Genomic DNA, 72,089 nt, shown 5'->3' on the forward strand with positions numbered 1-72,089 from the left:
GGGAACCTTTACTCTTTTTGTATTTATTGGGCCGAAAGGACTGCATCTGAGAGTGATGTGTCTTTTTCGCCGGCGCAGGAGCATAAGGCAAGAATGTCGATTTACCTGCGGTAGCCGCAGAAACTAAAGCATCCAGCCCATCTCCAAACAAGGCCTCACCTTTATACGGGAGAGCCTCCATAGTCTTTTTGGAATCTGCATCAGCATTCCATTGGCGAATCCACAACGCCCTCCTTGCTGAAATAGCCATGGTAGCGGCTTTTGATCCCAAGAGCCCAATATCTTTCATGGCTTCTAGCATATACGCAGCACTTTTCAATAGCACTACTCACCCACGCACAGGCAATGGTAGGTCTGAGTAGTGTCCCATTGGCCACATAAATAGATTTTTAATGTAGTCTCTAACTTGCAGTCTGCCGGTTCCTATAGGGAAGCCGTCCCAGGCACAGGAAGAATCACCTTTTTTGTTAATCGTGACAGGGCACTGTCTAAAATGGGGGGTGACTCCCACCTTTTCCTGTCCTCTGCCGGGAAAGGATACGCTACCTGCATTCTTTTGGGAATCTGAAATTTCTTTTCAGGGTTTACCCAGACTCCCTCAAAGAGAGTGTTCAGCTCATGAGATGGAGGAAAAGTTACGTTAATTTTCTTTTCTTTATAAAAGTAAGCCTTCTCCTGAGGTAAAGGAGGGGGCTCCGTAACTTCTAAGACCTCCTTTATAGCAACAATCATGTACTGAATGTTTTCCGCTAATTTTGGATCTATTCCCCTGGAATCTCTAGTGTTGACACAGGAATCAGAGTCTGTATCGGTATCAGTTTGTACTACTTGTGCAAATGACCTTTTATGTGACCCAGAGGGGTCCCCTGTGGATGAAAAAGAAGAACTATTAAAAAGCACACCTTCCACGGATTTTCTCCAGGTTTCTGCATGAGACTCAGACTTATCCAATCTCTTACTGATATGATTCACACTATCACGTAATTCTTTCACCCATTCAGGCTCGTCGTGTGCCGGCAGTGCCACCACATTACAACTCTGTGTCCCTAAAATGGCTCCCTCAGGGGAAGAGCACCCTGCCTCAGCCATGTCACCACACGTGCACAAACACACCACAGACACTCCGGGGCTTATAGGGGACAAACCAACAGTAAAATCTGTCAGAAGGACACAGAAAGGATTTGCCAGTTCACAACTCAGCGCCAATATAAAATCCATGTGTAATATAAAATGTCCACAGAGACCTGTAGCACTTTTATAATGTAAAATTATACAATAGAGCACCAAATACACTGTGCCCTCCCTTATTTACACCCTGATACTTGGTTCAGAAGTGGAGGAGGAAAAGCGTTTCTTCCCCTGCAGCCTGTGTAGATAAAATGGCGCTGAGCAGTGTGCTGGCTGACTGAGGAGGAAGCCCTGCCCCCTGTAATGGCGCGTTTCCCCTCAGAATTTCTCACTAAAATAATTATACTGGCGGGGGTGTAGGATTGTGCCATGGCATAATACTCTACTTTTGCCAGTGTAAGAGTAGGTTTTCATGCTGCCCAGGGCGCCCCCCCCCCCCCCCCCCCCCCACGCCCTGCACCCTGCTGTGCGCTGTGTATGGATAGCATGTCCGCGCAGCGTTCCTGCTCACTGCGCGGTACTTTGAACCGTCACGGTGACCAGAGGTCCCTCTTGCAGATCTCCGGTAATAATACTCACGTGTCTTCTGACTTCTGCTCTGTTAGGGGGATGACGGCGTGCTGTGGGAGCGAGCGCATAGCCGCAGCTATTGTTCAGTACCCTTCAGGAGCTAATGGTGTCCTGTCAGTAAGTAGCAGAGCCATGAAACTATTTAGGAAGTTGGTTCCTACTTCTTCCCCCTAAGTCCCACGAAGCAGGGAGACTGTAAAATAAAAAACCTAACATAAAGTCTTTTCAGTGAAACTCAGTAGAGCTCCACTGGAGTGCGACCAGTCTGCCTGGGCACATTTTCTAAACTGAGGTCTGGAGGAGGGGCATAGAGGGAGGAGCCAGTTCACACTCTAGAAAAGTCTTAAAGTGCCCATGGCTCCGTCTATACCCCATGATACTGAAGTGGACCCCAGCATCCTCTAGGACGTATGAGAAAAGGGGAATGCTGTCGGGGACGCTGTCTGCCGTAATGTGTAAAAAAGGGGACGCTGTCTGCCGTAATGTATAAAAAAGGGGATGCTGTCTGCCTTAATGTGTAAAAAGGGGACGCGTGTAAAAAGGGGATGCTGTCTGCCGTAATGTATAAAAAAGGGGACGCTGTCTGCCGTAATGTGTAAAAAAGGGGACTCTGTCTGCCGTAATGTGTAAAAAGGGGAATCTGCTCTAATGTGTAAAAAGGGTACGCTGTCTGCCGTAATGTGTAAAAACAGGATGCTGTCTGCTATAATGTGTAAAAAAGGGGAATCTGCCATAATGTGTAAAAAGGGTACGCTGTCTGCCGTAATGTGCAAAAAGGGGATGCTGTCGGCCGTAATGTGAAAAAAGGGGACGCTGTCTGCCGTAATGTGTAAAAGATGGATGCTGTCTGCTGTAATGTATAAAAAGGGGAATCTGTCCGCCGTAAGGTGTAAAAGGGGCTCTACCTGGTGTAGTGGTGCTACTGTGCGGCGTAATTTGAATAATGGAGACTACTGTGCACCGTTATATGAATCGGTATTATTTTGTGGCCACACCCCTTCCCCACAAAGCCATGCCCCTATAGTTTTTGCTCATGCCTGCGGCACACACTGCCCTTGAGTCGCAAAGAGGGGGAGGGGCTCCAATGCACTTTCTTGCACACTGCGCTAAAATGTCTAGTTACAGCGCTGTTGCTAGGTATCCATTCTCTGGCACTGAGCAGGTCACCCTCACCAGATCCTCTCCAGGGGTGAGGGGGTGGACTTGGATGGGATGAGGGGGGGAAGGGGACCAAAGCATTTTGTTGCACCTGGTTCCGTCACTGACACTACATATAACAGTTTATTACCAAAGAGTAAAGAAAGTGTCACGGGCACTTTTCAAAATCTCTGGGATTCCTTATTAAGGCTACCATAGTAGTTACAACCCCCTCATCCACAAAATAAGTAGTATAGTACCCCGATGTATCAGTGTGCCCTTTATTTATTAATAACTAGCTGTTCTCCCGTTCTTCACACGGGAGTTTCTGATTTTCACAGTTGTATATAAATGAGTGTTAAAAATTTGGTAAATCTATTTAGAAAAAAACCTCTTTATATCGGGCGCTAATAGTATTTTCTGTTAAAAAAACATTTTGAATATAGTAAAACTCAGCTGCAAAAAGTTAATGACCTGGGGTTCACAGGTCAAATAAATTACACTGGACCACCCAAGTGCAATTAACCACAAAACACCAATTTGAAAAAACTCTTGCGCTATAGTTATATAATTACAAGATATGGCTGACAAGAATGACAAACTCCTGATAAATTCAAAATATATTTACTATTGTATAAATTATCATATAATAAAACAAGACCGGTCTTTAAAACATCAAAAAATAATAACAAATATGTATACTTTCTAATACATGGAGGTGGACTTAAGCATACTCTGTGCACAGACGTGTAAAAAAACAAGCTCTATAGCTATATGGCTTAATGAGGTCAAAGAATGTTTTGAATCAAGTGTGGCTGCTGGTAAGACCCATATATTAATTGTACCCAATGAATAGTCACTTTGTATCAAAGATCTTTATAATGTGAAGATCCAACATGTAACAATAGAATGGATATGAGCTTTTTGTAACCGGAAACTTTACGTGAGATGTGAGCAAGTGGTATCAGCACAAATGCATTCCGACGACCACCGCAGTGGCTTGGAGCTGCGGGAAATAAAGGCACCTGCAATGGCGCCCGCTGTGATTTAACCTGCTCAGTCGCGATGCTCCACGAGTATCCACCTCTACGTGCCGTTTGCAGGCACCGGTCAGCGGCTCCTCTTTGTATGAAAACAAATTCCAGGCAGAAGAATGCTGCAGCCAGTTCGTGATACGGGTCTAACTTCAGCTGGGGTCCAACAGAATCAACTTCTGACGCGTTTCGCTCCTCCCACAGGGGCTTCACATCTCACGTAAAGTTTCCGGTTACAAAAAGCTCATATCCATTCTATTGTTACATGTTGGATCTTCACATCATAAAGATCTTTGATACAAAGTGACTATCCATTGGGAACAATTAATATATGGGTCTTGCCAGCAGCCACACTTGATTCAAAACATTCTTTGACCTCATTAAGCCATATAGCTATAGAGCTTGTTTTTTTACACGTCTGTGCACAGAGTATGCTTAAGTCCACCTCCATGTATTAGAAAGTATACATATTTGTTATTATTTTTTGATGTTTTAAAGACCGGTCTTGTTTTATTATATGATAATTTATACAATAGTAAATATATTTTGAATTTATCAGGAGTTTGTCATTCTTGTCAGCCATATCTTGTAATTATATAACTATAGCGCAAGAGTTTTTTCAAATTGGAAATCTATTTAGAGCTGTAAATGTGAGAGTCTTAAAGTAACTAAATATTAATCCATGGTTCTTGGCGTTACCCGAGGAGCACCCGTAGCAGATACGCTAAAAAGTGACAGGATCATTTTTGCAGTTTATTAAATTCTACCCACTGGAGGTGCAATCCAAATTTTGATCTGATTGTACGTTTGGGCGTTATCGTTCCTGCAACGCAAGCCACGCATCAGTAATGATGGCATTATGTCTACCCCCTTTTCATCCCCATAGGGGAGGTTTATTCAAATTCTAATTACAAAGTTTTCCTATTTCCCAACTGAAGAATACCTATGTTAAATTTCAGCTTCCTAACATATCGGGAAGTAAGACAATTAAAGAGGGACATGTACTAAGTCAGAGATTCCCAAATGTTTTTGAGTCACAGCGCCCTAGAGTAGCAGACTTTTTTTCATGGCACCCCCTAGGCCAAGTAAAATGTGCTTATATGTCATCATTAGGTTCAATTATGTTGTGAGGGACAGGATTCACTTCTGGTTGTCCACATGTTTTATGAATGGCAGCCATGCCTATTACATTGACCATAAATATTTGAATTAGTTCTTGACCACCAATCCAAGGCACCCATGCAAGTCTCCCTAGGCACACAGGCACGCAGTTTGAGAACCACTGTACTAAGTAGTGATAAAAGTGGAGAAGTGAGCCAGTGCAGCAGTTGCCCATGTCAACCAATTAGCTGCTCTGTATACTTTTATAGTATGCAAATTATAAATGTTACATCAATGCTCATTGGTTGCCATAGCCAACTTTCTCCACTGGCTCACTTTTCCACTTTTATCACTGCTTAGAACATCTCCCCCTTAGTGATGAGTGAGTGAGTGAGTGAGTGAGTGAGTGAGTGAGTGAGTGAGTGAGGGTTTTCACATTAATATATATATAGATAAGCAGGTCAATGTATAACTAATTGCTGTCTCAGACAAATGCAGTGCGCACTGGTTCAACAATTCCTGTTTTATTGTAAAAATAACGGACACTACTTTTATAACATATCCATTCCATAGGAGGTTTATTATCCTCACACCCCCATACTGTAACATATGCTGTAACAAATCAGTTACTCTATGTGGAGTATAAATCAGTGTGCGGCTTTTAGATGATTTATCAACCTCGACAACCACAAATTAAATTAGATCTCAACTTCTTGTAACAGGCAAGCAAAAATTGCTGCAGCATATAGTATACAGTCTCCATCACTTTCATTCAATGTGTGTGCAGCATATACAGTGCACCCGGAAAGTATTAACAGTGCTTCACTTTTTCCACATTTTGTAATGTTACAGCCTTATTCCAAAATGGAATAAATTCATTTTTCCCCTCAAAATTCTACACACAATTCACAAAAGGGCTGCAAACATTCTAATCCTTTTATTTTTATTTTTATCTTTACAGGTATTGCACCACTCCCATATTGTTACCTTTGGTTACAATATAGTCATTTTCTCACACGGTTACACCCATCCTTGATTTACATACATTCAAGCGCTTTGTTACACCTGAACACAATACCCCATAATGACAACGTGAAAAATGTTTTTTGGAGATCTTTGCAAATTTATTGAAAATAAAAACTAAGAAATCACATGTATATAAGTATTCACAGGCTTTGCAATGCAGCTAAAAATTGAGTTCAGGTGTTCTACTGAACATCCTTGAGATGTTCCTACACCTTAATTGGAGTCCACTTGTGGTAAATTCAGTTGATTGGACAAGATTTGGAAAGGCACACATCTGTCTATATAAAGTCCCACACTTGACAGTGCATGTCTGAGCACAAACTAAGCATGAAGTCAAAGGAATTGTCTATAGACATCTGAGACAGGATTGTCTCGAGGCACAAATCTGGGGAAGTGTACAGAAAAATATCTGCTGCTTTGAAGGTCCCAATGAGCACAGTGGCCTCCATCATCCGTAAATGGAAGAAGTTTGGAACCAACAGGACTCTTCCGAGAGCTGGTCGGCTGTAAACTGAGCAATCGAGAGAGAAGGGCCCTAGTCACGGAGGTGACCAAGAACCCCATGGTCGCTCTGCCAGAGCTACAGCATTCCTCTGTGGAGAGGAGAACCTTCCAGAAGGACAACCATCTCTGCAGCAATCCACCAATCAGGCCTGTATGGTAGAGTTGCCAGATATAAGCCACTCCTTAGTAAAAAGCACATGACAGCCCACATACATGCACGCAAGGGGGGTTTCTGAGTACCTGGAAACCCCCCCTACACACCCACCGATCCATCAGCGCAGTTTACCGATTTTTTATTTTAACACCGGAGTTCGGGGGCGCAGGTATAAAGAGGCAGCACTGCCTCCTTACATAGACAGGCTCCTCTTTGGCTCCTCTTTGGCATTCCTGGGCTGGCTGGGTGAAGCAGCGATCTATTAATAGATCATCTGCAGGTGTATGACGGGGAGGGGGAGGAGGTGGCTTTAATAAAGTATGCTGGCCGGTGACCCGTTAGCTGGAGAGGTTGAGGCCAGTGTTTTTACTAACTTATGGTGGCTAATGAAATACAGGTTGAGTATCCCTTATCCAAAATGCTTGGGACCAGAGGTATTTTTGATATGGGATTTTTCCGTATTTTGGAATAATTGCATACCATAATGATATATCATGGTGATGGGACCTAAGTCTAAGCACAGAATGTATTTATGTTTCATATACACCTTATACAGACAGCCTGAATGTAATTTTAGCCAATATTTTTTATAACTTTGTGCATTAAACAAAGTGTGTCTACATTCACACAATTCATTTATGTTTCCTATACACCTTATACACACAGCCTGAAGGTAATTTAATACAATATTTTTAATAACTGTGTGTATTAAACAAAGTTTGTGTACATTGAGCCATCAAAAAACAAAAGTTTCACTATCTCACTCTCGCTCAAAAAAGTCCGTATTTCGGAATATTCCGTATTTCGGATATTTGGATATGGGATACTCAACCTGTATATATATATATGTATTATGGCTTATGTATACTGGCTGCTTTTTATGTAAAAGAGGTGTTTGTATAATATATGTGTGTATCAGCTGTGTGTATATATATTGTGTGTATGTGTGTTAATGTATGTATGCTGCATGTGTGTGTATATCATGTGTATGTATGCTCTGTATGTATGTATCTGCTGTAAGTATGCTATGTGTGTCTATGTATGCTATGCATGTGTGTGTATGCTAAGTGTGTGTATGCTGTGTGTATGTATGCATGTGTGTTTGTAAATATGCTGTTTGTGTGTGTTTGTAAATATGCTGCATTTACAGGATGCGATCAAGAGACCACCGGTCCAAATACTGATGCCGGAATCCCAGAATCTGAAAATCCCGCTGGTCGGCATGCCGACCAACAGGGACTAATCCCACTCGTGGGTGTCCACAACACCCATACAGTGGGAATAGAACCTGTGGTGAGCGCAGTGAGCCCGCAAGAGGCTTCATTGCACTCACAATCACCCCCGCCGGCCAACTAACAGCCGGGATCCAGGAGACAGTGTTTTTTATATATATATATATATATATATATATATGTATGTATATACTCTCTCTCACACACACACGCACACATATATTCATATATCTGTGTATCTGTGTGCATGGAAACCCCCCCATGAAAATCCTGCGTTCGCTCCCGGCCCACCTGGAGTTTGCCAAAATCTACCTGAAGGACACTCAGACCATGAGAAACAAAATTTTACTGGTCTGATGAGACAAAGATTGAACTCTATGGCGTGAATGCCAGGCGTCATGTTTGGAGGATACCAGGCACCGCTCATCACCAGGACAATACCATTCCTACAGTGGAGCATGGTGGTGGCAGCATCATGCTGTGGGGATGTTTTTCAGCGGCAGGAACTGGGAGACTAGTCAGGATAGAGAGAAAGATGCATGTGGCAATGTACAGAGACATCCTGGACGAAATCCTGCTCCAGAGCCCTCTTGACTTCAGACTGGGGCGACGGTTCATCTTTCAGCAGGGCAATGATCCTAAGCAGACAGCCAAGATATCAAAGGAGTGTCTTCAGGACAACTCTGTGAATGTCCTTGAATGGCCCAGCCAGAGCGCAGACTTGAATCTGATTGAACATCTCTGGAGAGATCTGAAAATGGCTGTGCACCAATGCTTCCAATCCTACCTGATGGAGCTTGAGAGGTACTGCAAAGAGGAATGGGCGACACTGCCCAAAGATAAGTGTGCCAAGCTTGTGGCATCATATTCAAAAAGACTTGATGCTGTAATTTCTGCCAAAAGTGGATCAACAAAGTATTGAGCAAAGGCTGTGAATACTTATGTACATGTGATTTCTTCAGTTTTTATTTTTAATAAATCTTCAGTTGCAGTAATCTGCAAATTGAAAAATGGATAACGATCAGTTTAGAGCAGAGCAACCAAATATTAGTGGAGCAGCTACTCCCACAAATCATTATGATGACACTACTCCAGCAATGTCATGTACTAAAGGTGATGCTCAAGGGCATAGCAGATCTAAGTCAGGACATCTAAAATCCAAAACCCAGTAAACAGTGGTAAAGAAAAAAAACACCTCTAATGAAAAGGAGAGTGTTAGGGAACTCCAGCACTTTTGTTGCGAGACCACTAAAGCACTTAAGAGGGTCTTCTGCCAGTAGCTACCACCCCCCACACTGTTCCCTTAGTGCTCAATATGCACACCGGTACTTAGGGGGCCCCTGGACTTAAAACATCCAGCAGTAGGGGCTCACACAATAGACTGGAGACCGCTAGGTAATTTGCCTGGAGTGTAGCAGCTGGCAAGGCAAGGGTTAGTTGCAGACAGACCGGATACAGAATGACTTGGCAAGGCTGGGGTTAATAACAGACTTTAGCTAAGTTATGTAGACTATGCTGGTGAAACTGAAGACAGAAGGACTTGCTGGATTCACCGAAGGACAAATGATAACTGAAATAATAAGGTGTAAATTGATGGAAACTTAGCCAGGCTAAGATTAACTGCTGGAATGATCAGGTGCAGGTAGTGTACTAATTGGAAGCAGAGTGCAGAGAGACTTGCTAGATGGGCTGTGTCCAGGCTGCAGATTGCAATAACAAACAGAGGCTAATATGCAGCATGAGTATTGGATATGCTGCAGGCTTGTGAATTACAAGCATGGTTGGAGTGAATATACTTTACTGCAGAAAACATCCAACAACACACAAGCTGAATGTGCATGGAACTTGGACTGGAAGGATATATTCACAAAGCCTTCAGCGGAGCCTAGACATGAATCAGGATTCAACACTTAAGTAACTCGAGTGTCACAGCAAGCACACGGAATAGGTATCAACACAGGATAGCAGGATCCAACAGGACATGGGTGAAGGATTGACAGGGACAGCACACTGATGGGTGCAGTACTTGGACATACAGACCAAGGCACAGGAACAGAGTACTGTACAGCATACAGTGACTGTGTGACAGGCTTCATTAGGTAACAGGAACTAGGCAAAATTACCTGCAACAGGAACTGGTCATAATCCCTTATGAAAGTCAGAGAGACCAATCACAGGAGTAATCAGGCTGGAGTCAGGTAACAAGGCATTCCAAACAGGTGTATTGCTGCACGTCCAATGTCCAAGTTTCTAAGCAACAGCTGGAATGCAAACAGGATAGAACCACAGCAGCACATTACAGAAAGTTTAGTGCAGAAAAACATAGAATTGGTAACATGCCATTCCCCACATGTAGTGGCAAAGAAAGACTCAGGACTTGTCCTTTATTTATGAGTGGTGGTTCTGAAACTGTCAATAAGGAATCTTCTTCTACCTCTCATGGCAATGCAAGAACTTTTCATTAAGAGTCTAGAAGAGGTATAAAAAAAATAAAAATAACTAAGGCAGTAGAACAAGCTGTTCATTCAGAAACATAAATGTCACAAATACCTAAGGAGAGTTCCTGAGTGCTATATTTGAGCCTGACCTATCTGATACCGTAGTCGCAGAAAAGCAACCTTTCACCATTTTTGCAACCTCTGCAAATGTGAGGATGAGCAGCAGAAGTAGAGCTGATGAAATAGAAATTGAGGATGCCACAGAAGAAGTGCAAGAGGAGGAGGGAGATATTTTTTGTAGCCGATGCCGGCACTAATGAGAATGTTGAGGATAAAGATGTTATTTTTGTATGTCAGTGGAAGCAGCTCTTGGCCATGATAAGTCTGTCATGTCCAACCAATCCACTTCTTATGTGTTGAATATTTTTTTACCCAAACCCTGACAATTGTTTGGCATCTGTAGCATTGGTAAAAACAGTAAGTAGAGGTAGGGACATTTACCATCTAGGAACCTCCTCCCTTTTACGTCATTTGCAGTGAGCTCATGAAATGTTTTTGATAACATCAGAAAATGGTGCTAAAAAAATAACAAGTAGTCCAGCATCAACTACCTCCCTTCTCCCAACTAGATCCCAGTACCTGCAATCTCCACCGCCAGCATCTCTTTCCTCAATATCCTCAGTAATGATCAAAGGTAGTCCTGCATTCAAGTTGTTAGGGCTAGGTAACTCCTCCCCTATCTAGGATTCCTCAGGGAATCCTTTGGCGCTAGGCCTGCTGCTGCTGCTGCTGAAGATCTTCATCCCAGTAGAGGACTAGGAACTGAAGTCCTGTGTACCCAGTACCAAATTCCATCTTGGTTCCATTTTACTTGAAAAGCCATTCCTCAGCTACAGTAAACCAGGATGTTAAAAAAAAAAAATGATCGGGTTACAAACTGCCTGTGTACTCACTGTCCACTTAACCAGAGATCTGTGAGCAAGTGGTAGTGGACAAACTAAAGATTACATGACTGTGACACCCCAGTGGGTGGGGGAATCACCTTCAGTAGCAACAGTTTCTAACAAACAACCCCAGCTAATTCAGAGGCAGGCTACTCTCACCGGTTTTAATAAGAGGCATACCGCTGACAACCTCTTAGCTTAACCCACTTAAACTCTCCTCAAGATTTGTGATTTTTGATAATGCCGCAAATATTGTGAAAGCCTTACAGCTGGGTCAGTGGCGTAACTAGAAATTTTTCTCCCCCAAGCCAAAAAATTTTTGGCGCCCCCCCCCCCCCCCCCCCCCGCCGCATAACTGGGAGCAAGAAAGGGACAAATATGCGCGCGCCGTAGGCGCGCGCTGCAAAAAAAGGGGCGTGGTTTTGTTGGAATGGGCGTGGTTTCTCGTAAAGGGGCGTGGTATTGCAGGAAAAGACTACCTTATACCCCAGTTTTGCAACCTGCACGCCCAGACGTTAGCCACCACAGGAAAGAAAAATAATCCTGATTCATGCCCCTTACATTATTTGTCATTTTTCCTCCTTATAGTAATGCCCAGTATACATTATGCCACATACTGCAATGGCCCTTAGACATTATGCCGCACACAACAATGCACATGACACAATATGCACACACTGTAATGCCCCCGACACATTATGCCACACACCGTAATGCCCCCGACACATTATGACAGGAATCGCAATGCCCGTTATACATTATGCTACACACTGCAATGCCCCTGATACATTATAGCACATACAATGCCTGTGACACATTATGACACACACCGCAATGACCTTGAGACATTATACCACAATGCCCGTGATATAGTATACCATACATCGTAATGCCTGTGACACATACCGCAATGCCCTGCCCGTTATACCCTATGCCACACACCGCAATGCCCGTTATGTATTATGCCACACTGCAATGACCCTGAGACATTATACCACATACCACAATGCCCGTGATATAGTATACCACACACCGTAATGCCTGACACATTATGACACACACCGCAATGTCCGTGATACATTATGCCACACACTGCAATGACCCTGAGACATTATACCACATATCACAATGCCCGCGATATAGTATACCATACACCGTAATGCCTGTGACACATTATGACACACACCACAATGTCCGTGATACATTATGCCACACACCGTAATGCCCATTACACATTAAGTCCTACAGTAAGGCTTCTAATTACTTTTCAATTACCTTCTCGTTGTCAGGGGTTTCATGCACTGGGTGTCATGCTCGTTGCCAGGTGTTTCATGCACTGGGTGTCATGCTCGTTGTCAGGTGTTTCATGCACTGGGTGTCATGCTCGTTGCTAGGAGGTAGTCCTTGTTGCTAGGGCTGTGCTCCCAGTGCCACATATGTCCCCAGTGCCAGATATTTCCCCACGGTGCCAGGTACTCACATGCCCCCGGTGCCAAATATAGCCCCCCCCCCCCCATGTGCCAGGTACACATATACCCCCCCAGTGCCAGATATGCCCCCAGTGCCAGATATTCCCCCCCAGTGCCACATATGCCCCCAGTGCCAGATATTCCCCCCATGCCAGATATGCCGCCAGTGCCATATATTCCCCCCCAGTGCCACATATGCCCCCAGTGCCAGATATTCCCCCAGTGCCAGATATGCCGCCAGTGCCATATATTCCCCCCGAGTGCCATATATGCCCCCAGTGCCATATATCCCCAGTGACAGATATTCCCCCCCAGTGCCAAATATTCTCCCCCAGTGCCATATAAGCCCCAGGGCCAGATATTCCCTCCCAGTGCCAGATATCCCCCCCCCCCCCAGTGCCATATATCCACCCCGTGCCAGATATCCCCCCCCCCAGTGCCATATATGCCCCAGTGCCAGATATCCCCCCCCAGTGCCAGACATCCCCCCCCCCCAGTGCGATATGCCCTAGTGCCAGATATCCCCCCCCCCCCCCCCAGTGCCATATATGCCCCAGTGCCAGATATCCCCCCCCCCCCCCCCTTCCCCAGTGCCAGATATGCCCTAGTGCCAGATATCCCCCGCCCCCCCCCACAGTGTCATATATGCCCCAGTGCCGGATATCCCCCCTAGTGCCTGACATCCCCCCCCCAATGGCCATATATTCCCCGGTGCCAGACACCCTCTCCTCTCTCCCCCCCCCGTGACAGATATGCCGCAGTGCAGCCGCCGCTTGTTGGAGAACTTGGAGGGACACGGCGGGCGCAGCGTGTGCCTCTCCTGTGTCCCTCCTGAGTCCTGCATCATCTCCGGCGGCCGCGGGTCTGATAGGGGGAAGTGCCGTCCGTGAGCTCTAATTGGCTCACGGACGGCACTTCCCCCTATTAGACCCGCGGGCCGCCGGAGATGATGCAGGGCTCAGGAGGGACACAGGATAGGCACACGCTGCGCCCGCCGTGTCCCTCCAATAAAGCAGACTGACATGCGGACGTTCGTCCGCATGTCAGTCTGCTGTAATCAGTGGCGCCCCCGCAGCCCCTCGCCCCCAAGCCACCGCGAGGACTGCGGGGGCAGTAGTTACGCCACTGAGCTGGGTGATTTCCAACATATCTCATGTTTTGCACACTCAATTTGATGACACAGAGTTTTAAAAAAAATTACAAGGGTGTGCAGGATATGCTGTCTGTGGCCAAAAAATGTCAAGATAGATTCAGCATTCAGCCACAGCATGCAGGAGATTGCAACACTAGCAAGAACATTTCAATTTGCCCTGCCACCAACTGAGGTAAGAGGTGGTAACCAGGTGGAATTTCACCCGTTATACGCTTCAGTGGATGGAGAAACTGCAAAAAGCTATCCATAACTACTCTATACAACAAGCCATAACATTGGGAGAGGAGGGGGAGAGTACATTAGCACAGCGCAGTGGAGAATACTTTCTGTTTTGTGCAAGATGCTCAAACCCTTCGAAGTAGCCACCTGTGAAATGAGTTCAGACACTGTTAGCTTGAGTCAGGTAATTTCTCTAATTAGACTTTTGTAAAATCAGCTGGATAAATTGAAGCATTAGATGAAAAAGTGAATCCACTAAGTATGTTGGACTTGTAGATCAAGTCCTTTCTTCGTTTCACCAGGATTCAAGGATTCAATACTTTGAAATCGGATCACTACATGTTGGCTTGGTGACCGTGCTTGATCATAGGTTTAATTCATATGTTGTGTCTTTCTATCCAATTTACCCAGATCTCAAGAGATGCAAAAAGCTCCTGGTGAGCAGGCTAGCAGCTCAAGTGGTATACAACATGATGACATCTCCTCCTTAAGTTTCCCTGGAAGCTGCAATTAAAAAACTCAGCTTTCCCAGCGGTGATGCAGAGGAATCAACACAACATTTTGATATCTGGTCAGGTCTAAAAGAATTGCTAAAATTTAGTGAGACCTCTACCATAAATCTAATACGGTCAACATCCAAAGGATAGTGAAGGAAAAGTTTCATGACACCATACAAATAGGCATGTCACAGAGTCCCTTTGAGTACTGGAAAGTGCAAAAAGCAATTTGGAGGCCATTGTATAAACTGGCTTTGCATTACTTAAGCTTCCCACTATCCAGGTTGTTATCAGAAAGAGTTTTCAGCACAGCTAAGAAGATGATCAGCAATCGGCGTAAGATGCTACTTCCTCAAAATGTGGAAAAGATGATGTTCATCAAAATAAACTATAAACTCCATGAGAAGGACCTTTACTGGCAATTACGTCAAAGCACAGAGACTTCGGGATGAATTAATATTGTGTGAGGATAATGTACACACTGATGAGGATGATGTACACACTGATGAGGGTGAGGAGGGTAGTGACGATAATATCTTGCCAATGCAGAGCTGTTAGCTTGTTTTTTTTTTGGGGGGGGGGCAAACAAACCAAGCACTTTAGCCGTGTATGTCTTTTTTAATATCCAACATAAGGGTGGGTGGGAGGGCCCAATGATGGGCCCAAGGACAATTCCATTTTGCACCACTATTTATTTCTGTCACTGCTGTTTGGCAATGTTTCTTAGATATAAGGAAACTGCTGTGTGTTTGTGCAGCTTCTCTGTTGCTTAGTAACCAGCCAGCTAGCTGCAGCCTTTGGCCTTAAGCAGATCAAAGCAATATTGTGTGCTGGGAGGTGGTCATAATTGACTGGAAATGAGTAGAAATAAATATTATTGAGATTAATAATACTTTAGGACAGGCATGTCAAACTAAAAAAAATCCCAACTGGGCCAAATAATCAAGGTCTAGGTCTGGTGTGGGCCACAAAAAAAGGAGTCTTATATGCAATTGTCAAAGGTTTTTTAGAAAAACCAACAATAAAGTATAATCAAAGAGACATCAAGCATCATGAAGAAAACATTTACTTTAATGCAGTGGTGCAAGTAGGAAAAATGTCTTAGCGGTACTGTGTGCGCGCACCTTCGGCACATGTGTCAAAAAAAGAGGTGCGGGATACACAAATGGGGGCCAGATACAAATATGCCCTAAGCAGTGCAGTGCCAGACACACACATGCCACCAATGGTGCCAGATACACATATGCCACAAGTAGTGCAGTGCCAGATACACATATGTCCCCAATAGTGCCAGATACACATACAGTATGCCCCTAAAAGTGCCAGATACACATATGCCCCCACAGTGCAAGATATACATATGCCCCCACAGTGCCAGATATACATATGCCCCCACAGTGCCGGATAACATATGCCTCCACACTGCCAGATACACATATGCCCCCACAGTGGCAGATACTCATATGACCACACTGTGCCAGATATACATATGCACCCAGTGTCAAATACACATATTCCCCCACAAGTGCCAGATAAAATATGACCCCAATGTGCTCACTGCCGCTGCTGTTTAGCATCTGCTGCCTGGCTGTGTGTGAGGGCAGGAGTGTGCAACGCGCGCTTCTCCATCGCCTCAGTACAGTCTCCGGCAGGGGTGTGGGTATCTTAAATCAGGTGCCAGTTCACGAGCCAATCAGAGCTCGCGAACCAGCAGTCCCTCATTAGCTGCCGGTCCTTGAGCCCTGATTGGCTCACGAACCAGTGCCTGATTTAAGATACCCACACCACCAGAGACCTGACTGAGGAGCAGGAGAGGAGCTCGCTGCACTCTCCTGCCCTCTTTACAAGCAAGATGGCTGCGCCGCAAAAGGATCCCTGCCCGCACCCCTGCTCTAGGACAAAAAAAAAATAGGATTTTAATTACCTACCAGTAAATCCTTTTCTTGTAGTCCATAGGGGATACTTGGAATCCATTTAGTACCATGGGGTATAGACGGGTCCACTAGGAGCCTTGGGCACTTTAAGAATTTGATAGTGTGCTCTGGCTCCTCCCTCTAAGCCCCTCCTACCAGACACAGTCTAGGAAACTGTGCCCGAGGAGACAGACATACTTTGAGAGAAGGATATAGAAAAAGGAAAGTGATGAAATTACGGACCAGCACACACAAAACAAGAGGAAAGCCATGCTAACCAAACTTGAAACCAGGAACAGCAACAGCTGAACCAAACAACATTACTGAACCACATAACAGTGCAGGAAGAATTAAGCACCGGGTGGGCACCCAGTATCTCCTACGGACTACGAGAAAAGGATTTACCTGTAGGTAATTAAAATCCTATTTCTCTTACATCCTAGGGGATACTGGGAATCCATTTAGTACCATGGGAAAGTTCCAAAGCTCCCAAACCAGGGGGGAGAGTGCTGAGGTTCCTGCAGAACTGATTGACCAAACTGAAGGACCTCAGAGGACAAAGTATCAAACGTGTAAACCTTTGCAAATGTCACACGGCAGGTACTCACCGCCGCAGGTCCCGGGATTCGTCCCCTAGCAGTGGTGCTCGGTGGCCGCATGAGGGTGCGGTCAGCGGCAGGAGTGAAGGCTTCCTGGAGACTGGAGGGAGGACCTAGTGGCCGCAGCCTCCCTGTGTGTCTGCAGTACAGTGGGCGGCCATGTTGGAGACCAAGTACAGTACCAATGAGCGTATGGGTGAGTGTCAACCAATCCTGGTTTTCTGCTGCCTATAAATAGGCTGGGATTTTTGCATTCTGTGCCAGTGCTTTGTTTTGGTTACTCTGTACCCTAGCTCTGTGCTCCCACAGATTACTCTGTGCGTCTCTAGGTAATTTGGTCCCATCTTGCTCTCCGAGTTGTCAGCCGGCTCTTGTTGCACTACGTCTGCCAGCTTCCCCGTGCACGGTCATGGTCGACTACTCTCCCGTCGGTATCTTTGAGTTCTCCAGATTTCCCATGGTGGTTCGTCAGCCTCAGTCTGTGTCTTTCGGTCACATCTCCGCATCATACAGTGGATGATCCTTGCAGCTCCTCAGTTATGTCCTTACTTCAGCTAGATAAGTCGTCTTCACAGTTTTCCTTCCACATCTTCGCATCATCCTGCAACCAGTCTTCACAGTTCTTCATCCACGTCTACACATCATACAGCAACTTAACTTCACAGTGTCACGATCCGGGTATCTGGACGCCATTACTTACCCTTCAGATGCCTCCTAAGGCGGGCTCAGCGTTCCAGGACCGGATTCCGCTGTTCCTGAGTTTCCACATACAGAGTGGTCTTTTCATCAGCCGCGGCCTCCGCTGTGCCCGCGTGGTTAAATGTGCATCTATCAGCCTGGCGTCTCCTGTCTCCGGTGGCCGGCGCCGCCATTACTGTTTCCCAGACCACATGGATTACAAACCAAACTTCCCTCCAAGTGTCTGCATGGGCGCAGCCATCTTGGATTCTGTCATCTGATCATTTCCACCAATCTGCTGTCTGTGTTGTTGATTTGCATAATTGCCTAGCCGACCCCTTCCTTGCTGCAGGTATAAGTAAGCTGTACCTGAGCAAGGAAGACGTCAGTGCTTTGGTTGTCAAACCTAGTTCCTGTTTGTCTCTCTTCTATGATTGTCTTCCAGGTTCCAGCTCCTGTCTCAAGACTTCCACCATAGAGACCCGCACCAGCATTCCACCTGCGGTGTAGCCTGACTCTCCAATCCATTGTGGATTCATCTGTTTCCAGCTACAACACTACCTGCTTCCAGCCTCAGCTTCCAGCAGAGTACAGCTTCCCTTAAAGGGCCGGTGTCCTTTCTACACTTTACCACTCTCCACCGGAATTATTATTTCTCCGCTCTCAAGTTCTACATTTCAGTTCACATTTCATCGCTCCCAAAGTTCATTTATTATTTAACTGGTTCCAGCCAGTATCCACTCCGTGCTAACAACAGTCTGGTTCCAGCCAGTATCCACAGCAGCTGTTTTACCTTCAGCAACCCAGCTCTTCCTGGAACACCAGCTGGTATAATCCTGGGTTATCTCCATTGCTACAGCCGGGCCTGGTAAGGACTTTCCATCTAGAAGATCATAAGAACTATCTCACACTACCAGTGCCCTGTGGCTCCTGCCATGCTGTAGTACTCAGGAACTGTATTTATTCTTTGCTGACTTTTACGTTTTCTTTTATTGCTGCTGTGATGCGGAGTTGTCATAATAAACATCATTGACTTTTATCTAAGTTGTCGTGGTCACGCCTTCGGGCAGTTATTATTCATGTTACTTACATGTCCAGGGGTCTGATACAACCTCCCAGGTTCCGGTACATCTCAGCCCCTACAACTGAGGCTGCCTCCCGTCAGCTCAGGCCCTCAGTTGTGACAGTAAGCACTGACCTAATGAATCCAGCCGGAGACCAGGATCAAGCGGCCAGGCCGATGCAAGAACTGGCAGCCCGACTAGAACATCAGGAGGCTGCACAGGGCCACATCATCCGCTGTCTCCAGGATCTCTCTACTCGGCTGGATGGGATTCAGACAACTCTCCGTGGATCAGGCGCGTCTGGTGCGTCAACCACAGTGACTCCAGCTATAACCCCACCCACCTTACCCATTTCTGCTCCACGTCTTCATCTTCCAACGCCAGCAAAATTTGACGGATCTCCAAGATTCTGCAGGGGATTTCTCAACCAGTGTGAGATTCAGTTTGAGCTACAACCTGGCAATTTTCCCAGTGACCGTACAAAAATTGCCTACATTATTTCTCTTCTCAGTGGCTCAGCCCTTGATTGGGCATCACCGTTATGGGAGAGGTCCGACACCCTGCTATCTTCTTACACTGCATTTGTGTCAACATTCAGGCGCATCTTCGACGAGCCAGGCCGGGTAACTTCAGCTTCGTCTGAGATTCTCCGTTTACGCCAGGAATCACGTACTGTAGGACAATATCTTATACAGTTCCAGATCCTGGCATCCGAACTGGCATGGAACGACGAGGCCCTGTATGCTGCATTCTGGCATGGTTTATCCGAGCGTATTAAAGATGAGTTAGCTACCAGAGACTTACCCTCCAAGTTAGATGAGCTAATCTCACTTTGTACGAAAGTTGACTTGCGTTTCAGAGAGAGAGCAACTGAGCGTGGAAGATCATCTGCTCCAAAATCTTCTACTCCTCCTCCTCGCCAACTGTCACCAACTACAGATGAACCCATGCAAATTGGCCGTTCCCGTTTAACTCCTGCTGAGCGCCGAAGACGTCTCTCCGAGTTTCTCTGTCTGTATTGTGCAGCTCCGTCTCACACCATTAATGCCTGTCCCAAACGTCCGGGAAACTCCAAATCCTAGCTCGCCAAGGAGAGGGCCGGCTAGGAGTAATGATCTCCTCTCCATCTCCTCAAGATTGTAACCTCCCAGTCTCGCTTCAAGTTGCTCAACGTTATCAGAACGTCATTGCCCTCCTGGATTCCGGAGCAGCTGGGAACTTTATTACTGAAGCCTATGTTAAACGGTGGTCCCTACCCACCGAGAGACTTCCTTCGTCCTTTTCCTTAACTGCTGTGGATGGCAGTAAAATTTTTGATACAGTTATTTCTCTAAGGACTCTACCAGTTCGTCTGAGAGTGGGAGTTCTTCATTCCGAACTTATTTCATTTTTAGTGATTCCAAGAGCCACACATCCTGTGGTCCTGGGCCTTCCATGGCTCCGTCTTCACAATCCTACAATTGATTGGACGACTACGCAAATCCTGGCATGGGGTTCCTCCTGTACTAAGACATGTTTGTTTAAAGTGTTGCCTGTCTGTTCTTCCTCCCCCAGGTCGTCTGATGTTCCACCTCCTCCATATCAAGATTTCACGGATGTGTTCAGTAAAGCTTCTGCTGATATCCTTCCTCCTCATAGAGAATGGGACTGCCCGATTGATCTCGTTCCAGGGAAGGTTCCACCTCGAGGCCGAACTTATCCGTTGTCTCTCCCCGAGACACATTCTATGGAGGAATACATTAAAGAGAACCTAGCAAAGGGGTTCATTCGACCTTCTTCTTCTCCAGCCGGCGCAGGCTTCTTTTTTGTAAAGAAGAAAGATGGTGGTCTGCGGCCGTGCATCGACTACAGAGGTTTGAACGACATTACCATCAAGAACCGCTATCCTTTACCCCTGATTACTGAGCTCTTTGACAGAGTTAGCGGAGCTACCATCTTTACAAAGCTGGACCTGAGAGGTGCATACAATCTCATCCGGATCCGTGAGGGTGACGAGTGGAAGACCGCATTTAACACCCGTGACGGACATTATGAGTACCTCGTCATGCCCTTCGGATTGAGCAATGCTCCAGCTGTCTTCCAGCATTTCGTCAATGAGATCTTCAGAGACATTCTATACCGTCATGTCGTGGTCTATCTAGATGATATCCTCATTTTTGCCAACGATTTAGAGGAACATCGTTTCTGGGTAAAGGAGGTTCTGTCCCGTCTCCGTGTCAATCATCTCTACTGCAAATTAGAGAAATGCGTCTTTGAAGTCAAGTCCATTCCGTTTCTAGGGTACATTGTGTCCGGTTCCGGACTAGAGATGGATCCTGAGAAACTACAAGCAATCCAGAATTGGCCGGTACCCTTAACCCTCAAAGGGGTCCAGAGGTTCTTAGGGTTCGCCAATTATTACCGAAAGTTTATACGAGACTTTTCCACCATTGTGGCGCCTATTACTGCTTTCACCAAGAAGGGTGCTAACCCGTCCAAGTGGTCTGAAGAAGCCATGCAAGCTTTTCATCTTTTAAAACAGAGGTTCATCTCTGCACCTGTCCTGAAACAGCCTGACATCGACTCTCCTTTCATCTTAGAGGTGGATGCCTCCTCCGTTGGAGTAGGAGCGGTGTTATCTCAGAGGGCTAAAGATGGTCATTTACATCCTTGCAGTTTCTTCTCACGGAAGTTCTCCCCAGCGGAGCGCAACTATGCCATTGGCGACCAGGAGTTGCTAGCCATCAAGCTCGCTCTAGAGGAGTGGAGATATCTGTTGGAGGGAGCTTCTCATTCAATCACCATCCTTACAGACCACAAGAACCTTCTATATCTAAAAGGCGCACAATGTCTCAACCCTCGTCAGGCCAGATGGGCACTTTTCTTTTCCAGGTTCGACTTTAAACTCCAGTTCTGTCCGGGCTCTCAGAATCGCAAGGCCGATGCCCTTTCCTGCTCATGGGAGCAAGAAAATGAGTCAGAGTCTTCAGACAAGCATCCTATTATAAATCCGTTGGCATTCTCCACGGTAGGGATGGACTCTACGCCCCCATCAGGGAAAAGTTTTGTGAAGCCGACACTAAGGAAGAAGCTCATGCATTGGGCCCATGCTTCCCGTTTTGCCGGACATACAGGTATCCAAAAAACCCTGGAGTTTATCTCTAGGTCCTATTGGTGGCCAACTCTGAAAAAGGACGTTTTGGAGTTTATTGCATCTTGCCCAAAGTGTGCTCAACATAAAGTATCCCGCCAGTCGCCTGCGGGGCAACTGGTTCCACTATCTGTTCCCCGTCGACCATGGACCCATTTGTCGATGGATTTTATTACAGATTTGCCCATGTGCAACAAGTTCAATACCATCTGGGTGGTAGTTGACCGGTTCACCAAGATGGCACACTTCATTCCTCTCACCGGTCTTCCGTCAGCTTCCAAGTTGGCTCAAGTATTCATACAAGAGATCTTCCGACTCCACGGTCTTCCAGAAGAAATTATCTCAGATCGAGGAGTTCAATTCACAGCCAAATTCTGGCGAAGTTTATGTCAAGTCCTCCAAGTCAAGTTAAAGTTTTCCACGGCTTACCATCCTCAGACCAATGGTCAAACTGAGAGGGTGAATCAGGACTTGGAGGCCTTCCTCCGCATCTATGTGTCCTCCTCTCAAGATGACTGGGTTCAATTACTTCCCTGGGCCGAGTTCTGTCATAACAACCAGTATCATTCTTCATCTTCTTCAACACCATTCTTCACCAACTTTGGATTCCACCCTAAAGTCCCTGAGTTCCAACCGCTTCCAGCAACTTCTGTTCCCGCAGTGGATATCACCTTGCATCAGTTTGCCAATATCTGGAAGAGCGTACGATCAGCTCTGCTCAAGGCATCGTTCAGGTACAAGAAGTTTGCGGATAAGAAGCGTCGAGCAGTTCCTGCTCTCAAGGTGGGTGATCGGGTATGGTTATCCACGAAGAATTTGAGGTTAAGAGTTCCCAGTATGAAGTTTGCACCTCGCTACATCGGTCCTTTCAAAATTGATCAAGTCATCAATCCTGTTGCTTACAGACTCCAGTTACCTCCCTTCTTAAAAATACCCAGGACATTCCATGTTTCCCTGTTGAAACCGCTAATCTTGAATCGGTTTCATTCCTCACTTCCACCAACTCCGAAAGTCCAAACTCAACGAGGCGTTGAGTATGAAGTGGCCAAGATCCTGGACTCACGTCACCGTTACGGTCAACTTCAGTATCTCATTGACTGGAAGGGCTATGGTCCTGAAGAACGCTCTTGGACCAATGCCTCTGACGTCCATGCTCCTGCCTTGGTCCGAAATTTCCACGCAAAGTTTCCTTTAAAGCCTAAGAAGTGTCCTGGGGCCACTCCTAAAGGGGGGGGTGCTGTCACGATCCGGGTATCTGGACGCCATTACTTACCCTTCAGATGCCTCCTAAGGCGGGCTCAGCGTTCCAGGACCGGATTCCGCTGTTCCTGAGTTTCCACATACAGAGTGGTCTTTTCATCAGCCGCGGCCTCCGCTGTGCCCGCGTGGTTAAATGTGCATCTATCAGCCTGGCGTCTCCTGTCTCCGGTGGCCGGCGCCGCCATTACTGTTTCCCAGACCACATGGATTACAAACCAAACTTCCCTCCAAGTGTCTGCATGGGCGCAGCCATCTTGGATTCTGTCATCTGATCATTTCCACCAATCTGCTGTCTGTGTTGTTGATTTGCATAATTGCCTAGCCGACCCCTTCCTTGCTGCAGGTATAAGTAAGCTGTACCTGAGCAAGGAAGACGTCAGTGCTTTGGTTGTCAAACCTAGTTCCTGTTTGTCTCTCTTCTATGATTGTCTTCCAGGTTCCAGCTCCTGTCTCAAGACTTCCACCATAGAGACCCGCACCAGCATTCCACCTGCGGTGTAGCCTGACTCTCCAATCCATTGTGGATTCATCTGTTTCCAGCTACAACACTACCTGCTTCCAGCCTCAGCTTCCAGCAGAGTACAGCTTCCCTTAAAGGGCCGGTGTCCTTTCTACACTTTACCACTCTCCACCGGAATTATTATTTCTCCGCTCTCAAGTTCTACATTTCAGTTCACATTTCATCGCTCCCAAAGTTCATTTATTATTTAACTGGTTCCAGCCAGTATCCACTCCGTGCTAACAACAGTCTGGTTCCAGCCAGTATCCACAGCAGCTGTTTTACCTTCAGCAACCCAGCTCTTCCTGGAACACCAGCTGGTATAATCCTGGGTTATCTCCATTGCTACAGCCGGGCCTGGTAAGGACTTTCCATCTAGAAGATCATAAGAACTATCTCACACTACCAGTGCCCTGTGGCTCCTGCCATGCTGTAGTACTCAGGAACTGTATTTATTCTTTGCTGACTTTTACGTTTTCTTTTATTGCTGCTGTGATGCGGAGTTGTCATAATAAACATCATTGACTTTTATCTAAGTTGTCGTGGTCACGCCTTCGGGCAGTTATTATTCATGTTACTTACATGTCCAGGGGTCTGATACAACCTCCCAGGTTCCGGTACATCTCAGCCCCTACAACTGAGGCTGCCTCCCGTCAGCTCAGGCCCTCAGTTGTGACACACAGTTCTTCAGTCCCGACTTCGTATCATTCACTGGACATTATTACAGTTTTCACTCACGTTATCATCCCATCCAGAAACCTACTCTCCGCAGTTCATCTCACGCCCCACATCACCCTGCAAACCTCATCATAGTTTCACAGTCACAGCCCTTCTTCAAACCATCTCTCAAGCACCAGCCTCTTCCTTCAGGAGTTCAGAGACTTCATTCTCTACAGTTTATCAGTCCTGAGCCAATTTGACTTCCTACCGCTTTTCTCTGTTTGTGCCGTTAATAAATATATGAAAAGGAATTATCTTCGTCCTCTTTGTTTCCTGCACTCCGGAGCATCTGCTCCTTCGGTTGGTCTGAGTCCAACGGATTCACAAAAACAGCCTGCCCTTGTGATGTTAGTGTATTAGAATGCTTAATATTTGTAGACACTCCCTTACTAATCTGTGTAAGCCTGAATCTTCAGTGATGGTCCCTAGGACCAGGGGGATGGTGGGAAGTGGGTTGTCCAGTGTGCAGGGTGTCTGGAGTTGGTGATGGAATAAACAGCACAGCAGTGAACTCACATGTCTCTGTGTCCTGATGACTAAATTTAGAAACATATGAACAAAACATGGTGTCAGAATAAGTTTAACTTGGACTGCTAGTGCTCTCAGAGTGTGAAAGAATCCTGCTGCAGTCTGTAAGGCTGTGATAGTGTCTGCAAAGCCTGCCGTGTGCTCCTCTCTTCAAACAGTGAGTAACCATGAATAAACTGGCTCCTCCAACTGGCATGCTGATGTCTGGTAACCTGTCTGAAGACTGGAAAAGATTTAAGCAAAGGTTTAATATATGTCTTGCTGCATGTGGAGCTGATACAGAGGCTGACAAAATGAAGGCATCCATTTTCCTCCATGTGATAGGAGAGGATGTGCTGGACATTTGTAATAGTTTTCAGTTTGATGAGGGGCAGAATATGATGCTATCTTCTATAATGCAAAAGTTTGAAGATTACTTTGTGCCAAGGAAAAATGTGACATATGAAAGATATAAGTTTTTCACATGTGATCAGAAGTCTGTAGATGGATTTGATCAGTAAGTTACAGAGCTGCAATCACTCAGTAAAACCTGTGAGTTTGGTGATTTAAAGGATTCACTGATTAGAGATCATATTGTCTGTGGAATACCTGATAATGGACTCAGAGAGAGATTGCTGAGAGAGCAAGACCTAATACTAGAAAAGGCAGTGACTATGTGCAGATCTGCAAAAATAACTAGATTTCAAGCCAAAATGTTACACAAGGAAGTTGATGCTGCTGTCCATGTAGCCAAGCAAACCTCCATTCTCAAAAATGAAGCAGTCTAAGCCACAGTCTAATAAGGAAATGTGTAGTAGATGTGGAAATGCTCACAATCCTAAAATGTGCCCTGCTTGTGGTAAAACCTGCATGAAATGTGGTAGACAATCACTTTGACAAATGCTGTAAAATGAAAAGGGAAATAACCACAGTGCATGCTGTTAAACAAACAGAGGAATTCTTTGTGGATTGCATTGAACTTTGCAGTGCAGATAAGAAAGAATGGATTGTCCCTTTAACTGTGAATGAGATTGTCATTCCCTTTAAGCTTGATACTGGCGCGCAGGTGACTTTAACATCGTTTCAAGACTATAAGACTTTTAGAGTAAAACCTAAAATTCATCCAGCCAAAGTGAAATTTACAGGGTACATTGGGGAGGAAATTAATGTGAAATGTACATGCTTAGTGACACTGAAATATAAGGGACAACAGTTTAAAACATCTCTACTGATTGTGGATAAAAATGTGCAACCGATTCTAGGATTAAGTTCCTGTGAGAAACTGAGCTTGCTAAAGAAAGTTTTTATGGTGACACACAAAAAGAAGATGATTGCAAATTGATGTTTACAGAATACAGAGACTTGTTTGAAGGTCTAGGTTGTTTGCCTGGAGAGCATAAAGTAAATATAGACACGCAAGTTTCTTCAGTGATACACACCTGTAGAAAAGTGCCATTTGCGCTGAGAGAAAAATTGAAACAAGAGTTAAATCACATGGAAGCCTTGGGTGTGATACAGAAAGTTGATGAGCCTACTGAATGGGTAAGCTCCTTAGTAATTGTTGAAAAGAAAAATGGACAACTCAGAATATGTCTAGACCCCAGAGATTTAAAGAAAGCTATTAAACGAGAACATTTCAAACTACCAACCAGAGATGAAATCATGTCGCAATTTGCGGGAGCAAAATGGTTCAGTAAATTGGACGCATCATCAGGATTCTGGCAAATGAAGCTAAATGAGGCCAGCTCAAAGCTTTGTACATTTAATACACCAGAAAATCGATACAGATTTCTTCGACTACCATATGGAATATTGTCTGCTCCAGAAGTATATCACAAAAGATACACATGATTTTTGAACATATTCCAGGTGTTGAAACAATGATGGATGTACCGCAGTGACCTTACGGTTTTCGATAGTATTATTTACAAAGGCAATAGGTTTGTCATACCTGCACGACTAAGAAAAACTATGCTGTGCAAGATACATGAAGGCCACTTAGGAGAAGAAAAATGTAAGTGGAGAGAGCGTGAAGTTATGTATTGGCCAAGAATAAACCAAGCTATAGCACAGACTACAGCTACATGTGAATTATGTCTTATGTATAGACTGAAACAACAAGTCGAGCCACTGAGTCCTCACGCAGTGCCAGAGAGACCGTACAAGAAAGTTGGCGCAGATTTGTTTGATTGTAATGGGAAAACGTACATTGTCATGACAGATTATTACTCTAACTACCCTAAGGTTAAGACACTACATACAACTACTAGTAAAGCCGTAAACAATTGCATGAAGTCAATCTTTGCAAGGCATGGTGTTCCTATGGAAGTGTTCACTGACAATGGTCCTCAGTTTTCCAGTGCTGAATTTAGACAATTTGCTGATGAGTGGGAATTTGTCCATACTACGTCAAATCCCCACTATCCACGCTCAAATGGGTTGGCGGAAAGTTCAGTAAAAACTGTAAAGAGTCTCATGAAAAAAGCTCAAGAAAGTAAAGAAGATTTCTACAAAAGTCTATTAATCTACCGCAGTACACCTTTACAGAATGGACTTTCTCCTGCACAAATGCTGATGGGAAGGAGGATTAGAGCAAATCTCGCGATACATGATGAACTGCTTAATACACATAACTCAGCATTGGTCAGACTGAGTAAGGAACGTCAACAGGCGAAACAGAAACTGTTCCATGACAGGCAAGCAAAAAGCTTATCTGATCTAAAATCGGGTGACCAAGGCCATCTCAGAGATCACGAGAAAGGTATTTGGGTGCAGAAAGGTTTTGTGCAAGCACAAGTAGCACCAAGATCTTATACTATACGTACAGAGCGTGGAATAGAAGTAAGAGGAAATCGAGTGGATTTAAGATCTCAACCTAACCATAATGAAGACAACATGACTGAAGAATACCCTTCATCTGACATGTATGATGATCCTGATAATGGTGAACCAACCACGATTCTAGAAACGTCCAAAATGGTTGATGAAAAACAGACTGTGTATGAAAGACCCAAAAGGGAAATACGCAGACCTGAGAGACTCATTGAAACGTGTTAGATGATGTTCTTAATATGGCGTTGTTAATTATTGCATTGAAGCGTATAGGGCTTATCTTTAAAGAAAAGATGATGTGATGTTAGTGTTTTAGAATGCTTAATATTTGTAGACACTCCCTTACTAATTTGTGTAAGCCTGAATCTTCAGTGATGGTCCCTAGGACCAGGGGGATGCTGGGAAGTGGGTGGTCCAGTGTGCAGGGTGTCTGTCTGGAGTTGGTGATGGAATAAACAGCACAGCAGTGAACTCACATGTCTCTATGTCCTGATGACTGGATTTACAAACATGAACAAAACAGCCCTGACAGCAAACATGTTAGAACCTGACCAAGTAGCTGCTTGGCAGTGCTGTAAAGCCGAGACACCCCAGGCAGCCGCCCAAGAAGAACCCACCGACCTAGTAGAGTGGGCCTGTACAGATTTTGGAACCAGCAAGCCTGCCGTGGAATAAGCATGCTGGATCGTGAGCCGGATCCAGCGTGCAATTAACTGCTTTAAAGCAGGACACCCAATTTTATTGGGATCGTAAAGAACAAACAGCGAGTCTGATTTCCTGTGACAAGCTGTCCTCTTTAGATACACCTCCAAAGCCCTCACAACATCCAAAGACTTTGAAGTAGCAGAGGTGTCCGTAACAACCGGAGCCACAATAGGATGGTTGATGTGAAATGCGGACACCACCTTAGGAAGAAATAGCTAACGAGTCATCACTTCAGATCTGTCCTCATGGAAAATTTGGTAGGGGCTCTTGTAAGACAATGTCCCCAGCTCAGACACACGTCTTGCTGATGCCAAGGTCAGCAGTGTAACGGTCTTCCACGTAAGGTACTTTACGTCCACCTCCTATAACGGTTCAAACCAGTCCGATTGGAGTAAGCGCAGAACAAAATTGAGATCCCAAGGTGCCGTGGGAGGCACAAAGGGAGGTTGGATGTGAAGAACAACCTTCAAGAACATCTGGATCTCAAGAAGAGAAGCCAATTGTTTCTGAAAGTAAATAGAGAAGGCCATAATCAGGACTTTAATAGAGGCTAGACGTTGGCCCACATCCACTCCCAACTGCAGAAAAAGCAGGAAACATCCCAGATGAAATTCCACAGTAGAATATTGTCTACTTTCACACCATGTAAGGTTTAGACGTTACCCCCTTCCTGGCTTGGATCATAGTCGGGATGACCTTGTCAGGAATCCTTCTCCTGGCTAGAATCAGTCGTTCAACTTCCATGTCATTAAATGTAGCCGCGGTAAGTCTTGATAGATGAACGGGCCCTGTTGCAGAAGAACCTCGCGAAGAGGTAGAAGCCACAGCTCTTAGATAAGTATCTCGAGAAGTTCCGTGTGCCAGGCCCTTCACGGACAGTCCGGAGCAATGAGTATTGCTTGAACCTTTTCCCTTTTTATTCTCACTATTGAGGGAAAAGGGAAATGGGAAAACTACTGCACTAGTATTGTGACATAAATTCAAATAATATTGATAAGTGTAAACCCCATATTATTTTCTATTTCATGAACTTGAATCAATTATGGGGGTGCTGCCACATAATTTATTGTTGCCAATATGTAAAGACTTGTTCACAAAAGAAGAGAAAGAATTGGTTTAAAGTGGCGCACAAAACCAATAAATGGATACATAAAATATAACTTTTAATATGGTAATATTAAAAAGCATATAACTGTGAAATATTAAAACCAATAACAATAAACCAGACAAAGTGGGACATATATTGTTAAAAACACACACTGTACTTTAATGTGTGGTGCACAGCTCTTATATTTAATTGTTGGGCACTATGACCTCTGATAATATTATGTGTACTGTCAATGTGTATATATTTACCAATAAAGACTTTCATTAAGTACTTGTCTTGCAGTGCAATTGCATATTGTATCAATAAAAGTCAAACTGAGCTCTCTAAATATAGTCTGGAGTTTAACAATTCCAGAATAATTCCAAGTCTATATTGAGCATTTCTATCTCATCTTTCCTGTGAGATCCTAAGGAATAATAATAATAATTACACTGCTGGCTAGAGTTCCCCTCTCAAATACCCCCACTTATTATATTGAAGAAAGGTAGGAAAATAATCCAGTGGTTCCAAAGGCCTGCTGATGGCAGTATAAACTGCTCTATTGTATTTCAGAAGATAGAATACTCCCACTAACTTATCATATGAGTGTAAACATATACATTCATTGGGATTGTAATAATTCTATTACTGGCAAACGCTCTAAGTCTTTGCTGTCAGCGCTGTCAGCAAAAAAACATACTATTCTGTTATAAATAAGGTGGTGAGTATCATGTTATACGTCACTGCTTTTGGCACACTCCACCTATTTATACTGCAGAACTCCAATATCTCATGATGTGCTACACATTAATTGCATGTAACCCATATAATTACTGTAGGGGATCAATGGAGGGGATCTACTGCACTATTAATGCAGTTTATAACTGATTGGACTGGAATGCTTACTCAGCGTAAACTTTATAATGTAGATTAAGTTATCTACAACAGACTTGATATAATAATCTATATTATTGTTCTTTATTCTTACTCAGATTGTTTGATAATTACTGAAATATTACCAATATATATACTCCGTGTAGAGCCTGAGGGTTAATGTATTGGCTTAAATGTCCATTCAGTTTTAGTATCCTGCCACACTCCTCAAGTTGTTACACATCTGCTTACACTGTATCCTGAATGGATACAAACAGCTGAATGCTGGATATTACTAGTGATATTCTCCTATTCACTGAGAGGAAACAGTTGCTTTATACATTGTAGCAATAGTCTAATTACTTGCTTACACACTGGGCGATAAAACTGAAAGATATGAACAATCTCGTTCATTAATGAACAAGACACCGTTCATATCTTTCAGTATGGAGGCAGCAATGATGAATGATGCACGGCCCCATGCTTGTTCATCGCTGCTGCCCCATCGCTTGTGCATGCAGGCCAATATGGACAATCTCGTCCAGATTTCCCTGCACTGCTATGGAGCCGGGTGACGGGGGAGTGAAGAAACTTCACTCCCCCCCGTCACTGCCCCCACGCCGCCGGGACGCTCATCGGCCGTATCCACCATCGGGCAGCTCGGCGGCGGGTCACAAGTGTGTAGGGCCCTTAAAAGTGTATGAAAATACACCAGGCACTGTGTCTCTATATAGTATTGGACTCTTGCCATCTTATTAGGTTTTTTTTTAGTTGTCTGTGTAATTAGATCATTAACTGAGCCTCGGATACTTGTAATATGAACCCTATCAGTATCGCTCAACATCTAGAATACACTTCACTATGAATCACATTTAGACAGTAGAGATGAGCGCCGGAAATTTTTCGGGTTTTGTGTTTTGGTTTTGGGTTCGGTTCCGCGGCCGTGTTTTGGGTTCGACCGCGTTTTGGCAAAACCTCACCGAATTTTTTTTGTCGGATTCGGGTGTGTTTTGGATTCGGGTGTTTTTTTCAAAAAACCCTAAAAAACAGCTTAAATCATAGAATTTGGGGGTAATTTTGATCCCAAAGTATTATTAACCTCAAAAAACATAATTTACACTCATTTTCAGCCTATTCTGAACACATCACACCTCACAATATTATTTTTAGTCCTAAAATTTGCACCGAGGTCGCTGTGTGAGTAAGATAAGCGACCCTAGTGGCCGACACAAACACCGGGCCCATCTAGGAGTGGCACTGCAGTGTCACGCAGGATGGCCCTTCCAAAAAACCCTCCCCAAACAGCACATGACGCAAAGAAAAAAAGAGGCGCAATGAGGTAGCTGACTGTGTGAGAAAGATAAGCGACCCTAGTGGCCGACACAAACACCGGGCCCATCTAGGAGTGGCACTGCAGTGTCACGCAGGATGTCCCTTCCAAAAAACCCTCCCCAAACAGCACATGACGCAAAGAAAAAAAGAGGCGCAATGAGGTAGCTGACTGTGTGAGAAAGATAAGCGACCCTAGTGGCCGACACAAACACCGGGCCCATCTAGGAGTGGCACTGCAGTGTCACGCAGGATGTCCCTTCCAAAAAACCCTCCCCAAACAGCACATGACGCAAAGAAAAAAAGAGGCGCAATGAGGTAGCTGTGTGAGTAAGATTAGCGACCCTAGTGGCCGACACAAACACCGGGCCCATCTAGGAGTGGCACTGCAGTGTCACGCAGGATGTCCCTTCCAAAAAACCCTCCCCAAACAGCACATGACGCAAAGAAAAAAAGAGGCGCAATGAGGTAGCTGACTGTGTGAGAAAGATAAGCGACCCTAGTGGCCGACACAAACACCGGGCCCATCTAGGAGTGGCACTGCAGTGTCACGCAGGATGTCCCTTCCAAAAAACCCTCCCCAAACAGCACATGACGCAAAGAAAAAAAGAGGCGCAATGAGGTAGCTGTGTGAGAAAGATAAGCGACCCTAGTGGCCGACACAAACACCGGGCCCATCTAGGAGTGGCACTGCAGTGTCACGCAGGATGTCCCTTCCAAAAAACCCTCCCCAAACAGCACATGACGCAAAGAAAAATAAAAGAAAAAAGAGGTGCAAGATGGAATTGTCCTTGGGCCCTTCCCACCCACCCTTATGTTGTATAAACAAAACAGGACATGCACACTTTAACCAACCCATCATTTCAGTGACAGGGTCTGCCACACGACTGTGACTGAAATGACGGGTTGGTTTGGACCCCCACCAAAAAAGAAGCAATTAATCTCTCCTTGCACAAACTGGCTCTACAGAGGCAAGATGTCCACCTCATCATCATCCTCCGATATATCACCGTGTACATCCCCCTCCTCACAGATTATCAATTCGTCCCCACTGGAATCCACCATGTCAGCTCCCTGTGTACTTTGTGGAGGCAATTGCTGCTGGTCAATGTCTCCGCGGAGGAATTGATTATAATTCATTTTAATGAACATCATCTTCTCCACATTTTCTGGATGTAACCTCGTACGCCGATTGCTGACAAGGTGAGCGGCGGCACTAAACACTCTTTCGGAGTACACACTTGTGGGAGGGCAACTTAGGTAGAATAAAGCCAGTTTGTGCAAGGGCCTCCAAATTGCCTCTTTTTCCTGCCAGTATAAGTACGGACTGTGTGACGTGCCTACTTGGATGCGGTCACTCATATAATCCTCCACCATTCTATCAATGGTGATAGAATCATATGCAGTGACAGTAGACGACATGTCCGTAATGGTTGTCAGGTCCTTCAGTCCGGACCAGATGTCAGCATCAGCAGTCGCTCCAGACTGCCCTGCATCACCGCCAGCGGGTGGGCTCGGAATTCTGAGCCTTTTCCTCGCACCCCCAGTTGCGGGAGAATGTGAAGGAGGAGATGTTGACAGGTCGCGTTCCGCTTGACTTGACAATTTTCTCACCAGCAGGTCTTTGAAACCCAGCAGACTTGTGTGCGCCGGAAAGAGAGATCCAAGGTAGGTTTTAAATCTAGGATCGAGCACGGTGGCCAAAATGTAGTGCTCTGATTTCAACAGATTGACCACCCGTGAATCCTTGTTAAGCGAATTAAGGGCTCCATCCACAAGTCCCACATGCCTAGCGGAATCGCTCTGTCTTAGCTCCTCCTTCAATGTCTCCAGCTTCTTCTGCAAAAGCCTGATGAGGGGAATGACCTGACTCAGGCTGGCAGTGTCTGAACTGACTTCACGTGTGGCAAGTTCAAAAGGTTGCAGAACCTTGCACAACGTTGAAATCATTCTCCACTGCGCTTGAGACAGGTGCATTCCACCTCCTATATCGTGGTCAGTTGTATAGGCTTGAATGGCCTTTTGCTGCTCCTCCAACCTCTGAAGCATATAGAGGGTTGAATTCCACCTCGTTACCACCTCCTGCTTCAGATGATGGCAGGGCAGGTTCAGGCGTTTTTGGTGGTGCTCCAGTCTTCTGTACGTGCTGCCTGTACGCCGAAAGTGTCCCGCAATTTTTCTGGCCACCGACAGCATCTCTTGCACGCCCCTGTCGTTTTTTAAAAAATTCTGCACCACCAAATTCAAGGTATGTGCAAAACATGGGACGTGCTGGAATTTGCCCAGATGTAATGCACGCACAATATTGCTGGCGTTGTCCGATGCCACAAATCCACAGGAGAGTCCAATTGGGGTAAGCCATTCCGCGATGATCTTCCTCAGTTGCCGTAAGAGGTTTTCAGCTGTGTGCGTATTCTGGAAACCGGTGATACAAAGCGTAGCCTGCCTAGGAACGAGTTGGCGTTTGCGAGATGCTGCTACTGGTGCCGCCGCTGCTGTTCTTGCGGCGGGAGTCCATACATCTACCCAGTGGGCTGTCACAGTCATATAGTCCTGACCCTGCCCTGCTCCACTTGTCCACATGTCCGTGGTTAAGTGGACATTGGGTACAGCTGCATTTTTTAGGACACTGGTGACTCTTTTTCTGAGGTCTGTGTACATTTTCGGTATCGCAACCCTAGAGAAATGGAACCTAGATGGTATTTGGTACCGGGGACACAGTACCTCCAACAAGTCTTTAGTTGGCTCTGCAGTAATGATGGATACCGGAACCACGTTTCTCACCACCCAGGATGTCAAGGCCTCAGTTATCCGCTTTGCAGTAGGATGACTGCTGTGATATTTAATCTTCCTCGCAAATGACTGTTGGACAGTCAATTGCTTGGTGGAAGTAGTAAAAGTGGTCTTACGACTTCCTCTCTGGGATGACCATCGACTCCCAGCAGCAACAACAGCAGCGCCAGCAGCAGTAGGCGTTACACGCAAGGATGCATCGGAGGAATCCCAGGCAGGAGAGGAATCGTCAGAATTGCCAGTGACATAGCCTGCAGGACTATTGGCATTCCTGGGGAAGGAGGAAATTGACACTGAGGGAGTTGGTGGGGTGGTTTGCGTGAGCTTGGTTACAAGAGGAAGGGATTTACTGGTCAGTGGAGTGCTTCCGCTGTCACCCAAAGTTTTTGAACTTGTCACTGACTTATTATGAATGCGCTGCAGGTGACGTATAAGGGAGGATGTTCCGAGGTGGTTAACGTCCTTACCCCTACTTATTACAGCTTGACAAAGGGAACACACGGCTTGACACCTGTTGTCCGCATTTCTGGTGAAATACCTCCACACCGAAGAGCTGATTTTTTTGGTATTTTCACCTGGCATGTCAACGGCCATATTCGTCCCACGGACAACAGGTGTCTCCCCGGGTGCCTGACTTAAACAAACCACCTCACCATCAGAATCCTCCTTGTCAATTTCCTCCCCAGCGCCAGCAACACCCATATCCTCCTCATCCTGGTGGACTTCAACACTGACATCTTCAATCTCACTATCAGGAACTGGACTGCGGGTGCTCCTTCCAGCACTTGCAGGGGGCGTGCAAATGGTGGAAGGCGCATGCTCTTCACATCCAGTGTTGGGAAGGTCAGGCATCGCAACCGACACAATTGGACTCTCCTTGTGGATTTGGGATTTCGAAGAACGCACAGTTCTTTGCTGTGCTTTTGCCAGCTTGAGTCGTTTCATTTTTCTAGCGAGAGGCTGAGTGCTTCCATCCTCATGTGAAGCTGAACCACTAGCCATGAACATAGGCCAGGGCCTCAGCCGTTCCTTGCCACTCCGTGTGGTAAATGGCATATTGGCAAGTTTACGCTTCTCCTCCGACAATTTTAGTTTAGGTTTTGGAGTCCTTTTTTTTCTGATATTTGATGTTTTGGATTTGACATGCTCTGTACTATGACATTGGGCATCGGCCTTGGCAGACGACGTTGCTGGCATTTCATCGTCTCGGCCATGACTAGTGGCAGCAGCTTCAGCACGAGGTGGAAGTGGATCTTGATCTTTCCCTAATTTTGGAACCTCAACTTTTTTGTTCTCCATATTTTATAGGCAGAACTAAAAGGCACCTCAGGTAAACAATGGAGATGGATGGATTGGATACTAGTATACAATTATGGACGGACTGCCACGGTTAGGTGGTATAAAAAAACCACGGTTAGGTGGTATATATTATAATAATAATACAATTATGGATGGACGGACTGCCTGCCGACTGCCGACACAGAGGTAGCCACAGCCGTGAACTACCGCACTGTACACTGGTTGATAAAGAGATAGTAGTATACTCGTAACAACTAGTATGACACTATGACGACGGTATAAAGAAAGAAAAAAAAATACCACAGTTAGGTGGTATATATTATAATAATAATACAATTATGGATGGACGGACTGCCTGCCGACTGCCGACACAGAGGTAGCCACAGCCGTGAACTACCGCACTGTACACTGGTTGATAAAGAGATAGTAGTATACTCGTAACAACTAGTATGACACTATGACGACGGTATAAAGAAAGAAAAAAAAATACCACGGTTAGGTGGTATATATTATAATAATAATACAATTATGGATGGACGGACTGCCTGCCGACTGCCGACACAGAGGTAGCCACAGCCGTGAACTACCGCACTGTACACTGGTTGATAAAGAGATAGTAGTATACTCGTAACAACTAGTATGACACTATGACGACGGTATAAAGAATGAAAAAAAAACCACGGTTAGGTGGTATATATTATAATAATAATACAATTATGGATGGACGGACTGCCTGCCGACTGCCGACACAGAGGTAGCCACAGCCGTGAACTACCGCACTGTACACTGGTTGATAAAGAGATAGTAGTATACTCGTAACAACTAGTATGACACTATGACGACGGTATAAAGAAAGAAAAAAAAATACCACGGTTAGGTGGTATATATTATAATAATAATACAATTATGGATGGACGGACTGCCTGCCGACTGCCGACACAGAGGTAGCCACAGCCGTGAACTACCGCACTGTACACTGGTTGATAAAGAGATAGTAGTATACTCGTAACAACTAGTATGACACTATGACGACGGTATAAAGAATGAAAAAAAAACCACGGTTAGGTGGTATATATTATAATAATAATACAATTATGGATGGACGGACTGCCTGCCGACTGCCGACACAGAGGTAGCCACAGCCGTGAACTACCGCACTGTACACTGGTTGATAACGAGATAGTAGTATACTCGTAACAACTAGTATGACACTATGACGACGGTATAAAGAATGAAAAAAAAACCACGGTTAGGTGGTATATATTATAATAATAATACAATTATGGATGGACGGACTGCCTGCCGACTGCCGACACAGAGGTAGCCACAGCCGTGAACTACCGCACTGTACACTGGTTGATAAAGAGATAGTAGTATACTCGTAACAACTAGTATGACACTATGACGACGGTATAAAGAAAGAAAAAAAAATACCACAGTTAGGTGGTATATATTATAATAATAATACAATTATGGATGGACGGACTGCCTGCCGACTGCCGACACAGAGGTAGCCACAGCCGTGAACTACCGCACTGTACACTGGTTGATAAAGAGATAGTAGTATACTCGTAACAACTAGTATGACACTATGACGACGGTATAAAGAATGAAAAAAAAACCACGGTTAGGTGGTATATATTATAATAATAATACAATTATGGATGGACGGACTGCCTGCCGACTGCCGACACAGAGGTAGCCACAGCCGTGAACTACCGCACTGTACACTGGTTGATAAAGAGATAGTAGTATACTCGTAACAACTAGTATGACACTATGACGACGGTATAAAGAAAGAAAAAAAAATACCACAGTTAGGTGGTATATATTATAATAATAATACAATTATGGATGGACGGACTGCCTGCCGACTGCCGACACAGAGGTAGCCACAGCCGTGAACTACCGCACTGTACACTGGTTGATAAAGAGATAGTAGTATACTCGTAACAACTAGTATGACACTATGACGACGGTATAAAGAATGAAAAAAAAACCACGGTTAGGTGGTATATATTATAATAATAATACAATTATGGATGGACGGACTGCCTGCCGACTGCCGACACAGAGGTAGCCACAGCCGTGAACTACCGCACTGTACACTGGTTGATAAAGAGATAGCAGTATACTCGTAACAACTAGTATGACACTATGACGACGGTATAAAGAAAGAAAAAAAAATACCACAGTTAGGTGGTATATATTATAATAATAATACAATTATGGATGGACGGACTGCCTGCCGACTGCCGACACAGAGGTAGCCACAGCCGTGAACTACCGCACTGTACACTGGTTGATAAAGAGATAGTAGTATACTCGTAACAACTAGTATGACACTATGACGACGGTATAAAGAATGAAAAAAAAACCACGGTTAGGTGGTATATATTATAATAATAATACAATTATGGATGGACGGACTGCCTGCCGACTGCCGACACAGAGGTAGCCACAGCCGTGAACTACCGCACTGTACACTGGTTGATAAAGAGATAGTAGTATACTCGTAACAACTAGTATGACACTATGACGACGGTATAAAGAATGAAAAAAAAACCACGGTTAGGTGGTATATATTATAATAATAATACAATTATGGATGGACGGACTGCCTGCCGACTGCCGACACAGAGGTAGCCACAGCCGTGAACTACCGCACTGTACACTGGTTGATAAAGAGATAGTAGTATACTCGTAACAACTAGTATGACACTATGACGGTATAAAGAATGAAAAAAAAACCACGGTTAGGTGGTATATATTATAATAATAATACAATTATGGATGGACGGACTGCCTGCCGACTGCCGACACAGAGGTAGCCACAGCCGTGAACTACCGCACTGTACACTGGTTGATAAAGAGATAGTAGTATACTCGTAACAACTAGTATGACACTATGACGACGGTATAAAGAAAGAAAAAAAAATACCACGGTTAGGTGGTATATATTGTAATACAATTATGGATGGACGGACTGCCTGCCGAGTTCCGACTGCCGACACAGAGGTAGCCACAGCCGTGAACTACCGCACTGTACTGTGTCTGCTGCTAATATAGACTGGTTGATAAAGAGATAGTATACAATACATACAACAATATACTACTATACTGGTGGTCAGGCACTGGTCACCACTAGTCACACTGGCAGTGGCACTCCTGCAGCAAAAGTGTGCACTGTTTAATTTTAAATTAATATAATATTATGTACTCCTGGGGGCTCCTGCTATAACAACCTGCAGTGCTCCCCAGTCTCCCCCACAATTATTATAAGCTTTGCCTTTTATACATTGATGTGCAGCACACTGGGCTGAGCTGAGTGCACACAGACTGAGTCACACTGTGTGACTGGCTGCTGCTGTGTATCGTTTTTTTTCAGGCAGAGAACGGATATAGCAGAGAACGGATATATTATATTAAAATAAATAAAAGTTAACTAACAACAACTGCACTGGTCACTGTGGTAAACTCTGTCTGACTCTGCACAATCTCTCTCTCTCTTCTAATCTAATTTCTAATGGAGAGGACGCCAGCCACGTCCTCTCCCTATCAATCTCAATGCACGTGTGAAAATGGCGGCGACGCGCGGCTCCTTATATAGAATCCGAGTCTCGCGAGAATCCGACAGCGTCATGATGACGTTCGGGCGCGCTCGGGTTAACCGAGCAAGGCGGGAGGATCCGAGTCTGCTCGGACCCGTGAAAAAAACATGAAGTTCGTGCGGGTTCGGTTTCAGAGAAACCGAACCCGCTCATCTCTATTAGACAGTCACACACATGTTTTAGCATGCACAAATTATTAGTTACATAAATACAATGTGAACCGCCAAAGCGTGTTTCACAGATACTTTTTTCAGGGCTTACCAGAATATCTCCAGTAACCGAAATGTAACAATACTGCCACGCCAATCGCAGAATGAGTTCCCAATCACATGACTCTGTCATCCAATCACTAAGGATTTAGTTAGAGTGTATCCGATCACATGATCTGTCTGGACCAATCATGGAACCTGATATTTATGTGCTAGGGATAGAGACAATATTAAACTTATGCCTCTTGCTATGGACTCCATTTTCTGGTTATATGGTCTGGCTGTGTGCCGTGCCAATCGCGGTGCACATTCCCGCTCATGTGATTTTCTTGACCAATCACGGCGCGGCCCCCATCACTGAGGATTGATTAGAGTATGTCCGATCACGTGATCTGTCTGGACCAATCATGAAACCTAAAATCATTTACTAGGGATAAAGGCAGTGTAGAATTTATGTCTCCTACTATGGATTCCGTTTTCTGGTCATGTGGTCAGGTCTAACCTAAGGTAATATGCTCCAAAATATTACCCATGCCACGCGCTAGTCCAGGGAGGCAGAGGGAGATTAGGGAGGTAAATGTGTGGTTTAGGGATTGGTGCAGGAAAGAGGGGTTTGTGTTCCTGGTACACTGGGCGGACTTCTCAGTCAGGCGCCATCTCTTTTGTCGTGACGGATTGCACCTGACTGAGGAGGAGGCAGCGGTGCTGGGGGGAAGGATGGTTAGAAGGTTGGAGGAGATTTTAAACTAGGAGCCCGGGGGGAGGGTTTAGCTAGAAACTACAGGTCATGCAGTGAGAATAGTGGGGATGGCGGTAGTAAACGAAATGGGGGAGAAGTTGGGGGGAGGGTAAGAGCAGCCGGTAAGGTTACTAACATGGGTACTAAAAGAGATTTTACCAAAGCACTAACCAATGACAATTACAGGTCATCATTGCTACATAAGGTGAAAGATGTCCCTAACGCAAGGGAAAATACTTATCTTAGTTGTATGTATGTAAACGCTAGAAGCATTACTGATAAAAAGGGCGAACTAGAAATACTTGCAGCAAGCAAACAGTATGATATTATAGGCATTACTGAAACTTGGTGGGACGAATCTCATGATTGGACAGTCAATCTAGAGGGCTATACACTGTTTAGGAGAGACAGACTAAATTAAAAGGGTGGAGGGGTATGTCTTTACGTAAAACCATTTTTAAAACATGATATACGGGAAGATATTCAGGAGGGGACTGTAGACACTGTCAAGACATTATGGGTAGAAATTGCATGCGGGGAAAAAGGAATAAAAACGTTAGTATTGGGTGTATGCTATAGGCCGCCTGGTATCAACGTATCTGATGAGGAGTTGTTACTAAAGCAAATTGAAAGAGCAGCAGGAGTAGGAGACATAGTAGTGATGGGAGATTTTAACTATCCAGATATAAACTGGAAAAACGATTCATGTGATACTGCTAGGGGCACTATGTTTTTAAACACACTTAATGCTAACTACTGAGTTCAACTAATTGAGGAACCAACTAGGTACAATGCAATCTTAGACCTGGTATTAACAAACAATGGGGATTTGGTATCAGGTTTTATAGTAGGGGAACCCATAGGAAACAGCGACCACAATATGGTCACATTCAATATCAGTTTTCATAAACAGCCCTATACTGGCTCAACTAGGACTCTAAACTTTAGCAAAGCAAATTTTGAAAAGATGAGGGTATTTTTTCAGGGATATTGAATGGGAAGGTTTGTTTTTAGGAAAAAAATACTACGGAGAAATGGGAGGTACTAAAATTCCTGCTAGCTAAAAATACACTCAAATTTATTCCTACGAGCAGCAGAAAAAGGAATAAAAATCATAAACCGATGTGGCTTAACAAAAAGATAAAGGAACTTATGGGTAAGAAAAGGCGAGCGTTTAAAAAATACAAATCTGACGGGGAAGCAGAGTCATTTCAGCACTATAAGGAATGTAACAAAATAAGCAAAAAGGAAATAAGAGCGGCTAAAGTAGAAACTGAAAAACTAGTAGCAAAGGAAAGCAAAGCAAATCCCCAAAAAATTATTTAAATACATTAATAGCAAGAGATTAAAGAAGGAGAGAATAGGCCCTTTAAAAGACAAGTTGGGAGTCTTAAGCAAAAATTATAATGACATAGCGGACACACTAAATGAGTTTTTTTCAACAGTATTCACTAGAGAGGACCCAATTCAGGTACTAACACATAATCTCAATAATGAGAATATCCCACTGATAGCTACTTATTTAAGCAAGGAAGTAGTCTGTGACCGATTAAAACATTTAAAGATTAATAAGTCACCAGGTCCAGATGGTATTCTCCCAAGGGTTCTAATGGAGCTTCACTCTGATCTTGCAAAAACCGCTATTTTTAATCTTTAAGGATTCAGTAATACCAGGTATGGTTCCCAAAGACTGGCATATAGCGAAAGTTGTGCCTATATTCAAAAAGGGAAGTAAAGCTGAACCAGGTAATTATAGACCAGTTAGTCTTACATCTACAGTGGGGAAAGTATTGGAAGGTATTCTAAGAGATAGTATTCAGAAGTTCCTTGAAGTCAATAAGGTCATTAAAAGGCATCAACATGGGTTTATGAATGACAGATCCTGTCAAACCAACTTACTTGGCTTTTATGAAACAATAAGCGAAAACCTAGATCAGGGTAAAGAGGTGGATGTAATCTTTTAAGATTTTGTCAAAGCATTTGACACTGTACCACACATGAGACTTATCTACAAGCTACAAGAATCAAGGCTAGGAAGCACAATATGCACTTTGGTCAAAAACTGGTTAGATAATAGGGAGCAGCGTGTTGTGGTTAATGGATCTTTTTCAACTTGGACTGAAGTGCTAAGTGGTGTGCCGTAAGGCTCAGTATTAGGACCGCTATTGTTCAATATTTTCATTAACGACCTAACAGAAGGTCTAGAGAGCATGGTGTCAATTTTTGCAGATGATACCAAATTGTGTAAAGTTATAAATGCGGAGGGGGATGCTGAGTCACTTCAGAATGACTTAGTTAAATTAGAAGCTTGGGCAGTGAAATGGAGAATGCGCTTCAATACAGACAAGTGTAAGGTAATACACTGTGGTAACAAGAACAAAAATAACACCTACCTACTAAGTGGGGGTAAAATTAGGGGATTCTGTACTGGAATAGGATTTAGGTGTCCTCATAGATAGCAAACTGAGCAGTAGTACCCAAAGTAGGACTGCAGCAAAGAATGCTAATAAGATATTAGCATGCATAAAACGGGGAATTGATGCTAGGGACGAGAGTATTATACTCCCATTATATAAATCACTTGTGAGGCCACACCTTGAATACTGTGTACAATTCTGGGCACCTTACTACAAAAAGGATATCCTGGAGCTAGAAAAGGTTCAAAGGCGGGCGACCAAACTAATTAAGAGTATGGAGACGCTGGAATACGAGGAAAGGCTTGCAAGACTAGGCATGTTTACACTGGAAAAGAGGAGATTAAGAGGGGACATGATCAACATTTATAAATATATAAGGGGACAATATACAAATCTTGTGCAGGACCTGTTTTTGGTTAGATCAACACAGAGAACTCGTGGATACTCACTCAGGTTAGAGGAGAGGAGATTCCTCACAAAATGGCGTAAAGGCTTTTTTACGGTAAGGGCGATACGTGTTTGGAATTCCCTGCCTGAGGGAGTTGTAATGGCCGACTCAGTCAACACCTTTAAGAATAGGGTTAGATAAATTCCTAATGGATAAGGAAATCCAGGGTTACGGGGCATAGTCACGCACTATGGTTATTATAAAAAAGAGGGGTAACGTAACGGCAGATATCAACTTCAGTCAAAATTCTATACAAAATAATCATGCATAGGAGACCACAAATAGGTTGAACTCGATGGACAATTGTCTTTTTTCAACCTTAGATACTATGTTACTATGTTACTATGTCATGGGATCATACTTCTTTCTAGCAGTCGTAATATGCAAAGACAAATAAGGATTTATATCCCTTGATTGCAAGAGAAGTATATATTGTCAGTGTAAATAGGTTTTTGTTGTTTACGATCACCACAGTATTGTGTGTATTAAAATGTGAAAATCAAAAAACAATGCACACGTGTATGTGTCAAATAAAATTAACCAATTGAAACCAAAACAACAATGTGTCCATATAAAAAATGAACATACAGTGAGTAGTTATGACTCGTGTATTATTGATAATGTGAAATTATGATATGAGTAGATAATCAGATACATTTCTACAATCACAGAGTGTGTAACGTGAGAGAATTGTGAATAAAGATTGCTGTTATATTTTTATAACAGACCATTAACTAGTGCTTAAATTGGTCAGTGTCCCATTGGTGTGTATTAATGGTGTTATCCTAAATTTATATACATAGTCCTTCATTCGTCATGTGTATTTATTGTGAATTGAGTTAAATATGATCTCATATATGTGTATATCAATCTATCACTAAAATTCAGTGTATTTAAATCTCCACATATATTATTGTGTTTGATGTTTATTTATGTTTGAACCTCTTTATTATATATCACCCAGTTTTAGGAGATTTTATCTGGAGATTTTTGTTTTAAATATACGTATCTACCAGAATAATGTTTAAATATAAGGATCCCTTTCCCTCTCTACCTTCAACCTTCTATCTATGTTATTTCCCAAACACTGCTGGGTGAAAAGTATATATACCTAGACCATTATCCAGCTCCATGATTTGACAATAATCCATTAATCATAATCCATCGAATCTTCCCATCTATCAGATATGATGTATCTTTTTCTCATTTTTTTGGTTATTTATTTTTTATATAGGTTCTTAAGATCCGGTCCACCTGGTAAGTATTCATTATCAAGATGTCTAAATACACACCACTTATATTAGGTGCTACTTTCAGTCAAGTAAATGTCATACTTCAGAAATAGATGTATTGCTTCTCTTTTATATCCCAGATTCAAACCTTTCACTTTACCTTTTGAAGTATGATAATGTGTGGACCAAAATTAGTAACACCTAGTTTTTATAAATCAGTCTTTCTGGTCCATAGTTTCAATATATTGTGTATATTGCCTCTGTTCCTCCGGTACATAACCAGGAAAAGAGGATCAAGATGAATCACACACAAAATCAAGATCAATATGCATCTCATCATGTAGTAGTATCCCTAAAGGAATGGTAGGTAACTGTTGTATGCCTACCGAAAAGACTGTAAATTGGGACCTGAGTAAGCCTTCCTAGCTAAGGGAGCTGCAGAAGGAAGATATGTGGACTTACCCGCAGTAGCTTTGGAGATCCATTTGTCTAGTTTATCTCCATATAAGGCCTCTCCTGTGAAGGGTAGGCCTTCCACGCCCTTCCTGGAGTCCACGTCAGCAGTCCACTGGCGTAGCCATAAGCCCCTGCGTACTGACACTGCCATAGTCCTGTATATGTTGCAGGAGTAAAATAATATCCCCTTGAGGTAAGGTATCTAACCCCTGAATTAGGTTACCCGACCATTTGGCAAAGGCTCTTGTAATCCACCCACATGCTATAGTGGGTCTCTGGGCCACCCCAGCAGCTGTATACAAGGATTTGAGTGTGGTCTCAATTTTATGATCAGCCGCGTCCTTCAGGGAGGCTGAACCCGGGACAGGCAATTTTTCGTGACAGCCTAGTGTTCACGCTAGGCTGTTTTAGCAGGACGCCGTGCCCTGCCCGATTTTTTTAAGGGCAAAATCCACCATGCCCTTTCTGCAGCACCCTGCTAAAACAGCTGCCCGCTTCCTGTCCTCCCAGTGTGTAAAGATGCCATGCGCATGGCATCCATTCACGCTGTGGGAGAAAGCTTGGGGGAAGCCCAGCATGCACGCCCCAACAGTGACGCCGCTGGCCGCCCACACCCCCTGTAATAACGTCTGTTTGCCGTACTGCCCACTTAAATGATGTTGCATGGCCACCACCCCTGGTTTGCATGGCCACATCCCCTTTTCGGACGCGCATGCACAAACATATACTCCCGCTGTCCAGCACCCTGCCCCCTACATTTTCTAGAGTGAACACTACAACCTGGATACTGATGCATCCACTATTGGTGGATTTTTTTCCTATCCTTAGGAGGAAAAGGAAAAGATGATAGCAACCTTTTAGGGGTTTGAAATTTCCTATCAGGATTAATCCACAGTTCTTCAAGCAGGGTATTTAATTTAATTAATGTCCTTTAACACAGAAAAAGTGGCTGAGGATTTCTTTTTTATATTAAAATAAAATTCTTCACTCTCCCCTGTCAACTTTTCAGGGCTATGCAGAACTCTGATATCCTCTAAGAGAGCCTCTATTCCCTGCGACAGAGTACCCTCCCCCATCTCTTACATGACTTACCCCTCATCATCAGAGTCTGACTGCAGGATATGGGCCAAAGAACATTTTTGCGGATAAATGGCCTGGGACTGAGATGCTGGTTTGGGTACTGAGTCTCTGTTCATAAATTCAGACATGGATTGTCTTAAGTATTGCGTCTCTTTCTCATTGGAGGACAATTTAGTAGAAATGATGGAAATCATTCCCCTAATGGAGTCAGGCCATGCTGGTACTGCCCCGCTAGCCTGGGAAGGGACACTACACTGAGTACACACTAGTGAACCCCCTGGAGAAGATGAACACTGTGCCTTACATGAAACACACTCTTTGCCTGACATGCTGTAACAGTGACAGCACACACACACAGGAAAAGATTAAATTCACAATTTACCTACAAAGAGCCCTTCCAGAGAGACACAGAGAGAGAGTATGGAGTCAGCACACGGTGCCCTTATCACTAATGCCAAGCTTAGCTGGGTCGCAGACTAAGGAATCTATTTATTAATATTCTTTTTACTAAAATAATGTGAAAAAGTGTGTTTTCACACCCTTTTCACATTATTTTAGTATCACCTGAATGTATTAAAGGGCATTTGGAGCAGTTTTCATGAAAAACTGCTCCAAACCCTTTAATTCACTTTTTTTTTAGTAACCCACATCACATTCCCCATACCTATAATGGGAAATGTGATGTGGCCAAATTTACAACAACAAAAAAAGTGAAAAAAAACCAGCAGTGGGCCCTGTGATAATCTCGCCAGCTCAGGCTAGCGAGTTCACAGGGCAGCACTGCAATAACGTAGCATTTCCCAAGCTTTCTCTGACCCTGGCAGAGAAAGCTGAGCGGGGACCCGGCAGAGTGATCAGCTATGTGTTTTCGATGGACACACAAGCTGATCACAGCGTGAAAAGTAAAAAGAAAAAGTAAAAAAAAAACAAAACCATACTCACCTGTCCAGGGAGCCAGTGTCTGCTGCTCCGGTGAGCGCTGCCGGGTCCCCCATATGCTGCAAAGTGACCCCGTTGCAGTATAGTGATGCTGAAAAGCGGCAGCGCACTTTACAGCACTGTGGGGTCACCGCAGCGCACAGTATCCTGCGCCGGGCAGCCCAGCAGAAGGAGCGTGGTTCGGCTCCCTAAACTGGTGAGTATATTGATCTTCTTGGGGGGGTCCATGGCGCGCAGGGGTAGTCGCAATGGGGGGTCGGCCGTGCGGCGGCGGTAGCGGCGATGTTGGTGGGGGCGGCGCATGCGCAGCAGGACATCGGGGTATCTTTTCCGAAAAATACCCCAATGATGCTGCAGAGTATCATCGCAGGGACAGAGCTTGACCGCAAGCTCTGTCTCTGCACGCAATAATTGTTACATCACTGCGATGTAATCAATTATCGCAGTGCGAGTTTGGGAGATTTTATCACCTGTCATCTGCATCCTGGATGCGGATGGTGATAAATAGGCCCCTAAGTGCCTAGATTAGGGGCTTAGTACACTATTAACCGCTCCCTCCCTGCTGTAACCCACTGGTACCACTGAGGTAATCTGGAATCTCTCTGGAGGAGCTGCGTGTCCCTGTCAGTCAGCTTCTGTGTCAGCTGCAGAGGGAAAATGGCGCTGATGAGCTGCTGGATCCACTCATAGTGAAGCCCTGCCTGCTCTTTTTTATACTGGTTGTTTGTGTCTGAGTACATAAAATGGAGACAGGCTCCTTTTATGGCTTTGTTGCCAGTCTAGGTACTATGTCCGCTGTTCAGCGTCTGTGTCCTTACACAGTGGGAGACGCAGTCAGCCCCTTTCAGAATCCGTGCGTCTCCGTACCCTCATGTAGCCATAATGTCCGGCGACCCGCTAACCGGGGCACCGGCTTAGTACTCGCTACTCTTCTTTCTTCTAGCTCTGTTAGGGGTGGTGGCGCGCTGCGGTAATGAACGCTTGCAGTGGTGGGGCTTGCGAATAGTTCCCTCAGGAGCTAGTGTCCTGTCAGCGGGGAACGGGACCATTAACCCTTCAAGAGGTTGGGCCACCCCCCAAGTCCCACGAAGCAAGCAGGCTGGTGCCATCCAGTCCTGCCTGAAAAGAAACATATAAAATAAATGTAGAAAACTCTTCAGGAACTTCTTGAGACGTGACCAGCTCCTCCAGGCACATTTTCTAGACTGAGTCTGGTAAGAAGGGCATAGAGGGAAGAGCCAGCGCACACTATCAAATTCTTAAAGTGCCCAAGGCTCCTAGTGGACCCGTCTATACCCCATGGTACTAAATGGATTCCCAGTATCCCTTAGAACGTAAGAGAAATACCCAAACATAGGCATGCGCACGGGGGGTGCCTGGTCTGCATAGGCACCACCTAATGTCTGGCACCCCCCACACACATGTGCACGCCTGTTGCTGCTGCCGCCGATTCCCATCTCAGTCTGACGCTGAACTTGAAGGGAGGAGAGCACTGTGTGTCCCCGTCTCCAGCAGTCGTTTACAATGTCTCTTGGCTCTCAGCCAATAAGAGCTTGCGGTCCGAGTGGGAATAGCCCCTGTGAGCCGGTATTCCAGCTGTCTGTATTGTTGGCTATTGGGATTCTGGCGTCGCCATCTGACCATCGGGACCCTGACAGCTGGCAAATTGATTGCCTCCCCGCCTATATGTGTATTTCTTTGTATCAATGCTTAAGTGTGTGTTTACTTTTCCTACCAGTACGTGTGTGTGTGTGTGTGTGTGTGTGTGTGTGTGTGTGTGTTTTCATGCAAAGTTTATGTGTTTTATTATTTTCCTGTGGGCACCTAGGTGCATACCTCCCAACATGACCCTCAAAGGGACAAAATGCTCTGCTTCTGAACTTTTATCTTAATTTTTGATTGCCAGCACCTGTTTTGAACAGGTTAATGGATAATAAAGGTGTTTCATCACAGGTGTTGGCAATCATAAATTAAGAGGAAAGCCAAGGAGCAGAGCATTTTGTCCCTCCTGGAGAGGGTCATGTTGGAAAGTATGCTATGTGGGTGTTATTTTCCTGTGGGTGCCTTTGTTTGTGTGTGTTCTTCCTATCGGTGCCTATGTTTGTGTTGGTTTTCCTGTGGGGGCCTGTGTTTGTGTTTTTTCCTATCAGTGCAAAGTTTATGTAATTCATATGTTTAGTTAAAGATATGAAGGTACAGCTCATAGAAATTAAAAAAGGTACACACCATAACTTAGAATCCCATTACATTTTTCATACTCACATTTAAAAATTCCCACTTCGAACTCTATGTGGAATATTAGGGAATTTGAGGGGGAAAAAATTATTGGTGTTTTACAGAACAGTATAATATTAAACTAACTACAGTGTTCATTGCAATTGCATTGCCAGGTATAATATTTTCTTTGATCCTGACATGACTCCTGCGTTGAGCACATCTAGCATGAACTTGTCCGTCCTACATCCTATGGAGCAGCCAAGCTTAACGAAAATAGCCTGGAGTCTTTGAAGCACAAGTGCCTTAATGGTTCAGATACAAGCTATGCGGTCATAGTCTACATTATATTATACATCCCTTGACTGCACACACTGAGATTATGACTGTTCACTGCACTCAGTGCACAGATGGGCACAGGGGAAAACTAAAAGCAAATCCTGTCCCTGTGTTTCATTCATAATTCAAAAGAAATCAGGGTTACAAAAAGTGCATGAGCAATTGACATAATTTATATGCTGCTTTGGGGAGAGTTGGCAGTCTCTTGCATCATAAAGTTTAAATAACGGTAGTTTAACACCAGATGTATCCACAGCTGTCCTGAATGTAATACTATTAGCTCCATTACTGAACGAAGAAATACTTTTCCCTACTCCAGTGTCTTCAGGAAAACATCACACCTGTCAAAGCCACTTCACTAACAGCTGACTTAATGCAAGAATTTACCAATGGCTTTTCAAAACTAATCAGTCAAATGGCTGGAAGACTCCGTGGAAGCAGGAAAGTTTTATGAAACAATTGACCAGAAAGAAGTTGCATGTAAAATTAAATAGTTATGAAGGAGAAGTGGGAGTGACTGGAATGGAGATAATAGTCATTTATTTCAAAGTCTGTATAGGTTCCTCCAGAAATAGTTCAAAAAGCATCAAATGGCTTTATATCTTTGTCATAGAACTGTTCATTCAAGTGTCATATATTTCTGGAGCTTTAACATGATCTTATCTAAATAATGGATTGCAAATTATATATTATTGCTACACTGTATGGGTTGCACTTTATAGACCACTGTTAGTTGTGTATAAGCAGTAACTTTGCACATCACTTAGCTATCAAATACTGATGAACAATTGTAAAAATAAAATATTAAATAAATTGTGTCACTCACTAAAGCATACTGTAAAAAAGAATGTGACCTAGAACTGGATTCAAAAAACTTATAAAATTAGGTTGAAAGATGCCTCAAATACAGTAACCAATTTGTGCTGTGGGAGACTCTACTCTTCTCTTCTACACCTTCTCACAGGACAATGACTTGACTCACTTGTCACATACATCCCTGTCCTCAATAGCATAATTACTGTACATGTATCTACACTGTACAGATGAGATAGGAAAAAACTGCTTGTGAGAGAGTATACAATCTAGTAGGTCAAAAAGAGCAAGTGCTGCTCAGAGTGGATAGTAACGAGAGTGTTCCCAGGGCTGTAGGGAGGGATTGCAAGTGGTGCCATCACCGAGTGCACAAGGCCCTTGGAGCTGCATCATCACTGCCCCATGGCCCATACACCCGCTGGCGAGGTACCTGGAATAGCAGACTGTGGTCAGTGAAACTGCTGCTTTGCTGATTGTACTCACACTGCAGTGTGTAGAGCCACTGGAGCATCTTGTAGGTGATGATGAAGGATGGTTATCAGAAAATAAGTTAGTCATAGGTCAGAGGCAGTAGATGGCCCAATAGAGAGTATTTCAAGATAAGCTTACACAGGGGCATAAGTTCATACCAAGAGCCCAGAGGCGATATGTATGGTGGTGCCCCCCTCATTAACACCCCCAGATATTACAGACAGCATTGGTGGCCCCCAGATTCTACAGACAGCATTGATGACCCCCAGATAATACAGATGGCATCGGTGACACCCAGATACCAAAGACACCATTGGTGTCCCCAGATACTACAGACAGCATCAGTGATGCCCAGATAGTTAAAACAGCATCAGTGACTACCATATAATACAAACAGCATCGGTGACCCCCAGATAATACAGACAGTATCGGTGACCCCCAGATAAACAGACAGCAATGGTGACCCTCAGATACTACAGACAGCATTGGTGACCCCCAGATACTACAGACAGCATCAGTGACCCCCAGATACTACAAACCGCATCCATAACACCTAGATACTACAGACAGCATCGGTGACCCCCAGATACTACAGACAGCATTGGTGACCCCCAGATACTACAAACCGCATCCATAACACCTAGATACTACAGACAGCATCAGTGACTCCCAGATACTACAGACAGCATCAGTGACCCCCAGATACTACAGATGGCATTTGTAACCTCCAGATGCTACAGGCAGCATTAGTGACCCCCAGATACTACAGACAGCAATGGTGACCCCCAGATACTACAGGCAACATCAGTGACCCTCATATATTACAGACGGCATCGATGACTCTCATATACTACAGACAACATTTGTGGTCACCATATACTATAACCCTCAATCTAATGAAAAAAAAGCTTTTACTACAGTGGGTATTTATCTTGAAGCATTTGGACAAGCAAATTAAGGTGTATCGGACACATAAGTATACAGTATATATTTGTTTGTAGAAAAAGAAGACAAACACCTGCTCTCGGAGACAGCACTCTCATTATATATATTAGTAAGCCTAGTGCCCTCCCTATGTGTCTCTGGCTACATTTGGGACCCAAGTGTAGACATCACAATCGGCGACACTCCAGTAATAAGAAGTAGGAAACAGTTATATTCAATTCTTCAATGGTTTAATCCATTGTCATAAGGATAAAATTTACAACTGACACTCACCATTATACCCCTTCAACCTCCCACCGCCGGTACACGTGATGCGGTGAAGGGATGTATTGGTGAATGTCAGTTGTATTTTTTTATCCTGATGACGATGGATTAAACCATTGAAATTATGAATTTACCTGTTTTTCCTGCCAGTAACTGATTATCAGCTTACACCATCCTCTCAGGATTTCAGTTTGCAGTGAAAAATATATATTTGAAGAAGAAAAAATATATAAAGTGCAATATGTTATAAAAAAAAATTCTTACACAAATATACCCCGTCGTTAGGGACATGCACTGTCCCTGACGACGGGGTATATCCCCGAAACGCTGTTGGAACAATTCAATTATGTCATTTTAAAACGCATTGAAAGTCTGCTGGAGTGCCGCCGAACTTTGCAAACTATATATATATATATATGCTCCTGAGGAAGCTGGCACCCATCAGACCAGCGAAACGCGTTGGTATTCATCTGTAGAACCACAAGTACCAGAACCCTCATCCACCTCCTGGCGATATTTGGACCCATCAGCCTCCACTGGATTAAATTCCTACACAAGTTCTATTACAGACCCGGACTCATCCCCATTTGCCACTTGCCGCACCACCCCGGGTGTTTACCTCTCCCGGCGTTTCCTAGCAACAGGCCGTCCCTGACATCACACAGACACGCTCACGCGTCATCACTTCGCGCGACACAGCGTCCACGGCGGGCTCCGGAGCGGCTGCACTTTCCTTGTTTGGAAGGTCTCCTTCTACTTAAGTCGACTTTTTGGCAAAATACTGCATCTTCAGCCAGGAGAAGTTGGCTGAGTATAAAAGGGCTTTTGAAGTGAATTGAAGACGTGTAAAGAGATAAGTCATACTCTGAAATTCCACACTCTCTCACGTCTCACAGGGTGAATTATCACATTTTTTTAGTTTAAATTTAAACACCATTAGGCGCTCTTTTGCACTTCATTTTTGTATATCTTTAACCCACTTCTTGGCAGGAGCTGCCACCCACTAACAGCTGGGTGGTGTTTTATGATTAGAGTTATATATTTAATATACGCCGTTGTTTATATCAGGATCGTCCTAGGCGCTATTCTTCATTTTCTTCATATATATATATATATATATATATATATATATAGTGACATATGCACAACTCATATATCTATATATATTGGGTTGGGTTCTACCGATTCTAGAATCCTGGCAGTTAGATGGGCAGCAGGGAGGACGGGGGGGGGGGGTCAAACACAATGAGCAATGAAGCCCCTTGTGCAATGAAGCCCCTCGCTGTGCTCACCACAGGTTCTATCCCCACAGTCCCTGTAGGTCGGCATGCCGACCGGCGGAATATTCAGGGTTCGGGATCCCAGTGTCAGTATTGTAACTGGTGGTCACATATTCATATCCCTGTTAATATGTGTATATAAATATATGATTGCATGATTACTGGTTCACTGCTGATCACTATTTGGAAGGTATCATATCCATAGGATACCATAAGGACTCTGTATATATTTCTGCATTTTTCACCTTTATTTTGACTTCTGAGGTCTTCCATGTGTGCATGAAGTTGCTGATTCCCCTTTTTTTCATACATATGCTTCCATTTTGAGCTCTTTGTAATCTGACTTACCAGATTCACGAGGCTGAATTCATGCTCTTATTTCACGCCTCATTAATGTTTTGAAGCCCACGTATGAACCGATTCGGCCAATGATCTAGGCTTATTAATTTCTTGAATAGACATTGCTATCTAAGACGCACCCCTGATGAAGTCCAGTTCCTAGACGAAACACGTTGGGTTACCATATTTCTTGTTGATGCTATCTCCGAATATTTAATGAGGAAGAATAAGGATACAACAGAAAAGTTGCCTTCTTTCCTCTATATCCCATTGATGGATCTTTGTAGGAGAAATTACATCATAATGTATATGTAATAATGATGGACACACTTCATGTTTCTGTATAATTGTTTTAATAAATTTTTATGAAAAGAACAGTCCGTTTTATGTTTTAAAAAACTTGTATAAATATTGATTGCGAAACTTGTTAACTTGTTTCCTCTATTTCTATATTCTATCTTCTTTACTCAGTTCCTCCTAACAAGGAACTCAGAGGAACCAGGCAGCCCATCCTAGAGATAACTCAATCTAATTGCCTATTCTGAAACCAAATAGCGCAGGAGGAGAGTGTTTGTGGAGTATATATATATATATATATATATATATATATATATACACACAGCAGTTGGTACGGCACTCTCATATGACAAGTTATAGACCTGGTGCCTTCACAAGGTAATGTAAATACAGCAAAGAGTAGTGTGGCACTCACGGCAATAAGACAAGACTCCAAGGTTGCTTATAGTCAACGTTTCAATCATGTTTGATTTTCATCAGGACATAAAAAAAAGTACAAATGTCTTACCTTATAAACCCGCCACAAAGACACGTGTGCCGTGCCCAGCCGCCGGAGCCCTGATCTGGTCAGGCGCCGACAAATGACGTAGGCGCACAATAGCGTGTCGCACGTCCAAACCGCAGGATCTTAACGACTATAAACTTGAGATTTGCCCAAATTGACATTTGCATTGAAATTATAGAATTGATACTTACTAAAAATTACTTCTTGTTTTATTCTAAGTATTATATGCAGAACATTGGCTGTGCGATGGGTTCTTCCGTGGCACCGATGTACTGTATGCCAACATCTACAAGTTTGAGGTTGGGGATGATCTGTTTTTTGTTAACCCTATCATTAGTTAAAAAAAAAAATCTTTACCAGGTTCATAGATGATCTTTTCTTTTTTTGGACAGGGACTAGAGGTGAATTGGAGATCATTATTAATCAGTATAATGCCACGGATAGACCTGTGAAACTGACAATTAAAATGCATCAACAGGAGATCTACTTTCTTGATGTTAGAATCTCCATACAGGACAAAATAATTAATACCACAGTTTTCACTAAAGAGACAGATAGGAACACATTCCTTTATTCTACCAGTTGTCATCCACGAGACACTAAAAATAGTGTACCTTATTCTCAAATGATTAGACTCATGAGAATTAATAGTAACTGTGACACAGCTTCATTACAGATTGATGCACTGATTGAGAAATTTGTGGTTCGAGGCGATAATAGACAATTACTTGACAGTATGAAGCATAGAGTTTTATCTATGAATCGTGATAGCCTTCTATCTAAGCAGGTCAAGACTAAAGAGAAAAAGCGGTTTGTTTGGAATAATCAGTACCACACTTTATCCCCTGATATTCACAGTCTCTAAAAAAATGTTGAATCTAGTACAGACAGACACTGATTTAGGACTCAGGGGCCTATTTATCAGGTGATAAAATCACCCCAACTCACACTGCGATAATTGACTACATCGCAGGGATGTATCAATTATTGCGTGCAGGGACAGAGCTTGCGGTCAAGCTCTGTCCCTGCGATGATACTCTGCAGCATCATCGGGGTATTTTTCATAAAAAATACCCAAATGTTCTGCTGTACATGCGCCGCCCCCGCCGACATCGCCACTACCGCTCAGACCGGTCGAGCCCCACCGTTGCAACTACCCCCGTGCACCGCGGACCCCCCCAAGAAGATCAATATACTCACCAGTCCTGGGAGCCGGTCCATGCTGTTCGTGCTGGGCTACCCGGCACCAGATCCTGTGCGTTACGGTGACCCCCGGCGCTGTGAAGTGCACTGCCACTTTGTAGCGTCACTTTACTGCACTGGGGTCACTTTGCAGCGCATGGGGGACCCGGCAGCGCTCACCGGAGCAGCGGACACCGGCTCCCTGGACAGCTGAGTATGGGTTTTGGTTTTTTTATTATTATTTTTTTTCATTTTTACATGTTGATCAGCTTGTGTGTCCATCAGACACACATAGCTGATCATTCTGCTGGGTCCCGGCTCAGCTTTCTCTGACGAGATTATCACAGGGCACACTACGGTATTTTTACACATTTTTTTTTTTAGTAAATTCGGCCACATCACATTTCCCATTATAAGTATGGGGAATGCGATGTGGGTTACTAAAAAAAAGTGAATGAAAGGGTTTGGAGCAGTTTTTCATGAAAACTGCTCCAAATGCCCTTTAATACATTCAGGTGATACTAAAATAATGTGAAAAAGGGTGTTTTCACACCCTTTTCAAATTATTTTAGTAAAAATAATTTTAATAAAATAGACCCCTTAGTGATACATCACTAATGCCATGCTATTCTAGACCTAGCAATCTCCGTGACATTTTGGTTCATTCTGATATTTCAGGTAAAGGCAAAAATACTTCTCAACATTTTCTAGCAAATAAGAAATGGGGATGCTTTAAGTGTAGTTGTGTTACATGCAAACATATGATAACTGGAGACTCATTTTTTCATCCCCGGTCAGGGAAAAAGTATATGATTAGGCATCACCTTACATGTGACTCTCAATTTGTTATCTATCAGATTATTTGCCCTTTTTACATTTGTAAGGATCAAGGAAAGGGTGGCCACGCATACAGTAGGTCTAGTATTAAATCTGCATTATCTACGGGCAAATCTCATCAACCGGTAGCAAGTCAATTTTTATTAGCGGGTCATAATCTGTCCACACTAAAATACAGGATGATAGACCATATACCTCCATTAACACGGGGAAGGAAGGGGAAAAGGGAGGTGATAGAGGGGCAGCATTGTTAAAGAGAGAGGCAATGTGGATACAACGCCTTGAAGTGATTTCCTCCAAAGGCTTAGATGAGGTTATGCCTCTAGCATGCTTGATATGGTGATTAAATAATCCGTTGTCCATCATTGTATTTGTGCATTTTTATATGAAAGGATCAATGTACTCCAGTTTATATCATGTGCTATATGTTAAAAAATCTTTTTGATACATATGTACATGCCCTTTTGAGTATGAGTTACTTTGTAGGAATTGTGAACCTTTTATATTGTACACCTTGTTATTTATCTGTAGTGGACGCATATGAGTGTATTGTGGTTCCCATGGTGATGGTTTGGACATGCAACGTGCTATTGTGCGCCAACGTCATTTGTCTGCGCCTGACCAGACCGGGGCTCCGGCGGCCGGGCGTGGCACACGTGTCTCTGCGGCGGGTATATAAGGTAAGACATTTGTACTGTTTTTTAAGTCCTGATGAAAATCAAACACGATTGAAACATTTAATATAAGCAGCCGTGAGTGCCACACTACCCTTTGCTGTATATATATATATATATATATATATATATATATACACACACAGGTTGATTATCCCATATCCAAATATTCAGAAATACAGAATTTTTGAGTGAGACTGAGATAGTGAAACCTTTGTTTTCTGATGGCTCAATGTACACAAACTTTGTTTAATACACAAGGTTATTAAAAATATTATATTAAATGACCTTCAGGCTGTGTGTAGAAGGTATATATGAAACATAGAGGAATTTTGTGAATGTACATACACTTTGATTAATGCACACAGTTTTTAAAAATATTGGCTAAAATTACCTTCAGGCTGTGTGTATAAGGTGTAAATGAAACATAAATGCATTCTGTGCTTAGACTTGTGTCCCATCGCCATGATATCTCAATATGGTATGCAATTATTCAATAATGCTGAAAAATCCGATATCCAAAATACATCTGGTCCCAAGCATATTGGATAACGGATACTCAACCTGAAAAAAAAGACTAACAATACCACTGGACATTAGCTTTGCTTTTGTGACATATAGGGCGGTATTCAAATGATATATCACATTTCCTTTCTAAAGTGATGTCCGTTATCGCCCATAGTAATCAGGTTTAGTTGCGTAAAGGGTTAGGGTGCCTCGCTAACCTAGGGGTAGCAAGCTGAAATGATAATACCACACCTGTCAGCAGAAACAGAATTGGTGTGGAAGGGGGTGAAAAGAATTGAATACCACCCATAGAAGGAATTTTTCAAAAATCTACCCACATAGGGGTTAATAGCAGTGAGATAATTATTGGAATTCCCCCTCACAGAGGAGAGTTAAGACAGGCCACCCAGTCAGGGCTGTAAAGATTGCATGAAGCTAGCGATACCAAGTCGTGGAGGGGGAGGACACAATGCTCTGTTCTTGGACTTCCTTGCCAGTGGCAGTTGCAGAGCAGTCCATTATTTAAATAGAGGAGCCACATTAACTGCCACTCCTATTTGACTAATGGACTGCTCTGCAACTGCGAGGAAGTCTGGCCTTATGGTTCAGGAGATTTTATGATGAGTCAGTGGTATTTTCCTTTTAGCATATAGATTTCAGATATACAGTAAGTACTTAACCAACCTATTTACAGTCAGGAGAGGATAGTGTCAGAGGTAAACCCGTCACTTGAACTAAACATTGCCGAACCTCTCAGAGAGCAATAGGAGGAAAGGAGAGGTAAATATTTTGACTCCTAAATGCATTAAAGGAAAGCTTGATAGTTAGCAACTGCTTATCTACTAGGTAAAGGGTACCGACAGCTCTCCCAGTGACCTCAAGTGTTGTGCAAAAATATTTATCTTTTTACCTCAAAGGAGGAGGCCTAAGGAGAGCGAGAAGCTATGCAAGGACACCTAGGGCCCTTTGGAATAGAGTTAACCTATCCTTGCAAACCTTACATATCTAACATACTGTGGGCTGAGCATGGCCTGTCATCCCAGCATTTACAACACTAAGCAGGGCAACCTGGAGATGCGGCCTGACAAAGATTGTCAGCGGCAGGCGGAGCATGTCCTGTTGTAAGTCTAATTGCTGATCTTCTGAGATAAACTAACCAGTTAAGAGATGAGCTGCGGGCACTTTTCGTGTTTTGTGTTTTGGTTTTGTATCTGGATCCCCGCTCGTGTTTTGGATCTGGATTGGTTTTGTGAAAACCAAACCTTACGGGTTTTGGTTTTGGATCTGAATGATTTTTGCAAAAAAACACAAAAATAGCTAAAATCACAGAATTTGGGGGTAATTTTGATTCTACGGTATTATTAACCTCAATAACATTCAGTTCCAGTATATTCTGTACACCTCACACCTCACAATATTGTTTATAGGCCAAAAGGTTGCACCGAGGTCGCTGGATGGCTAAGCTAAGCGACACAAGTGAGTGGCACAAACACCTGGTACATCTAGGCATGGCACTGCAGTGTCAGACAGGATGGCACTTTTAAAAACAAGGCCCCAAATAGCACATAATGCAAAGAAAAGAGGTGCAAGATGGAATTGTCCTTCGGCCCTCCCACCCACCCTTATGTTGTATTAACAGGACATGCACACTTCAACAAACCAATCATTTCAGCGACAGGGTCTGCCACATGACTGTGGGTGAAATGATTGGTTTGTTTGGGCCCCCACAAAAGCAATTAATCCCCCCACCAAAAAAGAAGCAATTCATCTCTCCTTGCACAATGTCGTCCTCATCCTCCGATTTGTCACCCCTTTCAGTTAGTACATCCACCTCCTCACAGAATATTACTTCGTCCCCACTGGAATCCACCATCACAGGTCCCTGTGTGCTTTCTGGAGGCAATTGCTGGTAAAGGTCTTCCTGGAGGAATTTATCATTCATTTTGATGAACATCATCTTCTCCACATTTTGTGGAAGTAACCTCCTACTCCGATCTCTGACAAGGTTACCGGCTGCACTAAACATTCTTTCGGAGTACACACTGGAGGGGGGACAACTTAGAGAAAATAAAGCCAGTTTGTGCAAGGGCCTCCAAATTGCCTCTTTTTCCTGCCAGTATACATACAGACTGTCTGATGTGCCTACTTGGATGCTGTCACCCATATAATCCTCCACCATTCTTTCAATGGTGACAGCATCATATGCAGTGACAGTAGACATGTCAGTAATCATTGGCAGGTCCTTCAGTCCGGACCAGATGTCAACACTCACAGCCCCAGTTGCGGGAGAAAATGAAGGAGGAGCTGTTGACGGGTCACGTTCCACTTGAGTTGACAATTGTCTCACCAGCAGGTCTTTGAACCTCTGCAGACTTGTGCCAGATGGAAAGAGAGATACAACGCAGGCTTTAAACCTAGGATCGAGCACGGTGGCCAAAATGTATTGCTCTGATTTCAACAGATTGACCACCCTTGAATCCTGGCAAAGCGAATGAAGGGCTGCATCCACAAGTCCCACATACTTAGCGAAATCACTTCATCTTAGCTCCTCCTTCAATTTCTCCAGCTGCTTCTGAAAAAGCCTGATGAGGGGAATGACCTGACTCAAGCTGGCAGTGTCTAAACTGACTTCACGTGTGGAAAGTTCGAAGGGTTGAAGAACTTTACACAACACAGAAATCATTCTCCACTGTGCTTGAGTCAGGTGCATTACCCCTCCTTTGCCTATATCGTAGGTGGATGTATAGGCTTGAATGGCCTTTTGCTGCTCCTCCATCCTCTGAAGCATATACAGTGTTACATTCCACCTCGTTACCACCTTTTGCTTCAGGTGATTGCCTATATCGTAATTGTATGTGCAAAACATGGGACATGATGGATTTTGCCCAGATATAATGCACGCACAATATTGATGGCGTTGTCTGATATGACAAATCCCAAGGATAACCCATTGTGAAATGATGTCACTCAGTTTCTGTAAGAGGTTGTCAGTGGTGTGCCTCTTACAGAAACTGGTGATACACAGCGTAGCTTGCCTAGGAACAAGCTGATGTTTGTGAGATGCAGCTACTGGTGCCACTGCTATTGTTACTGTGGGAGGCAATACATCTGCACAGTGGGCTGTCAAAGTCATGTAGTCTTTAATTTGCCCTGCTCCACTTGTCCACAGGTCCATGGTTAAGTGGAAACTGGGTACTACTGCATTTTTCAGGACACTGAGGACACTTTTCTTAATGTCCCTGTACAGTCCGGGAATCACTTTCCTAGTGAAGTGGAATCTAGATGGGATTTGGAACTGGGACACACTACCTCCATCAATTGTCTAAATCCCACTGCACCAGTAGTGGATACCGGATGCACGTCTAACACCAACATAGCTGTCAAGGCCTCAGTTATCTGCTTTGCAACAGGATGACTTCTGTCATATTTCATCTTCTTCGCAAAAGACTGTTGAACAGTCAATTGCTTATTTGAAGGACAAGCGAACAAGCGGTCTTCCGACTTCCCTTTTGGGATAAGATTGGCTCCCAGCAGCAACAACAGCAGCGGCAGCAGCCGTAGGCGTACCACTCAAGGATCCACTGGTTAGGAGAGGACTCATCAGTCATGCCAGTGACATGGCTTGCAGGACTACGGACGTTCCTGACTGTGGAGGAAATTGACATTGAGGGGGTTGGAGGTGTGGCTTGCAGGAGCTTGGGTACAAGAGGAAGAAGGGATTTAGGTGTCAGTGGACTTTATATGCTCTTACGCAAAGTATCTGAACTTGACAATGACTTCTGATGAATGTGCTGCAGGTGAGGTATAAGGGAGGATGTTCCTAGGTGGTTAACATCCTTACTCCTACTTATTACGGATTGACAAAGGCAACACATGGCTTGACACCTGTTGTCTGGATTTGTGGAGAAATAATTCCACACAGAAGAGGTGGCTTTTTTGGTATTTTGCCCAGGCATGACAATGGGTATATTCATCCCACAGACAACTACTGTCTACCCCGGTGCCTGATTTAAACAAACCACATCACCATCAGAATCCTCATCATCAACTTCCTCCTCAGCAACAGCAACACTCATATCCTTATCGTGGTGTACTTCAACAGTGACATCTTCAATTTGAATATCAGAAACTGGACTGTGGGTGCTCCTTCCAGCACTTGCAGAAGGCAAGCAAATGGTGGAAGAAGCCACCTCTTCCTGTCCAATGTTGGGAAGGTCAGGCATCGCAACCGCATATTGGTAAGTTTATGTTTTTCCTCAGACGATTTAAATGTATTTTTTGGGGTCATTTTAATGAACTTTGGCTTTTTGGATTTGACATGCCCTCTACTATAACATTGGGCATCGGTCTTGGCAGACAACGTTGATGGCATTTCATCGTCTATGTCATGACTAGTGGCAGCAGCTTCAGCACTATGTGGAAGTGGTTCTTGATCTTTCCCTATTTTAACCTCCAAATTTTTATTCTCCATTATTTTTCTGGAGTTATATAATAATATGCGGCAAAGGAGAGCGTACCCCTACACCACAAAGGGCAAACTGTGTAAAAATTATTTGGATTAAATATTAATAAACCCTTTATTTGGAGTAAATAATATACAGCACAGGACAGCACCACTGGACTTATACGGCAGTACCACTGGACTTATACGGCAGTACCTCTGGACTTATACGGCAGTACCTCTGGACTGGACTTATATGGCAGTACCACTGGACTTATACGACAGTACCACCGGACTGGACTTATACAGCAGTACCACTGGACTTATATGGCAGTACCACTGGACTTATACGGCAGTTCTACTGGATGGACTTATACGACAGTACCACACAGGACTTATACGGCAGTACCTCTGGACTTATATTGCAGTACCACTGGACTTATACGGCAGTACCACTGGATTTATTCGGCAGTACCACTGTACTGGACTTATTTGGCAGTACCACTGTACTGGACTTATTCGGCAGTACCACTGTACTGGACTTATACAGAAGTACCACTAGACTTATATGGCAGTACCACTGGACTGGACTTATATGGCAGTACCACCGGACTGGACTTATACAGCAGTACCACTGGACTTATACGGCAGTACCACTGGACTTATACGGCAGTTCCACTGGACGGACTTATACAACAGTGCCACACAGGACTTATATGGCAGTACCTCTGGACTTATATTGCAGTACCACTGGACTTATATGGCAGTACCACTAGACAGGACTTATACAGCAGTACCACTGGACTTATACGGAAGTACCTCTGGACTTATACGGCAGTGCCAATGGACTTATACGGCAGTACCACTGGACAGGACTTATACGGCATTTCCACTAAACTGGACTTATACGGAAGTTCCACTGGACTGGACTTATACGGCAGTACCACCGGACTTATACAGCAGTACATCTGGACTTATATTGTAGTACCACTGGACTTATATGGCAGTACTACTGGACTTATACGGCAGTCCACTGTACTGGACTTATACGGCAGTACCACTGGACTAGACTTATATGGCAGTACCACTGGACCGGGCTTATATGGCAGTACCACTGGACTTATTCGGCAGTACTTCTGGACTAATACGACAGTACCACTGGACTTATACGGCAGTTCCACTGGACTGGACTTATACGGCAGTACCACTGGACTTATACGGCAGTACTACTGGACTGGACTTATACGGCAGTACCACTGGACTTATACAGCAGTACCAATGGACTTATATCATAGTATCACTGCACTGGACTTATACGGCAGTACCACTGGACTGGGCTTATATGGCAGTACCACTGGACTGGGCTTATACGGCAGTACCACTGGACTTATACGGCAGCCCCACTGGACTTATATGGCAGTATCCCATGACTTATATGGCAGTACCCCTGGACTTATACGGCTGTACCCCTGGACTTATACGGCAGTACCACTGGACTTATACGGCAGTACCACTGGACTGGACTTAAATGTCAGTACCACTGGACTGGACTTAAATGGCAGTACCACTGGACTGGACTTATACGGCAGTACCACTGGACTTATACGGCAGTACCACTGGACTTATATGGCAGTACACCTGGACTTATATGGCAGCAGCACTGGACTTATGGCAGCACAGGACACCACGAACTGGACTTATGGCAGCTCAGGACACAACCACTGGACTGATGCAGCACAACACAGCACCACTGCACTGGATTTATACAGCAGCAGCACTGGACTTATGGCAGCACAGGATACCACCACTGGACTTATGGCAGCACAGGATACCACCACTGGACTTATGGCAGCACAGGATACCACCACTGGACTTATGGCAGCACAGGATACCACCACTGGACTTATGGCAGCACAGGACACCACCACTGGACTGATGCAGCACAAGACAGCACTGGAATGACACATAAGAGCAGGTCGCCACCCCATGTGCCACACCACTTTCCCGAACAGACACTGAGGAGACACATCCTCTCGCTACACTCTCTGAGACTGAAGTGAAAATGGCGGCGACACATGGCTTCTTATATGGAATCCAAAACCCGCGAAAATCCGACAGCGGGATGATGATGTTTTGCCTCATTCTGGTTTCCGAGTCTGGCAGGAAATCCCAAACCGGACTCCGATCTGGGCTTGGTGACATGATGTTCGGTAGGGTTTGGTTCTCAGGTAACCGAACCCGCTCATCTCTAGGTATATCCCGCTGTCCAGAAGACACAGAGACTACAGATTCCCGTACTATAATATCTTTTTATTGTTTTGGTTAGTTCTCGGGCAGTTTCATAAAGGGGCACTTTGATGCTTCCAATTCTCAACAACATCCTACCACAAGTGAGCCTATATTAAAAGCAGTATTAAAATTGCTTAAATACAGCGCTTTTCATCTCCCTGTGATTATACTTGAAATTCCGTAGCGTAGAACTGGTATTCAGCTAGTATATAATATATATATATATATATATATATATAGATAGATAGATACAAATGAATGAGAAAGTGTGTCCAAACTTTTGACTGGTACTATATATATATATATATATATATATATATATATATAAACAAGAGATTTTACACACATGCACGCATATATATATATTTGACATTGCTACAAACAGTGGTGGTCATTCCGAGTTGTTCACTCGTTGACGATTTTCGCTATGCTGCGATTTGTTGCTAAATGCGCATGGTACACAGTGCGCATGTGCTTAGTTATTTAATTAAAAACTTAGCAGTTTTGCTGTTGTTTGTGCAGCACTTTTCAGTCGCACTGCTGATCGGTGAGTGATTGACAGGAAAGGGGCGTTTCTGAGTGGAAACTGAGCATTTTCCGGGAGTGTGCTAAAAAACGCAGGCGTGTCAGGCAAAAACGCAGGAGTGTCTGGAGAAACGGGGGAGTGGCTGACCGAACGCAGGGCGTGTTTGTGACGTCAAACCAGGAACTAAACGGACTGAGCTGATCGCAATCTAGGAGTAGGTCTGGAGCTACTCAGAAACTACTTGAAAATTTTTAGTAGCAGTTCTGCTAATCTTTCGTTCGCTATCCTGCTAAGCTAAGATACACTCCCAGGGGGCGGAAGCCTAGCGTTTGCAATGCTGCTAAAAGCAGCTCAGGATACAACTCGGAATGACCACCAGTGTATCATACCAATGTTACAAGGAAACAAATGAATGTTAACACACCCTCTATCATCGATTAAAAGCAACTCAGGCTCATCATTTCATTTAACCCCTTCAGTAATAAAGGTCTCCAAACGCATAATCCATTTACATTCACAGCACAACAATTTAGCTCTCCGATCACCTCCCCTGATGGATCCCGGGATGTGATCTATCATGCGGTACCTTAATGTTGCCAGATTGTGTTTTGCCTTGAGTGTTTGCAATTAAGGCAATGCTTTGTATTGTATGATGTATTTCCTAATGACAAAGTATAAACTTTGAAACGTTGAAGACTCTGCTGTTAAGAAATTAATTCATTAGCCTTGGAGTGCCGCCGAATTTGTTTGCTGTACATGACTATTGGAAGAGGTCAAGGATGGGCACCGGGTGCAGCTATGTGAGTAGTGGAGTGCCGGCCAAGACGCATTGTATACAGTGTACCTGTACAGAAAAGGTACTACATGGACAAGGCACCCGTGATTTGATTGTTGGACACATTAGGAGGACATTCTGTTTTATTACAGTTATTGGTTTTAAAGGACATTTGCTTGAAATTGTGCACCTGTATTGAAGCAGTATTGATTAAAGATGGCTAAATCAGCAGCCGGAGATGACACGGCAAGTGGATATAAGCATTTCAGTTACCCGGTGAGTGAAATGCTCACCTTTTCAGAGTCAGAAGCAGATGCAATCCTTGATAAGGAACAATTGTCTGATCAAATTGGTGTTAAATTGTTGGATATATTAAATCGTGATTTGTTGAGATTGAAAAAAAAGGAGGTGGATTTTAATTGTCATAGTGTGTCTTTGAGTGATTACTATCGGGCTAAAAAAATACCTTGCGGACTGCGGGTTAAAAGTGGCCCTACTATCGGATGCCTGTTCTCATCGCACTGTAGGAGTAAGACCTGCACGGACTGCACAAAGTGGATTTTTGCAGCTTGGCATATACATGCGATCGCACACTTGCACAGAGAATTTTCACTCCCCCTGGAGGCAGCGATTATCTGATCACAGGACAGCAAAATTAGCAGCCAAGCAATCAGATCTGAATTACCCCCTATAACCGCTGCATTCATCTATAACCTCAGGGGCCTGGTATCTGCTCCACTTTGCCCTCCTGACGGCTAACGCCTGGCCTCAAAGTATAGGTGGCTCATTGATTAGTTACAAAATGTTCTCCCACTTCAAAACTGCACACAGACACATAATGAATATGTGTCGAAAGCACCTTGGGGTAAAATTTGTGCAGGTATCACTTTTCCCGCTTAGCCTCTTTACCAAGGGAAGTGGGAAGCACTAGCTTCGAGATGTATTAACATCTCAGCTACCGGAGAAGGAGAGTAAAAATTCCCTTCTCTGGCGATCACTGTCAGCCTCCATAGCGCATCAACCTAGTGCTGATGTGCTGTGTCTCTACTCCCCATTCGCAAAATGCCTTGCAAGATTTCCTCTGCAGACCAGAGCCGGTGCCCGCCACAGCCAGGGACAGATCTGTCCCTGCTGTAGAGATTGGGCATTGCCACCTGCAGATGTCGAAATCGATAGCTGCAGGTGTTGGAGTAGTCAGAGTTACTGACCACTCATACATTGTCCTGCACATCGGCATGCTAGCTTTTAGATAGCAGTGTCGATATGGATAGGGGCGCATAGCGTCCAAGTCACTGGACTCGCACCACTGCATTAATACTAGAGATGAGCGGGTTCGGTTTCTCTGAATCCGAACCCGCCCGAACTTCATGTTTTTTTTCACGGGTCCGAGCGACTCGGATCTTCCCGCCTTGCTCGGTTAACCCGAGCGCGCCCGAACGTCATCATGACGCTGTCGGATTCTCGCGAGGCTCGGATTCTATCGCGAGACTCGGATTCTATATAAGGAGCCGCGCGTCGCCGCCATTTTCACACGTGCATTGAGATTGATAGGGAGAGGACGTGGCTGGCGTCCTCTCCATTTAGATTATAAGAGAGAGAGATTTACTGGAGCTTAGGACTAGGAGGAGTACTGTAGAAGTGTAGAGAGTGCAGAGAGTTTACTAGTGAGTGACCACCAGACAGTGCAGTTTATTTAATATATCCGTTCTCTGCCTGAAAAAAGCGATACACACAGTGACTCAGTCACATACCATATCTGTGTGCACTGCTCAGGCTCAGCCCAGTGTGCTGCATCATCTATATATATTATATATCTGTCTGACTGCTCAGCTCACACAGCTTATAATTGTGGGGGAGACTGGGGAGCACTGCAGTGCCAGTTATAGGTTATAGCAGGAGCCAGGAGTACATAATATTATATAGTGAGTGACCACCAGACAGTGCAGTTTATTTAATATATCCATTCTCTGCCTGAAAAAAGCGATACACACAGTGACTCAGTCACATACCATATCTGTGTGCACTGCTCAGGCTCAGCCCAGTGTGCTGCATCATCTATATATATTATATATCTGTCTGACTGCTCAGCTCACACAGCTTATAATTGTGGGGGAGACTGGGGAGCACTGCAGTGCCAGTTATAGGTTATAGCAGGAGCCAGGAGTACATAATATTATATTAAAATTAAACAGTGCACACTTTTGCTGCAGGAGTGCCACTGCCAGTGTGACTGACCAGTGACCTGACCACACTGACCACCAGTATAGTTAGTAGTATACTTATATTGTGATTGCCTGAAAAAGTTAAACACTCGTCGTGTGACTTCACTTGTGTGTTGTTGTTTTTTTTATTCTATAAAAATAAAACTCATTCTGCTGACAGACAGTGTCCAGCAGGTCCGTCATTATATAATATATAATATATACCTGTCCGGCTGCAGTAGTGATATATATATATTTTTTATATCATTTATCATCCAGTCGCAGCAGACACAGTACGGTAGTTCACGGCTGTGGCTACCTCTGTGTCTGCACTCGGCAGGCAGTCCGTCCATAATTGTATACCACCTAACCGTGGTTTTTTTTTCTTCTTTATACATACATACTACTACGACATCTCTTTATCAACCAGTCTATATTAGCAGCAGACACAGTACAGTACGGTAGTTCACGGCTGTGGCTACCTCTGTGTCTGCACTCGGCAGGCAGTCCGTCGATAATTGTATACCACCTAACCGTGGTTTTTTTTTCTTTCTTCTTTATACATACATACTACTACGACATCTCTTTATCAACCAGTCTATATTATTAGCAGCAGACACAGTACAGTACGGTAGTTCACAGCTGTGGCTACCTCTGTGTCTGCACTCGGCAGGCAGTCCGTCCATAATTGTATACCACCTAACCGTGGTTTTTTTTTCTTTCTTCTTTATACATACATAGTTACATAGACATCTCTTTATCAACCAGTCTATATTAGCAGCAGACACAGTACAGTACGGTAGTTCACGGCTGTGGCTACCTCTGTGTCTGCACTCGGCAGGCAGTCCATAATTGTATACTAGTATCCATCTCCATTGTTTACCTGAGGTGCCTTTTAGTTGTGCCTATTAAAATATGGAGAACAAAAATGTTGAGGTTCCAAAATTAGGGAAAGATCAAGATCCACTTCCACCTCGTGCTGAAGCTGCTGCCACTAGTCATGGCCGAGACGATGAAATGCCAGCAACGTCGTCTGCCAAGGCCGATGCCCAATGTCATAGTACAGAGCATGTCAAATCCAAAACACCAAATATCAGTAAAAAAAGGACTCCAAAACCTAAAATAAAATTGTCGGAGGAGAAGCGTAAACTTGCCAATATGCCATTTACCACACGGAGTGGCAAGGAATGGCTGAGGCCCTGGCCTATGTTCATGGCTAGTGGTTCAGCTTCACATGAGGATGGAAGCACTCAGCCTCTCGCTAGAAAAATGAAAAGACTCAAGCTGGCAAAAGCACCGCAAAGAACTGTGCGTTCTTCGAAATCCCAAATCCACAAGGAGAGTCCAATTGTGTCGGTTGCGATGCCTGACCTTCCCAACACTGGACGTGAAGAGCATGCGCCTTCCACCATTTGCACGCCCCCTGCAAGTGCTGGAAGGAGCACCCGCAGTCCAGTTCCTGATAGTCAGATTGAAGATGAAGATGTTGAAGTACACCAGGATGAGGAGGATATGGGTGTTGCTGGCGCTGGGGAGGAAATTGACCAGGAGGATTCTGATGGTGAGGTGGTTTGTTTAAGTCAGGCACCCGGGGAGACACCTGTTGTCCGTGGGAGGAATATGGCCGTTGACATGCCTGGTGAAAATACCAAAAAAATCAGCTCTTCAGTGTGGAGGTATTTCAACAGAAAAGCGGACAAAAGGTGTCAAGCCGTGTGTTGCCTTTGTCAAGCTGTAATAAGTAGGGGTAAGGACGTTAACCACCTCGGAACATCCTCCCTTATACGTCACCTGCAGCGCATTCATAATAAGTCAGTGACAAGTTCAAAAACTTTGGGCGACAGCGGAAGCAGTCCACTGACCAGTAAATCCCTTCCTCTTGTAACCAAGCTCACGCAAACCACCCCACCAACTCCCTCAGTGTCAATTTCCTCCTTCCCTAGGAATGCCAATAGTCCTGCAGGCCATGTCACTGGCAATTCTGACGAGTCCTCTCCTGCCTGGGATTCCTCCGATGCATCCTTGCGTGTAACGCCTACTGCTGCTGGCGCTGCTGTTGTTGCTGCTGGGAGTCGATGGTCATCCCAGAGGGGAAGTCGTAAGCCCACTTGTACTACTTCCAGTAAGCAATTGACTGTCCAACAGTCCTTTGCGAGGAAGATGAAATATCACAGCAGTCATCCTGCTGCAAAGCGGATAACTGAGGCCTTGACAACTATGTTGGTGTTAGACGTGCGTCCGGTATCCGCCGTTAGTTCACAGGGAACTAGACAATTTATTGAGGCAGTGTGCCCCCGTTACCAAATACCATCTAGGTTCCACTTCTCTAGGCAGGCGATACCGAGAATGTACACGGACGTCAGAAAAAGACTCACCAGTGTCCTAAAAAATGCAGTTGTACCCAATGTCCACTTAACCACGGACATGTGGACAAGTGGAGCAGGGCAGGGTCAGGACTATATGACTGTGACAGCCCACTGGGTAGATGTATGGACTCCCTCCGCAAGAACAGCAGCGGCGGCACCAGTAGCAGCATCTCGCAAACGCCAACTCTTTCCTAGGCAGGCTACGCTTTGTATCACCGCTTTCCAGAATACGCACACAGCTGAAAACCTCTTACGGCAACTGAGGAAGATCATCGCGGAATGGCTTACCCCAATTGGACTCTCCTGTGGATTTGTGGCATCGGACAACGCCAGCAATATTGTGTGTGCATTAAATATGGGCAAATTCCAGCACGTCCCATGTTTTGCACATACCTTGAATTTGGTGGTGCAGAATTTTTTAAAAAACGACAGGGGCGTGCAAGAGATGCTGTCGGTGGCCAGAAGAATTGCGGGACACTTTCGGCGTACAGGCACCACGTACAGAAGACTGGAGCACCACCAAAAACTACTGAACCTGCCCTGCCATCATCTGAAGCAAGAAGTGGTAACGAGGTGGAATTCAACCCTCTATATGCTTCAGAGGTTGGAGGAGCAGCAAAAGGCCATTCAAGCCTATACAATTGAGCACGATATAGTAGGTGGAATGCACCTGTCTCAAGCGCAGTGGAGAATGATTTCAACGTTGTGCAAGGTTCTGATGCCCTTTGAACTTGCCACACGTGAAGTCAGTTCAGACACTGCCAGCCTGAGTCAGGTCATTCCCCTCATCAGGCTTTTGCAGAAGAAGCTGGAGACATTGAAGGAGGAGCTAACACGGAGCGATTCCGCTAGGCATGTGGGACTTGTGGATGGAGCCCTTAATTCGCTTAACAAGGATTCACGGGTGGTCAATCTGTTGAAATCAGAGCACTACATTTTGGCCACCGTGCTCGATCCTAGATTTAAAGCCTACCTTGGATCTCTCTTTCCGGCAGACACAAGTCTGCTGGGGTTGAAAGACCTGCTGGTGAGAAAATTGTCAAGTCAAGCGGAACGCGACCTGTCAACATCTCCTCCTTCACATTCTCCCGCAACTGGGGGTGCGAGGAAAAGGCTCAGAATTCCGAGCCCACCCGCTGGCGGTGATGCAGGGCAGTCTGGAGCGACTGCTGATGCTGACATCTGGTCCGGACTGAAGGACCTGACAACGATTACGGACATGTCGTCTACTGTCACTGCATATGATTCTCTCAACATTGATAGAATGGTGGAGGATTATATGAGTGACCGCATCCAAGTAGGCACGTCACACAGTCCGTACTTATACTGGCAGGAAAAAGAGGCAATTTGGAGGCCCTTGCACAAACTGGCTTTATTCTACCTAAGTTGCCCTCCCACAAGTGTGTACTCCGAAAGAGTGTTTAGTGCCGCCGCTCACCTTGTCAGCAATCGGCGTACGAGGTTACATCCAGAAAATGTGGAGAAGATGATGTTCATTAAAATGAATTATAATCAATTCCTCCGCGGAGACATTGACCAGCAGCAATTGCCTCCACAAAGTACACAGGGAGCTGAGATGGTGGATTCCAGTGGGGATGAATTGATAATCTGTGAGGAGGGGGATGTACACGGTGATATATCGGAGGGTGATGATGAGGTGGACATCTTGCCTCTGTAGAGCCAGTTTGTGCAAGGAGAGATTAATTGCTTCTTTTTTGGGGGGGGGTCCAAACCAACCCGTCATATCAGTCACAGTCGTGTGGCAGACCCTGTCACTGAAATGATGGGTTGGTTAAAGT

Source organism: Pseudophryne corroboree, chromosome 6, assembly GCF_028390025.1.
Source record: "Pseudophryne corroboree isolate aPseCor3 chromosome 6, aPseCor3.hap2, whole genome shotgun sequence".
Classification (NCBI taxonomy): Eukaryota; Metazoa; Chordata; class Amphibia; order Anura; family Myobatrachidae; genus Pseudophryne; species Pseudophryne corroboree.